Source organism: Musca domestica, unplaced genomic scaffold, assembly GCF_030504385.1.
Source record: "Musca domestica strain aabys unplaced genomic scaffold, Musca_domestica.polishedcontigs.V.1.1 10, whole genome shotgun sequence".
NCBI lineage: Eukaryota > Metazoa > Arthropoda > Insecta > Diptera > Muscidae > Musca > Musca domestica.
In genome coordinates, this window is record NW_026712115.1 from 6,041,328 (window position 1) to 6,113,416 (window position 72,089).

Consider the following 72,089-nt stretch of genomic DNA (forward strand, 5'->3'; position numbering starts at 1 on the left):
ATTGAAGACGACTGCACCACGAATCAAGCGAATGAAACTGACCTTGTATCTATTTGTGTATCTGTATGTTAATGTCTGTTAAAATGTTTGTGCAACAACAACAAAAATAAACGGTTGTTGTCTATATATATATATTTAAACTAAGCATCTCTCTATATGATTGTTAATAATGATAATTATCATTTAACTCATCAGTATTATTAACATTAAGTATCGCATCAATCGCATGAAAATACATGCAACAAAAATCCACATTTAGATGTTTTATTTTAATAAATATTAAAGCATACTTTTAGGATCGGCTTTTAACCAATGGGGTGCAATAGGGTGATACATCTAAGATCAAAACTTTATGTGTGCTGTACATTGTAAATGAGTCTTAGATGAATATCTGTAAATTTTATACTAGAGGGCGCCAGTCAAGTCTATGTAATTGCAATGCACCAAAATAAATGAAGACCAAAGTGTTCCTCCATATCTACTCCATAATTTTTATACCCTTCACTATAGTATGGAGGGTATAATAAGTTTGCCATTCCGATTGTAAGACCTCGAAATACACATTTTAGCCCCAACAAAGTATATATATTCTTGATCAGCATACAATTCTATATCAATTTAGCGATGTCCGTTCGTCTGTGGAAATCACTCTAGCTTCCGAACGAATTGAAGTAGATTGATAAAATTTTACTCAAATGTATGTTATGTCTGCTGGGCTTTTGATATTGAAAATGGGCCATGTACGTCCACGTTTTGGTAAAGCCCCCATATAACGGTATCTCCCGATATTCGGTATTTTGATGATTTTAGCGACATTATTTATCGGAATTGTTTCAAATTTGGTATTTAAAGTTCGTAATGGATACTGCAGCCTAAGACAGAAAATTGTTTGTGCAAGTCCACGTCTTCGTATAGCCCCCATATAACGGTACCTCTGATATTAGGTTCTTTCTTTATTTTAACGACATTATGCAACGGAATTCTTTCAAATTTTATATTTGAAGTTTGAAATGAATACTACAGCCTATGACAGAAAATTGTCTGTGCAGGTTCACGTCTTCGTATAGCCCCTATATAACGGTACCTCCCTATATTCTGTATTTTGATGATTTTAGCTACATTATTCACCGATTTTTTTTTAAGTTTCGCATTTGAATATTGTAATGGCTTATGATAAAAGTTACCTATGCAGGTTCATGTCGTCGTATAGACCCTAATATAACAGCTACATTCTGTATTTTTAAGATTTTAACAGAATTTTTAACGGTTTTTATTGTTTTTGAGAATTGTCAAATTCGTTCCAAATGCTGGAGGGTATTCAAAGTAAGGCCCGGCCGAACTTACAGCTTTTTTACTTGTTACATTTTTTACAGGATGAGATAAAAAACTGCAAATGCCATCATTTACACATTTTTTAATTTTATTGAACGAAAGCAAAAAATGTAGAAAATGGCATCAAATTTTAGAATAACTTTAGATTTGTTCGAATTGATCAGCTTTGACACAAATTATGACTTTCAAACGGCTTGAGGTGATCGTTACTTTGGCATTTTTAGTGGCAACCTTGCCAGGAATCCAGAGATTTTGGTGGCCTTGCTTTTCAATCCAGATATCCAGGTATCCAGAGATTTTGTTGGCGCGTGCTGAGTGCGATGGTACTGAGTCCTGTTGGAATGTCCAAGGTCTGTGGCCAAAATGTTTGCGTGCCCAAGGCTTTAATACACCCTCCAGAATATTTTCTCGATAATATTCGGCATTTATTCTGATGCCACGGTCGGAAAGCGACCATCGGCTGTTATGGCGACCCACACCATCACCATGGCCGGCGCTTGAGTTCTAGTGGCCAACCGAATGTGAACATTTTCAGTTGACCTCTTTGACATGTAAACACGATCTTTTTATTTGTTTACAAACTGCTGGACAACGAATGTTTTCTCATCGGAGAAAACCAAATTCGGCAGTTCACCACTTTCAGCCAAGCGATGCAACTCTTTAGCTCTTTTGAGTCTACTTACTTTCTGTTGCGGTGTAAGTACTTGTATTTTTTGGAATTTCAACGGCTTTACCCCAAGCTGATTTTTCAATATTTGCGAATGGAATATTGCGATATGTTCAGCTCACGAGCCATTTTTCGGCCATTGCGACGCGGGTTTTGATCAAGTCGCATCCTTACTTTTCAAACCAATTCTGCTGATCTTGTTGTTTTCTTCCGTCCGCATCTTTGACGTCGGGCTACGCTACCAGTATCACGGTAACGAGCAATGGTACGAGACACAAAAGATTTATTCACATTTATATGCTGTCACTTGTGGTTTTTCAGCCAAATATAAAGAAATCACACTATCACGCTTGAAATCCAGCACGAATAACTTTTTTCTGGATAATTCTCAACAAAATGCTTTTGTACGCTTATAAACAATATAATGAGCTGTCAATGGAATAATTTTAACAGCTGTCGGACGAGTGACTTCGAACTGACAGCAGTCTGAAGTTGGTTGCAGTTGTTTCATCTCACCCTGTATATATACAAAAAGGAAATTGTTTGTACGTTTGTTTATTTGATTCAAAAACTGTTGAACAGATTTTCCTGAAAACTTTCCGAATATACTACAGCATCGCCTGAAAGTAACGTAGGCTATATAATTTTTTAAAATTCCACATTGAACTGAAGATATAGCGTAGGAATCGGAAGTACCTCTAGAAAATTTAGTCAGTAAGTCTCCAAATTTAGAATGTGTAACGGAAATCGGAACAAAAATAAATTTGCCAAATTATTTTGTAATCGGTTAAGAGTTGAATATAGCTACCATATATATTTTCGGCCGATCTCACATATTTGATGCAACAAACCACTGAATGTTTGTCCGATTCCAATGAAATTTAGAATGAGTGACGGCTAGTATTGTTTAATAACATTTAAATCGGACAAAGATATATATGAAAGGAATGTCTGAATAGAAAGAATACGTTGTACCGTAATGTAGTACAGTAACATAAAAATGGAGCAATACTCACTTCAAGAGTGCATTGAAATTCTAAAAATTCACTTGAAAAATGGGGCAGTTCGTCAAACTAAAGCATTTTTGGGTAGTCGAGAAGCATCTTGTCGGAACGCAGCTCCGACCAATTGATACAAAATTTTGCATATTCGTTCAACTTGGCCCTATAACTCACTAAACAGTGATGTGTTTTGGGTGCATCGGCTTTTCTGTGTCCCAAATGCTACAATGGTCTGAACTGTATATGCTGTAATCAAATGTCATTTCTTAAGTATATCCCTCGGTTTATTCCACTACCTGAAACTCGCCATTTTGCATATTTCTGCCACTACCTACGAAGCCCTAATATTTAGATTTTAGAATATTTTTTCGTCAATAATTGTGTAACATTGGCTCACCGACGTAGCCGAATTCTCCCTTCGAGAGTTATCGTGCGCACCAGCCAGACAGACGGACATAGCTAGATCGACTCCAAATGTCCTGACACGTATTTGGCAAAAAGGCCTAGGGTCTAAATCCGTCCTTTTTTCTGCATATTACACCCAAATGCACAGACATAATAGGTTGTACTATTGCGTGGCGTGGATGACAATTTTTAAAATTCAATTCAAAAAGATTCTTCAATTCATCTATCTAGAGATGATTACTATTTTTAATGGTCAGAGTTCTATGTGACCGTCGCACAGTGGGGTGAGATCCCCAAAAACGGAAACTAATTCTATAGCTCTGGAATGCATATATTTTTGACCTATTTTACTATATATCCAATTTCTTGGCTATCAGCATCACTTTAATGGCCAGAAGTGACCTAATGTATTTTTGATTTAGCTGCGATTAAAAATATTCACAGTTTAGTGGAAATTTTCGTATCTTTTTACATAAAATTTAGGATCTATTTTACCCGCTAAATACTGTTCGGCAAATTGGTAGGCTTCTGCCCAGTCCTAAACTTTAACTACATATAAATTTCAGCGTCGATTGGTTCATAATTGTGGCCTATAGGACAACTGCAAAATCTGGGAAATGTTCCGTTTTTGGTCTATTTCAACCCCTAAATATTTTGAAAAAATAAGGTTCTTTTCTGACTTCCATTTTCAATTTCATGAGAATCGGACCATAATTGCGACTTGTAGCTTGATTACAAATTAACATGGACAGATGGACAGACGAACGGACGGACATCATAGCTTGATCGACTCAGCTCGGCGGGATAGGAAGATCCATATATAGATTCCTTTGTGGGGGACAATATTTCAAGTTGTTACATAATTTTTGGCTCAATCAAACTTATAATACACCCAACACATAGTGTTCATTCGTACAGGGTAAAATATACATTTTTTAGTTCCACTTACCCACTTTCACTTACCCAATAAACACAAAAATAGTAAAAATGCTGTAAGTTCGGCCGGGCCTTACTTTGAATACCCTCCAGCATTTGGAACGAATTTGACAATTCTCAAAAACAATAAAAATCGTTAAAAATTCAAAATACCGAATATCGGGAGGTACCGTTATATGGAGCCTATACGAAGATGTGGACCTGCACAGACAATTTTCTTTCTTAGGCTGTAGTATCCATTACGAACTTCAAATACCAAATTTGACACAATTCCGCTGAATAATATCGCTAAAATCATCAAAATACCGAATAAGGGGAGGTATCGTTATATGGGAGCTATACGAAGACGTGAACCTGCACAGACAATTTTCTGTCATAGGCTGTAGTATCTATTATGAACTACAAATAACAAACTTGAAACAATTCCGGTGAATATTGTCGCAAAATACCGATATCGGGGGGTACCGGAATATAGAATACTAGCAAATGCCCGCTACTTCGTACGCGGAAAAAAGGATTTATATTATAACCTCCATTTATAAGGGAGTTTTTATGCAATTTCAAAATTTCGCTGATTGCAATCCCAATTGATTTTGCATTTGAGTTCTCATTGGACATATCGTCATATCATATTTTGAAATCTCACATTTTAACGCGATTTTTTGGGATTTTATCATTTTCTTCCAAGAGACAATTTGGATTTGTCTGAATCGTTAAAATCAGCGGTTCTTGAGTTAAAAGCGTAGTAACTAACACAACTTTCTTTTATATGTAATATGTAGATTTTCACTCACTTAAAACCGAAATTTACCAAATTTTATACCATTTAGTACAGTTTATACACTAAATACACATTTCCATAACCACATCCTTACTGTAACCCCTTTTCAAAAAATTGATTTTCTCACCAAATTACAAGATTATACATGGAGAAAATTCTAAAATTTGTAGATATGTTGAAATTTCTGTGTAAGATTTTTACCACCCAAATACACATTTTTAGCCAAATCCTTTGAAATATGGTAAAATCACTACTACTGCGAAACATCGACCTACATTGAAAACTTTCTTCACGCCTTATAATCCAAGATGACAAATAGAGGCCAAATCAAAAATATAGCAGAACAATATAGCATTTCAAACTGAAAAAATTTTCGCGTGATTTAAATAAGTAAAAATAGTTTTATCCATCTCAAATAAGGGCCAAAAATAGAAAAAAAGTGAGGAAGACCCCAAAAATAGCTTAAATCATACGATGGTTATATAAATATGAAAGAAGTAGGTCCACGCTTTGAAATGAGCCCCATTAGGCTTTTTCGGTCATTTTTGTTTGTTTTAATGTGTACGCATCTTCTAGCTGAAGCACGATGTCGGCCCTGGAGTTGAAAGGTAGATGTCAGTTAATATCGTATTTCGCACTTATTTGATTTTTTTGGTGAAAAATTGTATATAGTGAAAAATTATTCTTTATTTTGTTCACAAAAAAACATTGAATTCAATGTGATAATACAAATTGAAAAAAAAAAATTGACAAAAGAAGAATAACAAATTGAAAAAATCTTCAACTTGTTCGCTGATTTTTTACAGCAAATGTTTAAAGATCCTTACAAAGTTTGTCAATAGAATGTACTATTATTTTAAAATTCGATTCCATTGATTTTTTTTTTCGATTTTTTCCCGATTTGAGAATTTTTGCAATAATATCTCTTTTTTCGTGATTTTTTAGCGATTTAGAAAAAGTAATTATCCTTTAACTGTGGTGTGACCACGTTAAATTATTTCGACATTTGAAAAGTCAAAATGAAAATGTTAATATATCACATTTTTACGCGATTTTTTTGGATATTATCCTTTTCGGACAGGAGACAATTCCGACGTTGTATGAATCGTTAAAATCAGTCCAGCGGTTCTTAAGTTATAAGCGTAGTAACTAACACAAATTTCTTATATATATATAGATATATATTTTGTTGTATCTGACATGAGTATTTTGGGAAGTTACAAACGGAGTGATAAAATTAATATACCCTCCATAAGTCAAAATAGAAGAAAATCATGCAAAATTAAATATTACAATTGTACATTTCAAAAGTTAAAATAAAAATTTTCAAACTTCAAATTCTTACGCGTTTTTTTTTTAATTTTTTCCTTTTTCTGCCAAGAGACAATTCTGACGTTGTCTAAATTTGTCAAACCAGATCAGCGGTTCTCAATTATAAGCGTAGTAGCTAACACAACTTTATTTTTATACCCTACAACACTATGTGTTTTAGTGGGTGAAATAGACCATAACATTTGTGTTAAATAAAAGTCAAATTTTGCATTAAACCGCGAATATTTTTAATCCCGACGAAATCACAAATAGGCAAACAGGTCAATTCTGACCGTTACGTCGATGCCGATAGTAAATATATATACATATATATATAATATATATATATATAATATATATATATATATATATATATATATATATATATATATATATATATATATATATATATATATTTAGTATCGGGATGTTAGCTATAATGCTTATATCTTAAGTACGGCTGGACCGATTTTGACAAATTTTGTCAATACAGAATGCCCTCTTGGCATATAAGTATAAAATCTAAAAAAATCGCATAAAAATATGTCAATAATGATGTTAATATAGGTATTGTAGTATTTTGTGACATTTTTTATATTTTTTTTCATATTTTTTATCGCATGCGATTTTTTCAATTTGACTTATAATGTTGAAGTATACATTTTGTAATATTTTTTTCATCTTACAACACAGGTTGGTGTTATTATATACAGATTGCAATTATCGTCCAATCCTCACGAAAATTTTCATAAGGGTAGGGCTAGGTTTATTGTTTTTAAAGATGTCCGCAATATATTTAGGGATTGAAATGGACCAAAAACTGAAAATGTCCCTGATTTTTAAAGCAATGGACACGAAATCTCTCATGAAGTTAGAGTTTAGGTCAGGGGGTAGAATGGACCACTATTTTGTGTAAAAAATACAAAAATTACTTACAGGCGATATCCCAAATACACAAAATTCGAAATTCTGGCTTTTTTAATGCTGATTTCGTTGACGAATATAGCCATATATCGTAGACAAGCAAATCATATATATGAGACTAAATTTTGAGATACAGAGGGAGATGATCGGAAAATAATTAGGGGTTCAAATTAATTGAAATTGAAACCAATCGACACGGAGTTTTGCATGAGAAGAGAGTTCAGGACAGAGAAGAAGTTTAGCATTTTGGATGACCATTGGTTTATATTTAGCTGTAAAATGGATCACAACAACTTACAGCACGACGGAATGGATTTGGACATAAGGGGGCTTCTAACATATTGTAGTGTTGTAGGGTATCACATAGTCGGCCCCGCACGACTATAGCCTTTGCTTACTTGTTTATATATGTAGACATACACAAAATTAAAAGAAGTCGGGCAAACTTAAAAAAAATGTTATCAGCTGGTAGTTCTAACTTAAATTTTTATTGTACCATGGATATACCTATAGCTGCCATGTACAAAGGCTTTAACTAGTAAAGACTAGAAAAATGCATTCTGAACAAATGGTTTGTGGCTACAATATCTTCAATAACAGCTCATGACAGATGCATATTGATATAAAAGACACAAGTACAGAAAATAATGACGGATAAAAGTTTGAAAAATGAAATTCTATTCCATTCCATTGACCTTCCCGATTGATTTCCATGCTCTTAGCGGTTTAAATTATTTAATAGTGGCAACTACGTTGTTACGATATCATAACAACAGAAGTATTTACACCTGGTGACAATATTTTGACTCTGACTTGTTCTATCTTTATACTTCTGCGTCTTTGTCATGTATATGTTTCGTCAGATTTTCTATTTAACCCTTCCCAAAGTCATAATATGCACTGTATAGCAAAACGATTTGGTAAATGAATTGAAATACGGAATAAAAATGCCGACTCTGATTTAGATATAGTTTAGTTTCAAAAGTTTATCAGTTCAAAACGATCATAGTTGGCATTATTTAATTTCACACAAATTTCCAATATGAATTAATTCCCATGGTTCGACCCTTACTAAATTTAGCATGGAATTAGGGTCGAAAAAAAAAAGATTGTAGTTATTGTATTAAGTGTTTGAAATAAACCAAAAACAGAATTTTGGGAGAGGGAAGAGACCTACAATTTTACATGGCCAGCAAATGATGATGATTTAACAAGAAGAGCAAACACAACAGCCTCCGCTTGTTGGTATCTGTGTTCTAAAGCCTCCGTCGTGGCGTAGAGGTGTTGCCCGAATATGCCAGTTGGCATATTCCGAAAATTATGTTAAAAGGTATTAAATATTTAAAACCGCGATCCAAATGGTCGTTTTCAAGCAGCGTTCGAAAATAAACATTATGGTACAGTACCATAGTGTTCTGTACCGTACCGAGGTGGAGTGGTACACTACGATAGTGTACCGTACCGGAACACAACCCTTAAAAAATATTTTAGTGATACTGTACCGGAGCACAACGATAATCGTACTGTACCGCAGTCGGAGCACTAAAAACGTAGTGTTCCGCAGTCGGAGCACTAAAAAATCGTAGTGTTCCGCAGTCGGATCACTACAAAATCGTAGTGTACCACATGGCGGAACATTAAAAAAAATAATGTACCGGTAGTGTACCACATGAGTGTTGTTTACGATTTGGGAAAAATTGAATGTTTGATGTTTTTTATAATGTAAATATAAATAATACAATTCAATATTATGAAAATAATTGCTGGATTTATTTTCTTTGCGAAATTGAAGAAAGTATAAAAATATGAGATTAGGTAGAAAGGATAAAAAGGAAAATTAAATTGAAAATTTAAATTCTCCGTGAAAAAGGGTATTTTAGTGGTTGCCACAAGTCTTTATGGATACGCATGAAATTCGGCATATTGCGTTATATATGAACCAGTAAAAAGGTTCATTCAATTAAAAACAAAAATTCTACGAATGAATGCAAGAATATGGGTAATAAAAGTTAGTGCCATAAAATTGTATATTTTGGTAAAAGGTCAAGTTTGTTTCATTATCTTAGGTGGGCCGCTAAATGAAATCAATGAATGGTTTTTATGCAGATTATGTACCTGTTACTTTGTGGTACTGAAAAATCCGTGAATGTAGGTGCAAAAAATTAAATATTTTTTAAAGTATGGCTGAGGGTTTAAAATCAGTTTTATGGTTTAGCCTTAAATAAAACCAAACATTGTACAGGTACCACATCAACATATGTGCTGATATCCAGAATATAGTTTGCCACAATTTCGCATCGGAGTACAGGTAGTATTTTATTATTAAGAACAATATTTGTTACAACATATGCAAAAAAGCCGATATCCTGCTGTTTAGTTCTTCTCAAACGTTCAGCAAATAATTACAAAAATGCCGCGACCTAAAAATATTATTCTTTTAGATATGTTCAATACAAATGAATCAAACGAAGTTGTGTGTAATTTGCAAAGTTGTAAGAACAAGATTTTAAGTGTACATTCCGGAAATATAGAAAGACACTTAAAGAGATCACATCACATGAGCAATATGCAAACTATATTGAACAAAAACGTGCAATGAAATTACAAAATTGTGTTAACGAAGTATTACTGCGAAGAAATGTAAATCCGAGGAACATCGAACTAGCAATAGTGGAACTATTCACCAAAAATGGACGTCCTCTGCATATGGCCGAAGATAGGGCCTTCAAAATTCTTATGGAACCAGTTTTAAGTTTGCTCGGAATAACAGTCAATGAGCATAATATAATGGAGCGAATTATCGCATTTTCCACAAATATTAAAACGGAAATATCTAATGATTTAAAAGGGACATTGTTTTCTCTTAAGATTGATGTAGCAACCAGGTGGGATTTGAGCATGCTCGGTATAAATGTTCAATACATCAAAAATGGTAAAATCATTGTTAAAACATTGGCAGTAAAAGAGCTGAAATCAAGTCATACCGGTGAATATATAAAATCTATTATATTGGAAGTTCTAAGAGAATATGGTGTTGATGTACGCAACATTTTTACCATTACAACCGACAATGGATCTAACATGTTAAAAACGGTAAAAGTGCTGAATTCGGAGTTACAAATGCTTATGGAAGAGGAATCTCAGGATAGCGAAGAAGAAGTTGATTGTGAAATATCGATTTATGAAATTGAGTCAATCGACTTTAATATATCCTCACACCATATTACTAACATTCGTTGTGGCGCCCATACGCTGCAGCTGTGTGTAAATGATGTTCTAAAACAGCCTACAATAAAAGAAAAAACTGAAAACCTAAGACTCGTAGTGAAAAAACTTCGAAGTAAAACGTATATGAGTATTTTTAAAAATGGGCTCCACAAGAAACCTATAATTGACTGTATAACAAGATGGAATTCAACATACAATATGATTGAAAGACTGCTGGAAATAAGAGAAGTTGTAACTACATGAAGCAAGGATAATTCGAAATTATTCATTAGTTCTGCTGACTGGTCTTTCGCAAGTGAATTTGTTGGAATATTTAAACCTATTTACACAGCTACAATGAAACTACAAACTGAACAGCTGTGTTATAGCGAACTATATATTGTAATAATGGATATTACATTCCAAATAGATGCTTTACCAAATACCGAAATGAAAGGGATACTGAAAGAATCATTGAAGACAAGAATGGATAAACTTTTTGATAACGAACTTTTCAACGCAGCCGTGTATTTGGATCCACGTATTAAAGTCTGTATGACAAGCGAACAGAAAACTAGAGCGCAGATGTACATAGTGTGGTTATATAAGCGAATATACTCAAAAGAAGGTACGTTTGCTATATTAATACCAAAAATACATACATATGTTTTTAACTATTACCCTTATTTCTTCAGATTCTACAACAGACAATACGGCCTGCACAATACTGGATGAAACTCCATCAACAAGTAATGCATGCACACCGAAATCCTTTTCCGATTACCTGCAAACTTTAGATCCTACCACGCCTACACAGAGTTCTTCAAACATTGATAATTTTGAATCCGATCTATCCACTTATGAAAGAAAATCAAGATTGCCACTAAATGCAAATATTTTACAATATTGGGATTCTTCAAACATTATTAGTGGCATTGCGAATATTTTACTGGCAATACCATCAACACAAGTAAGCGTGGAACGCTTATTTTCAGTTATGAAATATATGTTATCCGATCAGCGCAATCGATTGTCACCGTTAAATTTGGAGCATATATTAATGGTAAAAGCCAATGGGATTTTTAATTACCAATTGGGATCAGATTAATGTTCTTACTGGTGTACTTATATTTTTAGTTTATTACATTTCCTTTTTTACTTTCTATTTATATTATGTTTATTATATTTAACTTGTTTAATTAATTCAATTTTTATTAAAAAATACATTTATGTAATAACAATTAAATACTTATAAATAAATCAGTATTAAGTATGTTTCATTGAGATATGACAGTACGTTGTTTTATTTGTTCTTTAATTTCCACTTATACAAAGAGTGATACTAATATCGAATTTTGTGTAATTTTGCAAGGTTGGATAATCTTTAATTTCTTTTATTATAATCATTTTATTAATTAAACCTTTAAAAAATTAAACCTTTAATATTATTTTCCCAAATCATAAAAAAGCGTATTGATGCCAGTACATTTTTTTAATGTGGTACACTACGATTTTTTAGTGCTCCGATTGCGGAACACTACGTTTTTTAGTGCTCCGACTCCGGAACACTACGATTTTTTAGTGCTCCGACTGCGGTACACTACGATTTTTTAGTGCTCCGACTGCGGTACAGTACGATTATCGTTGTGTTCCGGTACAGTATCACTAAAATATTTTTTAGTGGTAGTGTACCGGTACACTACCGCTAAAAAAAATTTTTAGTGATACTGTACCGGTACAGTACACTATGTTAGTGTACTGTTTATTTTCGAACGCTGTTTTCAAGAAGCCTTTACAAATATAAAACATACTAAGATGCCCAGGTCAAAAACTACAGGGGGCATGAAATATGATAACACGAAATCTACCAAAATGCATTTGGACATAAGGAGGTTTGCAACACATTATAGTGTTGCGGGGTATCATATGGTAGGAACGACCACAGTCCTTACTCACTTGTTGTACATAAGTTGAGTGGGGTACATTTGAAAATTTCTTAACTGTATAATTTCATTTCAAAAAGTACCAAATTTAAATTCTTTTAAGAGATTTGCGTACGGAATACCCTTATGCAAAATATCAACGTACAAACTCTTATCAAGCACTCTATAAAATTGTCTCAATTTCGTCTCTTTTAGCTCTTTCCGTAAAGATTGAAACAAAACTCGATTTAATTTTGACATCTTAATCCAAAAGAGAAATACTAATTTCCATGGTTTTAGATCTAACAATATTCTATGTTGTACTATAAAGTACTTTTCAAACGAAGTCACAATTCAAGATAAATGAAAAACAAGCCACACTGTTCTATAAATGAATTCCCTCTAAAAAATTTTATATTTATACCCTACAACACTATGTGTGGGGGTATTATAAGTTTGATTGGGCCAAAAATTATGTAACACCTCGAAATATTGGTTTTCCATATAGGAAAGTATATATGGATCTTCCTAGCTCGCCGAGCTGAGTCGTTCTAGCTATGTATGTCCGTCCGTCCGTCTGTCCATGTTAATTTGTAATCACTCTGCAGGTCGCAATAATGGCCCGATCTTCACGAAATTTAGAATGTAGGCGGGGTTAAGGTCAGAATAGAACCATATTTCTTCTGGAGATTATCGCATAATATTTAGGGGTCGAAATGGACCAAAAACTGAAACAAAAAATTTTGCAGTTGCGACGGAACGACGACGCGGAAATTAGCATGGGGCTAGGCTTTAGGCTGGGCAGAAGCCTTCTAATTTTGATGGTCATCGGATAATATTCAGTGGGTGAAATAGACTATAACATTTGTGTTAAATAAATGTTTTTAGGCCCGGCGAAATCACAAATAGGCGAACAGGTCAATTCTGACCGTTACGTAGATGCCGATAGTAAATATATCACATATATATAGCGAAATATATACAATGTGTATAAACAAAACAAGTAAAAAAGCTGTAAGTTCGGCCGGGCCGAACTTTTAATACCCTCCACCATTTGGTATAAATTTGGCAATTTCCAAAAAAAATAAATAAATAAAATAAAAAAAAAATCCTTTAAAAATTCTGTTAAAATCTTAAAAATACCGAATGTCTATACGACGACGTATACCTGCATAGGCAACTTTTGTCATAAGTTATTACAACATTTAAATGCGAAACTTGAAGAAACATTTGTTTATAATGTAGCTAAAATCATCAAAATACCGAATATAGGGGGTACCGTTATATGGGGGCTATACGAATTCGTGGACCTGCACAGACAATTTTCTGGCATGGGCTGAAGTATCCATTACGAACTTCAAATGCGAAATTTAAAACAATCCCGGTAAATAATGTCGCTAAAATCATCAAAATACCGAATATCGGGGGGTACGGTATATGGGGCCTATACGAAGACGTGGACCTACATGGTCCATTTTCTGTTTACTGCTGCAGTGTCTATTACGAACTTCAAATACCAAATTTGGAACGGTTCCGTTAAATAATGTCGCTAAAATCATCAAAATACCGAATATCGGGGGGTACGGTATATGGGGGCTATACGAAGACGTGGACCTACATGGCCTATTTTCTGTTTTCTGCTGCAGTATCTATTACGAACTTCAAATACACAAATTTGGAACGGTTCCGTTAAATAATGTCGCTAAAATCATCAAAATACCGAATATCGGGGGGTACCATTATATGGGGGCTATACGAAGACGCGGACCTGCACAGATAATTTTCTGTCTTAGGCTGTAGTATCCATTACGAACTTCAAATGCCAAATTTGAAACAATTCCGGTGAATAATGTCGCTAAAATCATCAAAATACCGAATATCGAGAGGTACCTTTATATGGGGGCTATATGAAAACTTGGACCTACATGACCCATTTACGAACTTAACCTGCCTACTGGCTAAATATACATGTGTGCAAAATTTTAGCCTTCTATCTCAATTTGTTCGAAAGATAGCGTGATTACAACAGACAGACAGACAGACAGACGGACAGACAGACACACAGACAGACAGACGGACATGGCTAAATCGTCTTAGAATTTTACGCTGATCAAGAATATATATACTTTGTTGGGTCTGACGTGAGTATTTCGAGGAGTTACAAACGGAATGACAAAATTAATATACCCTCCATAGTATGGTGGAGGGTATAAAAAGGGGATGTTAGCTAAAATGCTTATATCTCAAGAATGGCTGGACCGATTTTGACAAGTTTTTTCATTTCTGGATGCCCTCCTGGTATAAAAGAATAAAATCTAAAAAATCGCATAAAAGATGCCAATAATGATGTTAATATAGATTTTGTAGTATTTTGTGATTTTTTGAAGTTAAAGTTTAGGATGGCGGGTGGAATGGACCACAATTTTTGTGTGAAAAAGTACCAACATTACTTACAGGCGATATCCGAAGTACACAAAATGCGAACTTCTGACTTTTTATACCCTACAACACTATGTGTTGGGGGTATTATAAGTTTGATTGGGCCAGAATTTATGTAACACCTCGAAATATTGGTTTCCCATATAGGAAAGTATATATGGATCTTCCTAGCTCGCCGAGCTGAGTCGATCTAGCTATGTATGTCCGTCCGTCCGTCTGTCCGTCTGTCCATGTTAATTTGTAATCACTCTACAGGTCGCAATTATGGTCCGAACTTCACGAAATTTAAAATGTAGGTGGGGTTAATGTCAGAATAGAACCCTATTTCTTTTGGAGATGATCGCCAAATGTTTAGGGGTTGAAATGGACCAAATACTGAAAAAATGTCGGATTTTGCAGTAGCTATACAGGTCGCAATTATAGACCAATCGACGCGGAATTTCGCATGTAGCTAGAGTTTAGGGCGGGGAAGAAGCTTACCAATTTGAGTGGTCATCGGATTATATTTAGCGGGTAAAATAGACCATATCTTTTGTATTGAAAAAGTTCGAAATTTTTCATTAAACCGCGAATATTTTAAATCCCGGCGAAATCACAAAGCCATGACAGGGTTACTTCTGATCTTTACATTGATGTTAACATCCATCAAATCGGATATATAGCAAAATATGTGCGACATATATGTCTATCAAAGGAGATATGCTTGAAAGAACTCTTTTATGTCGAGAACGGCTGAACTGATTTCGACAGTTCTCATTAATTCAGAATGACCTCTTGGCAGAAAAGAAAAAACGCCTAAAAAATTGCATAAAAATATCTCTCTAAAGATGAAAATATTGATTTTGTAAATTTTCTCATATTTTTTCAATTGTCATATTTTTGGCATATTTTCATTTTGAATTAAACATTTGGTAATATTTTTACAGCTAACAAAACTAAGTAGTTAGGATATCAGGATATGATATACAGATCGCATTTATGGTCCGATCCTTACGAAATTTTGCATGGGGATCAGATGAGGGTCAGAATAGAAGCCTACTCTTTCTGGAGATGATCGCCATATATTTAGGGGTTGAAATGGACCAAAAAACTGCAAAATTGTCAGCAGGTCGTAATTATCGCCCGATCCTCACGCACATTTGAATGGGGGTTACCGGACATTGCAAAAGCCAAGCAGTTTTGGATGGCCATCCAAAAATATTCAATGTGTGAAATAGTTTGCCAACTTTTGTAGACAAAATACGAAAATGTCCATTACAGTGACTTCTTCGTTAACGCTGATTTAGTTGAAGAATATAGTCAAATGGCTGTATCTCATATAGATGCGTTTCAGTCAAAAACCAATAATAAATGTTAATCTTTTGCCACTTCTAAGAGATTTTGGGTGTTTGGGAAATATTGGTTCGAGATCTAGGAAGACCATTTACGTGCAACATCTACCAATAAATTGGAAATGAGCAAATTAGTTTAAGTTGCTATTATTCGAAAATTAGAGAACGAAACCTGATGGTTTTCTTTTATTATTTGTCACAATATCTTGTGGAATTCTTTCGAGTATCTCGCCTATATAAACTGTATCGTTTATTATAGTGTTGTAGAGTATTTAACGGTCGGCCCCGCTCGACTGTAGCCTTTGCTTACTTGTTTATGCTGATTTCGTTGACGAATATAGCCAAATATCGAAGACAACCAAAACATATAAATGAGTATAAATTTAGAATACAGAGAGAACTCTTATTTTTGGAGATGATCGCAAAATATTTAGGGGTTCAAATGAACCAAAAATAGAAAAAAATTCCTGATCAGACAATTGAAGCCAATAAACACGCCTGAGAAGAGAGTTAAGGACAGCGAAGAAGTCTAGCATTTTGGATGACCATTGAAATATATTTAGCTGTAAAATGGACCACAACAACTAACAGCAAGATGAAGTGCGTAAATATTGGGCAAATATTCTTGGTCCAAATGCTAAGGGTAATATGTGGACACTGCTCCGTGACATAATTTTAAAAGCGAAATCTTCCAAAATTCGATTTGGACATAAGGGGGCTTCTAATATATTGGTGTGTTGTAGGGTATCACATGGTCGGCCCCGCACGACTATAGCCTTTGCTTACTTGTTTAAATATTTTATTAATTTTTTTATTTATTTGTAAATCATTAAAGTTAGTCTATTCAGAAACCCTCCATATTTCATGTTAAATTGGAAATTTCTAACACCTATCGATAGCTTAGTAACAAAAAATATTATTTGCTAGAAAAATTCTGCAATTGCTATCCCAAATGGTGACCTCATTGTAATACAAACCTTTGTATCCGCTACCTTCCAAATATGTACATCCTATATTGTTAAATATTTTTTATTATTATTCATTTGCATTTGTTATACATTCGAACTTAATTATATTTACATAAAATTTGGCAAATGCTGCTTCTGTGCTTTCAAAGGATTTCACGAAATCTCACCTTAATCAAATTTTGAAATCGCTCACTAGCCATATTCTCACGATGAACAAAAGAAAAACAACAGAATTTAACAATGATTTACTTATTACACTAAAGTTCACATAAAACAAAATGAGAAAACGAATAAACACAAGGACTTCTTAAAATGAACATCGGTAGGCTAATGATTTGTTTAAATGAAGTTACTTAAATTAATTAACGCTTGAACTTGAGTATTGTAGTATAGTGTAGTGTAGGAGGTATGAAAATATAATTTTTTTGCAATATCGGGTAAGTTAAAGTAAAGTAAATTAGTATAGGGGCTTAGATGCTACGAGTATTTGTGGCAGATATCGTTGCATTGAGTACTGAGGCTTAAAGAGTGATTGAGATTTAATAGTTGTAACCAGTTTGGGGATTAAAATCGCCACTTGGATGACCACGACCCGGCAAGCCTGGCGCAGGACCCGAACCACCGGCTCCACCGAAACCTCCAGCGCCACCACCAGCTCCTTTACCACCGGCACCAGCACCGCCACCAAAACCGCCAGCGCCACCAGCTCCAGCGCCACCTCCTCTACCACCAGCACCGCCACCGGCGCCACCACCACCACCACCAAAACCGCCTGCACCACCAGCACCAGCACCTTTACCGCCAGCACCTCCCGCACCACCACCGTAACCACCAGCACCACCACCACCAAAACCGCCTCCAGCGCCAGCTCCACCACCTCTTCCACCGGCTCCACCAGCACCGCCACCGAAGCCGCCGGCACCTCCACCACCAAAACCGCCACCGGCGCTTGCTCCGCCTCCTTTTCCACCGGCACCACCGAAGCCACCGGCACCTCCTGCACCACCTCCATAACCACCAGCTCCTCCTGCTCCGCCTCCTCTACCAGCGCCACCACCTGCACCAGCACCTCCGCCGGCACCACCACCAAAACCGCCTCCAACACCAGCCCCACCTCCTCTTCCACCGGCTCCACCAGCACCGCCACCGAAGCCGCCGGCACCTCCTCCTTTTCCACCGGCACCACCGCTACCACCGAAGCCACCGGCACCTCCTGCACCACCTCCATAACCACCAGCTCCTCCTGCTCCGCCTCCTCTACCAGCGCCGCCACCTGCACCAGCACCTCCGCCAGCACCTCCGCCGGCACCACCACCAAACCCGCCTCCAACACCAGCCCCACCTCCTCTTCCACCGGCACCACCTGCACCGCCACCAAAACCACCAGCGCCACCGGTACCGCCTCCTTTACCACCGGCACCGCCAAAGCCACCGGCACCACCAAAACCACCGGCGCTTCCTCCGCCGGCGCCTGATCCGCCTCCATAACCACCTGCGCCCGCTCCACCGCCTTTGCCAGCTCCACCACCAGCACCACCGCCACCACCATAACCTCCGCCTGCACCGGCGCCTCCGCCACGACCTCCAGCACCACCGGCGCCGGAACCACCGCCAAATCCGCCGGCACCTCCTGCGCCAGCTCCACCTCCTCTACCAGCACCGCCACCGGCTCCAGCGCCACCTCCTCCAAATCCACCGGCTCCACCGCCTTTACCAGCACCACCACCATAACCGCCGCCAGCACCGCCACCTCCTCCTTTACCGCCAGCTCCGGCGCCACCGCCAAAACCACCAGCCCCGGAACCACCGCCGAATCCGCCGGTACCTCCTGCGCCAGCTCCACCTCCTCTACCAGCACCGCCACCGGCTCCAGCGCCACCTCCTCCAAATCCACCGGCACCACCAGCACCGGCTCCCCCGCCTCTACCAGCACCTCCACCTGCCCCAGCGCCACCACCATAACCGCCACCAGTACCGGCACCTCCACCTCTACCAACAGCTCCGGCGCCACCGCCAAATCCGCCGGCACCTCCTGCGCCAGCTCCACCTCCTGCGCCAGCTCCACCTCCTCTACCAGCACCGCCACCGGCTCCAGCGCCACCACCTCCTCCATATCCACCAGCACCACCATCACCGGCTCCACCACCTCTACCAGCACCGCCACCGACACCTGCACCAGCGCCACCACCATAACCGCCGCCAGCACCGGCACCTCCTCCTCTACCACTAGCTCCGGCGCCACCGCCAAAACCACCAGCCCCGGAACCACCACCGAATCCGCCGGTACCTCCTGCGCCAGCTCCACCTCCTCTACCAGCACCGCCACCGGCTCCAGCGCCACCTCCTCCAAATCCACCGGCACCACCAGCACCGGCTCCCCCGCCTCTACCAGCACCTCCACCTGCCCCAGCCCCACCACCATAACCGCCACCAGTACCGGCACCTCCACCTCTACCACCAGCTCCGGCGCCACCGCCAAAACCGCCGGCACCTCCTCCGCCAGCTCCACCGCCTCTACCAGCACCTCCGCCTGACCCAGCGCCACCGCCATAGCCGCCTCCAGCACCGGCGCCACCAGCACCACCTGCGCCAGAACCACCGCCAAATCCTCCGGCTCCACCACCTCTACCAGCTCCACCTCCTGCTCCTCCACCAAATCCACCACCTGCGCCGGCACCTGTTCCACCGCCTCCACCTCTACCGGCACCACCTCCTGCTCCGCCACCACCATATCCGCCAGCTCCGGTGCCACCACCGGCTCCACCAAAACCTTTGACACAACAAACATTTTATTATCCTTGATTTTCAACACATTTCGATATACTTACTTCCAGCACCACCTCCACGTCCAGTTCCACCGCCTCCGCCTCCGCCACCACCTGCACCTGCACCTGAACCAGTTCCACCAATGAAACCACCACCAGGTGCCGGTTGAATTCCTTGGGCAGCCAGAGCCTTTGCTATCGCCTCAGGTATTGGAGGAGGAGTTGGTAACAAATCTCCTTGTGGTTGGAAACCATTTTCATCGGCGGTATAAGCAACTTCTATCACCTGACCATCGGGCGCAGTATATGAATATGTACCCATCACTGAGGGAATTTCATTGTCAGATCCTTTATTTTTAACTGTGCCTTCTTCCTCAGCCTTTATGCCATTACCCGTTTCGTAGCTAAAGCGATAGTTGCCATCGCCATCATTTTCATTTACAAAGGATAGAATTGGAATGACTGGTCCAGCTGGTGCAGAGGGGCCGGAAGGTGCACTGGGCCGCGCTCCTGGACCACTACCACCGGAGGGTCCAAATGGTCGACCTGGGCCACCTGCACCGGAGAAACCTCCAAGGCCATTGTTGCCGCCACCGCCACCTCCGCCTCCAAATCCCCCACCGCCACCACCGCCTGCACCTCCTCCACCACCTCCGCCACCACCTCCGCCAGCGCCGCCACCACCACCAAATCCACCTGGCCTGCCTCCTGGTCCACCACCGCCTCCTGGACCTTGAAGACCAGGACCACCACCGGCCGTGGCAGCATTAGGTGGGGGCGGAAGGTATCGATTATCTAAGCGGGCACCATGAGCTAACGTCAGCAGTATCATCAAGAATGGCTGCAATGATAAAACAAAACGAAAACCATTTAATTTGCATTTTCATATCTAAATCATGTTTGAGAGTTTATCTTAGATTTCGATATCCAACAAAAAACAACAAAAAAAATATTTATTTTTACGAGTTGCCCAGGGTTTTCATGTCAGCTTGGCATTAACAACATGGCATTGCTTAAATTTACAGGCTATGCATTAACCATAGATAACCATCCTAAAGAAGATGGAGAAATAAAAGCCATTGAAACATTGCGAGCCGATTGCCAAGCTGCACATCTGTCCGTATCTGTCTGTCTTCTGGTAAATGTCAATTTGATGCTATCGATACGGAAAGACGAGTTACAAACTGACGAGTGCGATGTTAATAAAAATTTATTCGAAAAATATTCATAAAACAATTATGACCAATAATAATTTACCAAAAAAAATATTATTTTATTTAAGATGCCGACAATGGGAAATCCGTATGTGAAGATACAATTGAGAAGTGATTAGAACGTTATCTATGACATTATCTTTTTTACAAAATAATAAATAATTAGAGGATTATTTTGAATTCCGTTAAGCAAATGTAGTCAATTAACTATAGGTATATTCTTGAGTTGTCGATTAAGTTTGGAGCAGATTTTTGTTGCCCTGGGGATGGTATGAACTTTAGTGTCATTATTAAGCTATTCTAAAATGTTTCTATAGAGGTGTGATATTCACAAATAAGAAAGCATCAGTCTCAAAATTGCCAACAGATATACACCCATTTCATAAGGTCCGTGAGGTTTTTCCGCAACTTTTTTAGGGAAAGTACAAAATAAGTTTTTCAGTTAATTTCTCCTTTCGACACAGGATCTTATATTAATAAAAATTTTGAGGCATGAGAAGTCTGACTACACATTAAATTAAAAATGTTGGACTTTGTGGGGTGAGGACCTTAAGGAGTGGAACGATTTTCCTTATTTTCTCAACTCAAGTGCGAGCAATATCGAATACGACCTTGGCTTGCTAATTTCTTTTATAATGTTGACATTTTGTGCGAGAGTTAGCAAAAGGGGCGAACCGATTGCATCCATCTCAAACCCAAGCTTGATAGATACTACGATATTCCAAATGTGGACGAAATTGAATATACCCTTCGAAAGCTATTGTGGACACCAGCCAGTAAGACAGACTAACTGATGGGCGGACGGACGCCGCTAGATCGATTCCAAACGACCGCAAAAATCCATTCAACAAATATTGAAAAATGAACTTACACAGCAACAGAAAGAAAATAGACTCAAAAGAACTAAAAGTTGTTTTGCTTGGCCGAAAGTGGTGCACTGCCGAATTTGGTTTCCTCAGATAAGAAAACTTTCGTTTTTCACAAGTTAGTAAACCAACAAAATGATCGTGTTTACTTGCCAAAGAGGTCAGCTGAAAATGTGCACCTTCGGTTGGCCACCAGAACCCAAGCGTCGGCCATGGTGATGGTGTGGACCGCCGTGGTATCAGAATAAATGCCGAATATTATCGCGAAAATATTCTGAAGGGCGTATTAAAACCTTGGGCACGCAAACATTTTGGCCGCAGACCATGGCCATTCCAACAGGACTCAGCACGTGCCACCAAAGATTGGTTACAAAATGAGGTTCCTCGCTTCATTTCCAGCGCAAAATGGCCACCAAAATCTCACCTCAATCTCAATCTCAACGGTACCAATCCGTTGGACTATTGTTTCTAGAGTATTTTGGAAAGCAGATTTGGCACTAAAAAAATCCCAAATACAAATACGATGCAATGCAATGCAGTTGTAACCCACTATTTTGAAGACCTCGAGAAAAACTATTTTAATCAAGGGATAGAATTGCTAGAAAAGCATTGAACTAAGTGTATTGAAGTTTCAGGGGATTATATTGGAGATTTAAACTTTTTTTCATTAATAGGCTAAGAAGTTTCCGAATTTATATTTATAGTTATTTTTCGTATTGATATATATATTTTTTTTGCCTTTTTGATGAAATTTTATATGTCCCTCGTTTCAGTTTAGTTAAACACAAATAGAGTTTTAGAGACTCAAATACGTAACGAAACTCTCCCATCACTTTGGGTCATTAACATTAAGTTCCTGGTCTGTCGACTTAAAGTCTACCGAACATTTAGAATATGCACACACATATGACAATGCATATATTCATCTGCCTGCTTGTCATGAAATGCAACAATGACCTCTGAAGTATTTTGATTTTTAATTGAAATAACATTGTATTGAGATAATGCATGCAAATGTTAACTTCTGTTTGGCATGAATGAATATTTGCAATGTAATGCTCGAAGATAAGTCGACGTAAGTTTTTTGTTGTTGTCTATAAAAATTACACTGTTTCCAAATTTTGTACTCAAGTTTCTATTTTAGACTAATAAAATTAAGGATGAATGTGAAAAGGAGTTTTTTTGGACTACCAACAATTAATCTAACCTCATAATGAGTCAAAAATTATGTAATCCAAAAATTGTGAAGGTCCACGTTTAGGTTTAGACCCCATATAACATTACCCACCGATTTGAAGTGTTTAGCTGCATTTTAATTCTGGTGTTGTTAATGGGTACCTCATGTCCTTGCAACATAATGTAAATATGGAGTCATTGAAATTGATAATAGCTACCGTAGAACCTTCCCTCCATATTATTTATTTAGAGGATTTTTTGTTTTGAATCGATTTTGCTGAAATTTAACATTCGTGTTTGGGATAGGGTAAAACATGGATGTGTTTTGTTTTGTTTTGTCAACATTGAGTATGTTTTGGCATTTTGGATTCTGAATACAATATAAACCTTCTTGCAAAAAATTGACAAAAAAACTTCTCTCTGTGGTATACCTCCCATATAAAGGTACCTCCACATTTTCCGTAATTTAAAGGTTAAAGTATCATTTTAAAACACGAATAGGGTCCACAGATGCAGATATATGCAGCTGAAACCAATTTGTGGTAAATTAAACACTTTTTTCCAGTAATATGGGAAAAATGTTGAGAGTGTCAAGGATTGCCCTGGAAAGTTGATATTAACCTCTTTTTAAGATTATGATGCGAAAAAATGCTAAAGAAAGGGGAACTCTTAGAGTTTATTTCTCCTGTAAGTAGTAGTGAATATGTATATGTCTTCGAGGAAAAATTATCGATAGAACCATTAAACATAACATTCAATCTAAAAATGATAGATAAAACACTCACATTTAATGATGAAATGACTATACTTCAATAAGTACATCAAGTTTCTTCGAAATCATAAAAAATAATTCAACATTCTCTGCTTTGGGTTGCTAAATCCAATTTTAATAGCATAACAAGTAACCAGTAAAGAAAGTCCTATTCATACTAGGCATTCGACAACAATGATATTTGGTACAAGATATCTTATAGAAAAACCTTTGCCAAATTTTATCAAGAACGAATAAGATTTGGATGTTGCTCCCATATAAATCCTTAATCCGAATTCAGGTTTATTGTGCAAGTAGTGGCTAATGAAAGGGAGTGAATTTCGGGACGTACATTTCCATTTTGTGCAACTCGGCTCCAATATATATATTTTTAATATAATCATTCTCGAGGTGATATCATTTGTTATTTTATATAAAAGATTAAAATGTCTCCGTCAAATTTAGTGAAAATCGATTTAGAATTGGATATACCTCCTATATATTAGTTCCCTCTGAAATCAAACTTGGAGCAGTTATAGTTTGGTTTCACAGGAAACTAATATATAGGTAGGTAGGGACATAATTCTAACATTCTGCAATATTTTTTCAAAAAGTATCTATATAATTTTCTAAAAATTTGGTGTAATTTGTAGGATTTCGAAATTTTATTTGATATACTCGATATGGCTATGCTAAACCAGAATTTTACGATGATCGGAAATATCTACATCTTTATGGATAATAACCAAACCAATCCATTAGCATTAGTTTTGGTATTATAAAACCCGCTTAACACATTTAACGTATTTGTGGCATATTTTTGGAAAGATTAAAGTTTTCTTTGCCATGGAAACAGTGTATTTATTATCCGCTCATGGTAAAGGTCATTCTTTAATCGTTTTGTCTAAAATGTATGAAAATACCATATCAATAGGTACGGTTCTTCTTCTACTTCTTTTGCAGATTAAAGCAAACGCAATCAACAACATATACAGCTATTGAAGTACCCTTTACCCCACCTGCTGCAAATGTTCCGTTTCATGAAGGCTTCCCTGCAACTAAAGTGCAGTGGCATGTTAAAGATTTCTTTTATTTCAATTGTTAACTGCAATTGGCAATTGTTGTTAAAGATGACTGCATACCAACTATGTAACAGCGGTATGACGTTATTTAGTTGGGAATGGCGCTGATGATGATGGTGATGATAGCGATGACCCAGTCACAAAACGTGCTGTTCATTACTAGCCCAGTTTGTTGCCATTGTTTAATGTGTCGGAAATTCCCTTCACTTTTTCTTGAGATGCGCGATGTTTTTTTTTTTCGAAGCTAAATTTCAGCTTATTACAACGCTGATAGTGATGATCTTTTGGATTGAAATGTACTTTAATTCGCTCCCTCTCTTTCTCTCTCTCCCACTCTCTTTGTAAAGACATCCAATGATATTGATTTCTAACTTAACTAATTTAGAATTATTAAAATTCGACATTTAATTATTCGATTTTAATTGCAGGTTGTGAATTTGTTTTTAATTCCGTCTCGTTGATTGAAGATGTTTTGTGAGTCAAGTGTAATGAGTCTAGCAACAAATTCCAAATTACGGAACTAATTGGGTTTGGTATTTGAAAAATGCAAAAAAAAGTAATGAAAATTCAGAACACGTGTCTGATTCTCGGATTAGATTATAAATATTATTTAGAATTTTACGGAATATGAGTCATAATCTATGTACTAGATTATAGATGTGTACATGAACATCGGCAGTAATTTGAAGCTGTATGATATGATATAAATGAGGTAGGACTGATGAACCAAAGGTTTTATGCAAATTTGAACAATATGTCCAGCAAAAGTACTAAAATCCTACTACAGTTGGATAAAGGTACGGTAAGAAATTCGGTATGAAAAGGAAGTAGGGTTGTTATAAGGAATTTGTTTTGGAAATGTGTATTATGTGTGAGAACTGCAAAATTGATACAATTTGGTTTTGGGTGAATAGAAGAAGGTGGAATGTTAAAATATATATAGAAAGAGTACTATCTAGAAATGTGTTCAATAAGTTCACGAAAATTACTTAATGGTATAATGAATTGTATCAAGATAACTGTGAATGCGATGCGTTCAGATGGGGAGTCGAATTTGAAAATTACTACTACGTGTACGAAAACTATTTATTAAGTGGTATCAAATTTGATTTAGAATGTATGAAAAGAACTAAAATTGTACCAAATGTGCTAAATGATAATAAAATTCCTCTTTGTGTAGGAATAGATCTGAACTTAAGAATTCTGCTACGAAGGTAAATGTGGGTTAGACATTGTACAAGGGAATTTTCAAGGGCCAAGGGAATGTTGTAGAGCATCAAATGGTCGGCCCGGACCGTTTATAGCATTTGCTTGCTTGTCTATTGTACAAAAGAATTCCCCGGATTTTTATACGAACCAACTTGGAAAGGAGGGTATATTAACTTTGTCATTCCGTTTGTAATATCCCTAAATATTCATCGTAGACCCCATAAAGTGTATATATTCATAATCAGAATAAAATTCTAAGTCGATTGACGATATCCGTCTGTCTGTCTGTTCAAATCACGATACAGACCACATTATTTAACAACATTAGACCTTCAAAATTTGGCAGAACAATATGTATTGTGTCTAGGATGGTTAGAAATGAAAACAAGTAAGCAAAGGCTACATTCGAGCGGGGCCGACCGTTGAATACCCTACAACACTATAATAAGTGATACAGATTATATAGGCGAGATACTCGAATGAATTCCACAAGATATTATGACAAATAATAAAAGAAAACCATCAGGTTTCGTTCTATAATTTTCGAATAATAACAACTTAAGCTAATTTGCTCATTTCCAATTTATTGGTAGATGTTGCACGTAAATGGTCTTCCTAGATCTGGAACCAATATTTCCCAAAGACCTATAATCTCTCAGAAGTGGCAAAAGATTAACATTTATTATTGGCTTTTGACTGAAACGCATCTATATGAGATACAGACATTTGACTATATTCTTCAACGAAATCAGCGTTAACAAAATAGTAGGAAGTGCGTCTTTCCTGTATTTGTGGATTCTCCAAAAAGTCACTGGAATGGACATTTTCGTATTTTGTCTACAAAAGTTGGCAAACTATTTCGCACATTGAATATTTTTGGATGGCCATCCAAAACTGCTTGGCTTTTGCAATGTCCGGTAACCCCCATTCACTTGTGCGTGAGGGTCGGGTGATAATTACGACCTGCTAACAATTTTGCAGTTTTTTGGTCCATTTCAACCCCTAAATATATGGCGATCATCTCCAAAAAGAGTAGGCTTCTATTCTGACCCTCATCTTATCACCATGCAAAATTTCGTAAGGATCGGGCCATAAATGCGATCTGTATATGATATCCTGATATCCTAACTACTTAGTTTTGTTAGCTGTAGAAATATTACCAAATGTTTAATTCAAAATGAAAATATGCCAAAAATATGACAAAATTGAAAAAATATGAGAAAATGTTAGAAAATCAATATTTTCATCTTTAGAGAGATATTTTTATGTCATTTTTTTAGACGTTTTTTCTTTCCTGCCAAGAGGCCATTCTGAATTAATGAGAACTGTCGAAATCAGTTCAGCCGTTCTCGACATATAAGAGATCTTTCAAGCATATCTTCTTTGATAGACATATATATCGCACATATTTTGCTATATGTCCGATTTGTTGGATGTTAACATCAATGTAAAGGTCAGAAGTAACCTTGTGATGGCTTTGTGATTTCGCCGGGATTTAAATGTTCGCGGTTTAATGAAAAATTTTGAATTTTTTCAACACAAAATATATGGTCTATTTTACCCGCTAAATATTATCCGATGACCACCCAAATTGGTAGGCTTCTTCCCCGCCCTAAACTCTAGCTACATGCGATTGGTCTATAATTGCGACCTGTATAGCTACTGCAAAATCCGACATTTTTTCAGTTTTTGGTCCATTTCGACCCCTAAATATTATGCGATCATCTCCAAAAGAAATAGGGTTCTATTCTGACCCTAGCCCCACCTCCATTCTAAATTTCGTGAAGATCGGGCCATAATTGCGACCTGTAGAGTGATTACAAATTAACATGGACAGACGGACAGACGGACGGACGGACATACATAGCTAGATCGACTCAGCTCGGCGAGATAGGAAGATCCATAAATACTTTCCTATGTGGGAAATCAATATTTCGTGGTGTTACATAATTTTTGGCCCAATCAAACTTATAATACCCCCAACACATAGTGTTGTAGGGTATAATGAGATATATCGGTACACGTTTTGGTATAGCCACCGTTATTCGGTATTTCGACCGACACAGATTTGTTAAAAAATTAGTATATGTAGTTTTAGCTTAGTATATGTGTTCTAGTTTCACACGTTTTGGTATAGCCCCCATATAACGGTAGCTCCCGATATTCGATATTTTGATGATTTTTGCCACATTTTTCCGGATTTGTCTAAAAATTGGAATTTGTTGGTCAAAATGGTTTATAGCTACGGTAGCGAAACATTGTATGTATAGTTTAACGTTTCCGTATAGCCCCCCATATAACGGTACCTCCCGATATTCGATATTTGGATAAAAATTGGTATTTGAAGTTCATAATGGGTTCTAGCCCGGTGGCAGAACATTGAAAAATTATTTCCAAGTTTTCCATATACCCGCCGATATTCGGTATTTTGATAATCATAGTCACATTTACACAAGATTTGGTACAAGATTCGGTAGATGACAATCCTTGAAGTATAAAATTGCGTATAGAGGTCTTACTTTTATATAAAAATGTTTCCTTTGCCCTAAGTTGGTGGGCATTGAAAGTTCGGCCTTAACTTAATGTTTTTTTACTTGTTTTCAGTAAGATTGCCGAGAGAACTAAATTGCATGGATTCCAAGGATGTTTAACTCGAATATTTTTTAATCATCAAAAATGGGAGACGCGTGGTGTTAGGGTTTAGTGTTTCGTATGGTCGTGGAATAATATAACCAAAAGGTTTATTTAACTGCGAATATTTTTAATACTGAAAGTCACTTCAGAGATATATTGGAGATGTAAAAATATATACAGGAATCGTCATTTTCTATTTTTTTAATTCCAATTAGCGTTTGCACTAGAGCTTTTTGCCGGGTTAATCTCCTTATTGAGGATTTATTTGACGTATTTTTTACAGTGCAATTAAATAATATTCAAGGCATTTTAAAAATTTCTCAAAATTTCTGAATTTCTTGTCTTTTATCTCTGCACCTTAATATCTTGACCATAATTTGAGAAGCGAGCTTAATTCCCACACAATGCTTTGGACACATGAATGCTTACAATCAATTTCAACCATGTACCCATTAACATTAAATTAAATCTATAAATTAATTCGCCTTATTATTTATTTTTTAATTCTATTTACACCTTTTGTTTATAAAGTAATATTTTTCTGTTGATTCCTTTGGAATTTTATATTCATGTTAAAATTGTTCGGTAATTACATTGCATGATGGCGCGACATTCGTCAACTGTGCCATTCATCGCGTTATTGAACAGCTTTGCTGCCATGATTTAGTGAATCTTCTGACAGCATAAAGAGCACTTTGACTTTGACTCTGGTCTGGTCCATCAAACAAAACAGTTTCCGAAGAACAAAATGTTAAAACCCGAAGACTTCATAAATTATATTACCACGTTTGAGTGAGGTGAATTGAAAGAGATTTCTAAGCGGGCAATGGAATAAATCAAAAAGAACAACATTTTGACAAACCTAACAGAGGGGCAGAATACAATTGGAAAAGTGCAAACAATCGTTTATGTCTAAGGTATGGTGGCAGAGAGTCACCGAGCAGGCTGGTAGCATCAGCATCTGCCGCAATGAACTTTGACATTTGTGATTTTTTGCGGCGATTACAGTTTTGTCATGTGCATAGCCTGACATTCGATGATTTACTAGTTTGGAATCGCCTAACGGCCAACATTCGGCATAACACGTCGTTGTAGCTGTCGGTGATCTTCTTTTGGCTTCCTAAGCCTTAGAGAATCGCAACATAATTTCAATGAACGGTCGAGCATCTTCCATAAATGTCGCTGAAAAATTGTTGGGACCAGTGATGATGAAAAAACACATTCAAAAATCGTGCGAACTTTTAAAGTGTGGAAATTGATTATTGTCAACGTTCGATTCATTAACGGCCCAACTACCTGGTGTTTCCTTTGATGGTGAAGTTTTTGTTTCTCCTTTTTTGTTTTCTTTTCGTTCGTTGGACAATATCGCATTTTTGGCCAAGTGTTAATGAAGCTGCTTATGCTGTTAGCAGCATAAGTAGCCATATCTGGATGTCAAGTTGAAGTTCAAATATTGTTGATGTCTAGCCATTCGTTCAGGCGAGACGAAGAGCATTGTTTCTGATGCCAAGCGGATCTTATCCAGTTGAAGCCGTTAAAGGTCATTCGGCTTGTCGATCGAAATCTAAATTAAATTGTAACCAGTAAGGAAAGCTCAAAAGTCGGGCGGGGCCGACTATATGATACCCCACACCACTATGCATATTTAGTAGAGCTCTCGTAAAAAGGTTTATACAGGGCATTTCAGAGCTCTATGAGATATTTGGTACAAAATCAAAATCTATCTAATTCTATCGTGCATTTTACGAACTATAGCTATCTCTGAACCGGGTTTCTCCAAATTTTACGTATTCTTCTTCTTCTTCTAGACTGGTGATTTGCGCTGATATTGACCATTTTGTGCACATTTAACCCGAAATCGGATGAAGATACATATGAGAGCTATATCCAAATCTGAACCGATTTCGATAAAATTTAAAACAGCTATTCCTGTGCTCCATCTAATACCTGGTACCAAATATCACGGTTGTGGAGTGAATATTACGAATGTATGGGACTAAAATTCTAAATCGGATGAAACATATATATGGTTGCTATATTTATATCTGAACCGATTTTCACTAAATTTGATAAAACTGCTTCTAGGCTGAATTTGGTCCGATGTACTAAAATTCAGTCCATTTGGACTTATATCGGCCATTTGGTGCACAATTAACCCGAAATCGGATGAAGATATATATGGGAGCTATATCCAAATCTGAACCGATTTCGATAAAATTACAAACATCTTTTTCTGGGCTGCATCTTATATCTGGTACCAAATATCATTCTTGTGGAGTGCATATTACGAATGTGAGAGGCTTAAACACCAAATCGGATGAAAGATATATATGGGAGCTATAGCTATATCTAAACCGATTTTCTCCAAATTTGATATACTTGCTTCTAGGCCGAACTCGGTTGGGTGTGCCAAAATTCAGGTAATTTGGACTGATAGTGGACATTTGGTGCACATTTAACCCGAAATCGGATGAAGATATATATGGGAGCTATAGCTGTTTCTGAACCAAATTTGTTGTATTTGCTTTAAGGCTAATCTCGGTCACATGTGCCAAAATTCGGGCCATTTGGGCTGATATTGGTCATTTGGTGGTCAATTAACCCGAAATCGGATGAAGATATATATGGGAGCTATATCCAAATCTGAACCGATTTCAATAAAATTTAAAACAGCTATTTCTGTGCTCCATCTAAAACCTGGTACCAAATATCACGGTTGTGGAGTGCATAGTAGGAATGTGAGGAACTTAAAGATCAAATCGGATGAAAGATATATATGGGAGCTATAGCTATACCTGAACCGATTTTCTCCAAATTTGATATACTTGCTTCTAGGCCGAACTCGGTTGGGTGTGCCTAAATTCAGGTAATTTGGACTGATAGTGGATATTTGGTGCACATTTAACCCGAAATCGGATGAAGATATATATGGGAGCTATATCTAAATTTGATCCGATTCTCACCAATTTCAATAGGGTTCGTCCTTGGGCCAAAAAAATATTGTTTGGAAAATGTCATCTCAATCGGATAATAAATGCGACCTGCATTTTGTTCACAAGAATACATGGACAGACGGACGGACGGACGGACGGACGGACAGACGGACGGACATGCATAAATCGACTCAGAAAGTGATTTTATGAAGGTTCTCAAAAGTAACTATGGGTCTATCTCGTTTCCTTCTCCATGTTACAAACAAATGCACAAAGACATAATACCCTTACCACTATGTGGTGTAGGGTATAAAAAGAACAAATTCATGTTCCACAGAACACCTTCAGATGTCTCAATAGAGATGGTCGTCATTGAAATGAAGTGATTTGTATATTTTCTAGTTTCACAAAGATATGTTTCGAAAAAGGTTAACAAATGGCTCCATAAATATTTAGTACTCTTGTTAGTTTGTGCGATTTTTATGATCAGTCAACATAAATGTTCAAATGACATGAAGAGTCTATTCGAGCATGGTCATCTTAACTATGTGTTTGAAATTGGATTTTGAATTGGTAGAAGAACAGAAATTAAATTAGAGCTCAAGCTAATTTAGTTGCTTTAAGGTTTTCTACTGCCTAACAAAGGAAAAATGTCAGCATCCAACAAAATCTTCGACATTTTTTTAATAAATTTTGCCGATATAATCTCGGTGGAGTATATGTATCCTTGATCAATGTAAAATTCTTAATACATCTATCGATGTCCATTAGTCTATTTTAATCACGCTAAAATTCGAACGAATTGAGAAAGACGGCACATATGACAAAATACAGCAGGACATGTTCTTAATTGGGCCGTGTCGGTCTCTTATATAACTTAAACTCTGCATAACAAAGCTGTTTCGAATTCGGCATTAAGAATTCAAATATAGGTCTACGTGTTCCAATAGTCCCCATATAACTGTATCTACAGGTATTCAATGATGTAATGATTTTAGCCACATAATTCATGGGGTCTTCTTGGGAGCTCAAATTGTGTTTTTGATGTTCGCAAGACGAAGTCTTCACGTTAGTAGATTCACCTGCATATTGTTACCAATATTGAAAGGACAATAGTTGAACAAAGTTATACCTTATACATCATGCATATTCAACAGTTCTTCCCGTAACAAATATATCTTTTATTGGGAATTTGTGCGAAGTAAAGAAGGACTTTTAATAGATATGACAAGTAAAGAAGCCGTAAGTTCCGCCGGGAAGATCTTTGGAAATAATTTGGCAATTTCCCAAAAAATAAAACCTTTAACAATTCTTTTAAAATCTTAAAAATACCAAATGTAGCCGTTATATTAAGGTCTATACGACGACGAGGCCCTGCATGGGCAAATTTTGTCATAAACCATTACAATACTCAAATGCGAGACTTGAATAAAAAAAATTCGGAGATTAATGTAGCTAAAATCATCAACATACCGGGAGGTACTGTTATATTGGGGCAATACGAATACGGTGACTTGCATAGACAATTTTCTATCGTAGGCTGTAGTACTCATTACGACCTTAAATACCAAATGTGAAACATTTCCGGTGATTATGTCGCTTAAATCACCAAAATACCGAAAAATGTCGCTAAAATACATGCTATGGTAGAGGGTATAAAAAACATAAAAATCACAAAAAGCAGCAGTATAGTTCTACAAAAAATACTCTATAGTCGTTAAATCTTATGATCTAGGCTGCCAATTGACGGATCCTTACCGTAAAATAAAATTTTCACCGAATTCGCCTCTCAATAATCAATTTTTAAACGTGCTGTGTGGCACCGATTTCGACCAAATTTGGCACAAGTATTTCAAGATTGTATCTGACAAATATAGTACTATTTAGTATAACAATAGTAAGGATTTCCAAAATCAGCTCCTTCTTTCAACCACAGACACCAACAGTGATATCCATATCAAATGTCAGGATTTCTGCTCTATTCCTTGACCTATTATCAAATTTAATATTATTTTGCACTTTTCGTACAATTATAGTTTACATTTTCAAAAACACCTCCACCTCTCAAGACCAGGTACCATCAGAGACATCAATATCAAACTTCGGGATTCCAGCTCTATCCCTTCACCCAATACCAAATTTAGTAACGTTTAGTACGCATATTCAAAACAATCTATATCTCTTCATCCCAGATCCACTAACAGTGATACAAATTTATTTTTATTTAGTAATTTTCGTAAGTTTATTGTACACATTTCAAAACCACCTCCACATCTTAATTTCAAATACCAATAGATACCTCAATATTAAATTTGAGGATCTCAGTCCTAGACAAATACCAATTTTGGTACTTTTGGTAAAAATATACTCCAAATCTGAATCACAAACATCATCAGTAATCTAAATATAAAATTTGAGAAATTTATCTCTATCACTTCATCCAATAGCAAATATAGCACCATTCAATATTTTTCGTTCAATTATAGTACACATTTCCTAATATAGTATTATGTAGTACTTTTTGTGCAGTTGTAGCACACATTTCCATAACAACCTCTTTATTGAAACCCTACAAACAACAGGGATCCCAATACAAAATTTAAAAAATTCCTGCTTCACACTAAACCAAAAAGTTCCAAATTTTGTACCATTTAGTACAGTTCGCACACTTAGTACACGTTTCCAAAACCACCCTTATGCATCAAACTTATATTCCAATCCAAATTCGATACTTGTAGTTTAAAATGGTTTCTACAACTTGTGTCAGAGAGCTCAATCTTCCGAATGCTTGGAATCTTCAGTTGGCGTCTACTGACGTATCTATTGGGATTTGGTGACTCGAGGGGCCTAGGAACCCTCCGATATGTTCAATTTTGAAGTACTACCATTTCTGTTGCACTCTTCGAAATGATTTTTAAAGGTGGCTCCAGTATATGACCGATTGAATAGATATATGTGTTAATATCTAAATAATATTCTTATAAACGTCTAATATATACTTATTATACCCTACACCACATAGTGGTAAGGGTATTATGTCTTTGTGCATTTGTTTGTAACATGGAGAAAGAAGCGAGATAGACCCATAGTTGCTTTTGAGGATCGCCATAGAATCACTTTCTGAGTTGATTTATGCATGTCAGTCCGTCCGTCTGTCCATGTATTCTTGTGAACAAAATGTAGGTCGCATTTATTATCCGATTGAGATGAAATTTTCCAAAAAACATTTGTTTGGCCCAAAGACGAACCCTATTGAAATTGGAGATAATCGGTGAAAAATTAGATATAGCTCCTATATATATCTTCGTCCAATTTGCCTTTTATTGTGCACCAACCGTGTAATATCAGCCCAATTAGTATGGAATTTCGCACATACAAGCAAATTAGGCCTGAAAATAAGTATGCCAAATTTGATCGAAATTAGTTCAGATATAGCTATAGCTCCCATATATATATGTTCATCCTATTTGTTATTTTTGTCCTACTGCAAATAAATTATTTTCTTACGGGAGCTATACTAAATATGCATAGTGGTGTAAGGTATCAATAGTCGGCCCTGCCCGACATTTAACTTTTCCTTACTGTTTTTTTTTTTTTTTTTTTTTTTTTTTTTGGGACCAGGAATCCGTAACTTTATCAGGCTTTGGAATTTTTGCCAATATTTCCATAACAATGCTTGAAACATTTGTACGTAGCTCTTTTTGCAGGAATTTCTTGAAATAATTGCCAACTTCGGGCAGGAAATCCAAATTATATTCTGAAATAAAAGATAAAAACCAACAAAACTAATAAGTGCATTTTTTCCTGTCCCATCCTTATAAACATTACAATTTTGCTCCACTATCAAATACACGCTTTATTTCATAAAAACAAAATTAATATAAAAAGACTGATTATTTTGCAAAAACAAATTTTGTCAAAATGTTTAAAATTTGTGAGGGACCTGGTTGAGGATCAAATTGCACTTTTACACTTGATCTAAGTATTTGGACTAATCCCACATATGTTGAGTGTTATGAATTACCAAAATATTATTATTTTTTGTGAGGAGATACCAGACAGAATAGGCCAATATTTGATATTTTCGCACCTTACCACAATTTGATACAAAAATTCCTCAAATTCATTTGGACACAGGTGTACCAAATAGAGCCAGCGACAGACAAACATACATTTTTCTTTGCAATATGAATTCTGTGAACAAAATCTGAACATTAACGAAATACATACATATTTAATTAAAATTACATTTGACTTTGTTTAACATCTAATTTTCTCACATGCTTAGAAGAATCGAATCGAAGAGATGCACATCCATAAATTTTCATAAGAATTGATTTAAATTTGCATTTTTCCAAAGTACCCTCCGATGTATTTGTTTGTGGCACAGAATCCACAAAGAAACATTAAATTCCACTCCGTGGCTGGCATGCAGTGACAGACATGACAGTAATAATGCCAGGCGATGACAATGACAACAACAACATAGTCGGGACGACAAACTTAAAATGTAGGTACACGAAATATTTTTTATAGCTTCTTCAAACGATAGATGACATTTAAAATCCCATTTATATTAAATGCAACAAACATCAACAACAACAACTAAAACAATACCACACAACGTTTATATTTAACAAAAAGAAACAACAACAACAACTACTACTACTATCTTCACAACGATCATTATTCCCATAAGGCTTCATAGACAGAGCAAATTCAGGCTATAAGACCCCCGCTATTTATGCAGCCAAAACTATTCCAAGTGGCTGTGAAGGCACAGGCTCGTAATCAGGTTTAAATGTTTAACAAATATTGTTGTTGTTGCAGTAGCCTCTGCTGCTGCTTTGTAGCATTGCTTCAAAACACAAGAAATGAAGAATGCCTCAAGTCAGTGGCTTCTTTTTGAGCCAAGAAGCTACAGTAAAGTCGTGACCTGTAACTTTTTTGGGTTTGACTTAAGGTTTTCCAGTCATGCAATGGCGATCATGGAGAAACGCCTATACCTTACCAATCCTCCCTTCTACGATTTTTCACAACTTTGTACAACACCTCTTTGCAAGGAATTGGACCAGACACATAAATTTTGAATTAATCAGTTGCTGTTGTTGTTGCTATTCTTTTTTGATAACACCCACCACTCATTGTACGACCCAGTGCCGTTTGTTATCCAATGTAACTGTGAGCTGGCCTCATCGAAGTTGGCCAAGATCATAAATCATGCAAATCAGTTCAGTTTAGTATAACAAATAGATTTGATCGTCAGGGTATTCTATTCCATGGCAAGTTGATCATCTTGATAGGGAGTACCGGTATCAAATAACCATTGCATCTAACAAGGTAATTTGCAATTTGAGTGCAGCAAGATGCAGTTGGAAAAGGTTTTGAAAAAAAACTTAAAAAAATGATCTCAATTAAGGGCAACAACTAATCTACCAAATTAAAACGTGCATTATTATGAGAGCAGCATGATTTTCAAATTTCCACAACATTGCAATGAAGTTGGTGTGAACAAGAGAAATGTGTTTCATTTCGGATGGTCGTTATGTTGGTCTGGTTAGTTAAGCAGAAATGTTATATCCTGATTTTTAGGTAGGAATTTTAAATTAGCATATTTTGTAAAACTACTATAGCATTGCCATATAAGTATTAGTTTTAAATTTACAATTCTGGTGTTATCGCTAAAAACTCTTTTTGAATTTTGAGGATAATTTTTAAATAATAAAAATTCTTTAAGACTTTTATATGTAAAATTTGTTTAACATTTTTTGTCCTACAACACTATGTGTTGGAGCTATTATAAGTTTGATTGGACCAAAAATTATGTAACACTTCGAAATATTGCTCCAAGACATAAGAAACTATATATGGATATTCCTGTTTCGCCGAGCTGAGTCGATCAAGTTATGTATATCCGTCCGTCCGTCTGTCCATATTATGTTGTAATTACGCTACAAGTAGCAATTATGACCAGATCCTCATTATTTTAGTATGGAGGTGGAGTTAAGATTAGAGTAGAAGTCTATTGCATTTGGAGATAATCGCAAAATATTTAGAGGTTGAAATGATCCAAACACAGAACATTTTTCTGCTGGGCTGGTTTCGATAGACCATAACATTTATATAAAAAATATATTTGTATTTCGGGTATTTTAGGTAATTTTTATTTTGAAACGCTACAAGAATCATATAGGGCTACCTTTTGGTACATCCCTTATATTTTTTTTCTTTACAGGAGAATTTTGCATCCACTTAAATGAGTTAAGGCGTTCTTTCATAGTCTGCTGAGCATTTCCTGAAATTACTTTTTTGATAGAGAATATTTCACTAAAGTGTAATTTTTATAGTTTATTTAAGGGCCAGACCTAAAACGATCCCAATGAGTTAAAAACGAAAAACCTTTTATTATTAGGTAAGAAGGAGATCCGCGAGGTAACAGTCATCTTTACGGTGAACCCATGCCTACAAGCTCATCTGTACAAGATAGGATGTGCAGATAACAGCATATGTAGGGCATGCGGGGAAGATGACGAAACATTGGAACATTTTCTCTGCCAGATCCAAATTCTTAGGGAACGACTCCATACCAGACCTTAATCAGATCATGGTAAATGATTTAAAACAGTTAAGAAATTTCATAAAGGGAACCGAATTTCAAATATAAAAGAAAACAAGAGGCCTATACTGGCTTAAGTGTATGTCCAACAGGGCATGCGGCGAAGGGGTGAAACCCTCTTTTCAACCTAACCTATATCGAGCATCATAAAGGGTCCTAAAGTCTTTTAAACAAATTAAATTATGAATTAAAAATCGCAAAATTGCTTGATCCTGTATTTTTGATAAATCTATGTTGCAGATAGAACACAAATAGTTAAATTTTAATGAATTTCTTAAGGTGTTGCTAAGGTTCATAATCGTGCTTTTAAAAAATCAGGACTTCCTAAACAATCTTTCAAAACGATCCGAAACCTAAATTGTGAAATTTTAAGGATTTCAAGGTGTTATAAAGGACACAATTAAATCGTAGATTTTTACAGAATTTTTCTAGTTTTCCGAAGTGTGAATTTCTTGTTATATATTCTAGGATGTTCTATTTTCTCAATCCTGACTTTTTAATACCCTCCACCATACCTAGCATGGAGGGTATATTAAGTTCATCATTCCGTTTGTATCTCATCGAAATAATAATTTTAGACATAACAAAGTATATATATTCTTGATCAGCATAAAATTCTAAGACGATGTCCGTCCGTATGTACGTCGGTGTAATCACGCTAGGGTCAAAACGAATAAATGTAGGATGCTAAAATTTTGCGCAGATTAGTCTTTTGTCAGCAGGCAGGTCAAGTTCGAAGATGGACTATATCGGTGCACGGTCCATATAACGGTACCCCCCGATATTCGGTATCTTCGTATAGCCTCCATATTCGGTATTTTGATTATTTTTAGCGACATTTTCCCCGGAATTGTTTCAAATTTCGTATTTAGTGTTCGTAATGCAGGTCCAGTCCCCATTTATCAGTACGTCCCTACATTCGGTATTTTGTTGATTGTTTGAAATTTCGTATTTTATGTTCCTAGTACCTGCCTGCGACAAAAAAAAATTCTCTATGCAGGTCCAGGCCTTCGTATAGCCCCGTTTTTTTTTAAGTTTCGTATTTGAATATTGCAATGGAATATGACAAAAGTTGCCTATGCAGGTCCACGTCTTCGTATAGACCCAAACATAACGTCTATATTTGGTATTTTTACGATTTTAACAGAATTAGCAACGGATTTTCTTCATTTATTTATTTATTTTTTTTTTTTTGAAAATTTCCAAATTTGTTACAAATGGGGTGTTCAATGCTCGGCCCAGCCGAACTTACTGCTTTTTTACTTGTTAAATAAAATTGCATGTCTTTTTAACGTGACTTTTGGAGAAATGTTCGGGGCTTCCTAACGAGTATTCTATATATTTGTTTTTTTTTATACCCTACAACACTATGTGTTGGGGGTATTATAAGTTTGATTGGGCCGAAAATTATGTAACACCTCGAAATATTGGTTTCCCACATAGGAAAGTAGTCCGTCCGTCTGTCCGTCTGTCCATGTTAATTTGTAATCACTCTACAGGTCGTAATTATGGCCCGATCTTCACGAAATTTAGAATGTAGGTGGGGCTTGTACCAGAATAGAACCCTATTTCTTTTGGAGATGATCGCCAAATGTTTAGGGGTTGAAATGGACAAAATACTGGAAAAATTTCGGATTTTGCTGTAGCTATACAGGTCGCAATTATAGACCAATCGACGCGAAATGTCGCATGTAGCTAGAGTTTAGGGCGGGGAAGAAGCCTACTACTTTGGGTGGTCATCGGATAATATTAAGCGGGTAAAATAGACCATATCTTTTGTGTTGAAAAAAATCAAAATTTTTCATTAAACCGTGAATATTTTAAATCCCGGCGAAATCACAAAGCCATCACAAGGTTACTTCTGACCTTTACATTGATGTTATTATCCAACAAATCGGATAATTAGCAAAATATGTGCGATATATATGTCTATCAAAGAAGATATGCTTGAAAGATCTCTTATATGTGGAGAACGGCTGAACTGATTGGCAGGAAAGAAAAAACGTCTAAAAAAATCGCATAAAAATATCTCTCTAAAGATGAAAATATTGATTTTGTAAAATTTTCTCATATATTTTCAATTTTGTCATATTTTTGGCATATTTTCATTTTGAATTAAACATTTGGTAATATTTCTACAGCTAACAAAACTAAGTAGTTAGGATATGAGGATATCATATGCAGATCTCATTTATGGCCCGATCCTTACGAAATTTTGCATGGGGATAAGATGAGGGTCAGAATAGAAGCCTACTCTTTTTGGAGATGATCGCCATATATTTAGGGGTTGAAATGGACCAAAAAACTGCAAAATTGTCGCCCGATCCTCACGCACATTTAAATGGGGGTTACCGCACATTGCAAAAGCCAAGCAGTTTCGGATGGCCATCCAAAAATATTCAATGTGTGAAGGAGTTTGCAACTTTTATAGACAAAATACGAAAATGTCCATTCCAGTGACTTTTTGGAGAATTCACAAATACAGGAAAGACGCACTTCTGACTATTTCGTTAACGCTGATTTCGTTGAAGAATATAGTCAAATGTCTGTATCTCATATAGATGCGTTTCAGTAAAAAAACAATAATAAATGTTAATCTTTTGTCACTTCTGAGAGGTTATAGGTCTTTGGGAAATATTGGTTCCAGATCTAGGAAGACCATTTACGTGCAACATCTACCAATAAATTGGAAATGAGCAAATTAGTTTAAGTTGCTATTATTCGAAAATTAGAGAACGAAACCTAATGGTTTTCTTTTATTATTTGTTACAATATCTTGTGGAATTCTGTCGAGTATTTCGCCTATATAAACTGTATGGTTTTTTATAGTGTTGTAGGGTATTCAACGGTCGGCCCCGCTCGACTGTAGCCTTTGCTTACTTGTTTTTAAATAAATTTTACGGTTCGAAAAGCCTGATTTCTTCTAAGCGAGATTTGCAAGCTATTATTAAAAAAAGTTTGAAGATTCCTATAATTTCAAAATAGTCAATCGTGAACATTTTAATGAATATTGCTAGGCTTACATTTTAAAAGAGTTCTGTGCTTTATTATCAAACTTTTATATACCCTCCACAATTCTATGAAGGGTATATTAGCTTTGTCATTCCATTTGTAACTCCTCAAAACATTCATGATAGACCCTACAAAGTAAATATTTTCTGGATCAGTGTAGAATTCTAAGACGAATTAGCGATATCCGTCTTTCTGTCTGTATGTTGTAATCACGCTATCTTTCGAACAAATTGAGGTTGATGGCTAACATTTTGCACACATGTGTATGTTGCCAGTAGGCAGGTTAAGTTCGCAAATAAGTCATGTCGGTCCACGTTCTCGTATAACCTCTATTTAAAGGTACTTCCAGATATTCGGCATTTTGATGATTTTCTAAAAAAATTTCGTTCATAGGTCCACGTCTTCGTATATCCCCCATATAACGGTACCCCCGTTATTCGGTATTTTGACAATTTTAGCCAAAATTTCCAATTGAATTGTCTGAAAATCCACACAGGAAATTCCTTCTGAGTACGTTACCTCTTGGTAGAGAATTGTCTACATAGGTCCACATTTAACATATAACGATTTGTTGATGATTTTTGCGACATTATTGACCCATATTTTTTTAACTTAATTTTTCGAAATTTGTATGCCAAAAAATTTCGAATGCAGATCCACGTCTTCGTATAGCCCCCACATAACGGTACCTCCTTTTATTCGGTATTTTGATTAAACCACTAATTTTTAAACGACTTCAACACAATTATGCAATTGAGTAACATGCTCTCAATCCAAATTGAATTAGATTATTTAAACATCAACTCGGTACTGACATAGATATATAGATACACAAACTAAAATTGTTGGATATAGTTCTATTTCCAAAATTATTTTAATCTATTTATATACCGGCTCTGAAACTTTAACGTTTTAACTAAAATGTTTACCAAATTTGCTGGTAAAATAGGTCTATTTTTGATATTTTTCTCAAATAACGGTCTCTCCAAATTTAAAGTATTTCGATGGATTTTTTTAATTCCAAATATTGCCAACTCAAGTTCATGAACTTTTACTGAAAAAAAGTTCCATTTTAGGGCTCATATTTAATGTAGCTTCCTTGTAGTGATGACTCCTTATTATTAATAGTTTTAACATTTGCATCCACCATTTGGACCCAATTGGCCGTAATACGACTTTTTGCAGTTTTCGTTAGATGACTGTTCGGTCTACAGAAGAGTTTTAATATCGGTATCGACATTAGCTCCATATAGCGATTCCATCCGATTTTTAGAGGAAAACATTCTCCCAATCTGCTATCCACCTTTTCTATGTGCCATTCAAAAATATTCATCCCTGAATTTAAGTTATTCTATAGCTATTTACTTTGGTATAATTTTGGTTTCCCACGGGGCAGATTTTAGAATGCTCAATTTTTCGATTTATATAGAAATATTTCTTATTCCGATACTATCGAAATTGTTTCTTTAAATAACATTTGAAAATGTTATTAAAAATACACCACACTGCATCACATGCCACCACAATCACTTGTATTCGAAACTCACCACTTGAAAAGTGAGCGCCATATTGCTGTGTTTTTATTGTTGTTTTCCGGAGAGTAATCCTTGTTTCCTTTTTGCACAGATTTTTATTTACAAATATTTTATTTCAAAAACACTTCTTAACACTGACTTCATCACTTTTCTTTCACAAGTAATGGAATTTCATGTGAAATGAAACAGTCTGTTGTCCAATCGAATTTACGAATCACGTAAACCGTAAGTTTGGTTTTGTATATATTTTTTTGGAATCGCGTTCGGGTATAGAGTATTGCAATTGTCTAATGAATTTGAGAACTATTCGCTAGGTTTGTCGTTGTCTATCGAGTGTTGTTGTTAAAACTAATGTGCCATCAAACATCAAAGTACTCTGCCTTTTATACATTTTTCATATTCGCTTTTCATTTTCATTTCTTTCCTTTGTTGTTTGAAGCTGCGCTGGCGTTCCTTGGCAATGTTTTAGATTTGCCGATTTTATTGATGGCGTTGCAGCTGCTGCTGCAGCAACAACAGCAACAAGTAAAACAATACATGTTTGTTGTTGTTGTAATCGTTGCAGCTTTTTAACTTGGCGCCCAACAAGAATCATTGTAAACAAAGCCGGATCGTAGAACTGCACTCAGAGTAACCTCAACGGCAGCAGAAGCAACAGCAGCAGCAGCTTTAAACCAAATTGTACTTGATTGAGTTGCCAACCGATATGTTTGCTAAACATGACAATGTGCCACATATGGAGGATATGACAAAGGCAATTAGCTTTCCCATTAGTTATGGGGTCACTGGGGCATTTTCTGTGGCATTTATACCCACTGATGATTTTTTTTTGTAATTCGAACGGGTTTAGATTTGTGTTAACTGTTTTCATATTGAATATTACGTTTGTTCGGGGTCGTTGAGGATAATTTTAAATATGGTTTATGCACTAGAAAAAAGACTTAATGGTGTTAACAGGTAAATACTTTTCCGAAGGATGTGTTTCTGGCCAATATATAACCAAATGGATTTCCATCGCTCTGCAAAATCAATCCGTTGGAATGCGTTGTGTAAGGCTCTTAGAGAACAGTACCAAGACTCAAGGACGGATATAGACATACGTGAGCTGATCAGGGAAAAAAAACAGTACCCAAACAAACCGGTCGATAGTTTTATGTATCCATAATAACAGATCGACTACAATCCCCACTTTCAAGTAAAACGCTCATGGTGATTCGCTACTTGTAGACGTAGGGAATTCTTTAAACATGATATGCGACGGCGGCGTGGATTTTCGGTCATCAAGTCAGTAAAAATGGATGAAAGGGCCCCCGAACATGATGGAAGTAGAAGTTGAAGATCACTAGAGCTTAATATCTGAGCAAGTTTCAGCAATAAGTTTAGTATACTGGATTCCTTGCAGAATGTGGCCACAGGTACCAGCAATGCGGTTCGGGCTGCTGACACTTACACACCTAATTTGGATAGATGTAATTCTATAAACTAATGCACCGAGGAGTGCAGTAGTTTCCACAGGTCTCTAGATGTGGAATAAATATTACTCAGCTTTCGTCAACTAATTTTAATCCAATTGTACATAATGCTCTACCAACCCAGTCAGAGCCCCATAAGAACCCCAACGTGACAGATTTTTTCATGAAGACCCTAAAAAAGTATCTAGATCTTCTACACGAATGAAGTCTTTCTTGACTAATGTTAAAAATTTCAAAAAGAAGTTAGTATGTTTCATATTAGATAATCCTTCCAACATAAAGCCACATGAGAAGTAGTTTTGATTGGAGATACCACGTTAGGACTTCTTGATACGGGTGGTTCGCTTAGATGCATAGGGAGCAATGCTGCCCAAAAATTCCTGGCTCCCCTACAAGAAATTGAAATTCACTGCCAGAACTGCAGATGGTAAGGGACAGAAGGTGGTTGGCTTTGTTGACACAATGTTGGACCGAAATCTTTTTCTCTGCATTGATTTTTGGAAAATGTTTGATATCCTGCCATCGAGGTTTGTATGCAACAATCATAAATCATTTCATCAAGTCTCTGAGCTTTTAGAGCAAATACCCCTTTCCGAAATTCGAAACAGCGTCTTGATCACGTTTTATGTTTATTTCATTCTTACTCTAAGGAGGGGTTTGGACGAACAGACATCCTATGTCATAGCATCGATACAGTGAGAGCTAAACCGTTCTTTGCATTACTTCAAGCTCATGCCAATTAGGTTGTGCAAGGCCCTGCAGAACATGTCCCTCCTTATGGACAAACTGATGCCTCCGGACCTTAGGGCGAAAGCGTTCTTCTGGCTTTACGATCTTCTGATAATATCGGAATCTTTCAAATGCATCTCAGACGAGTTGCCCGTAAGATTCGTGAATCCGATCTATCGATCAATTGAGAAATGAGACGCTTTTGTGTTCTGGAAATGTGATATTTAGCACACATTGTGGGAAACGTAGTAATCCGTACCGACCCGGAAATAAACGAATTTCCTCCTCCTTATTTCATAAAGCAGATCTGCAGATTCTTAAGAATGATCGGTTGGTACCGCAAGTTTATTAAAAACTGTGCGTCTATTACCGCACCTATTTTCAATTTGTTGCAAAATAAGGAAGAAATTTGTAAGACCGAAGAAGCCCAACACGTTTTCCAAAGTCACATTTGAGTTCATTCCCTGTCCTGCACATTCCTATTTTTTCACCGCCATTCTACATACACTATGATGCTAGCAGGACAGGAATAGGAAGTGTATTGGTACAGATGAATGCAGAGGGTGAAGACATTCCTATCGCCATTATGTCGAGGAAAGTCTGTCTTCGCACCGCGGTATTAATAAAACATTGGCCAGAATTCGAAGGTATCACTACTGGCCTAACTTGGAAGTCTACGTGAGAACTATGTTAATAGTTGTGAAGTGTGTAAGTTCACCAAGCATATAATACGAATACGGTTCTAAGACCCCCATAGGTAAGACTTCGAAGAGTTTTAGGTTTTTTCAGAAGCTATATGTTGTTATCCTGAGGCCGTATCCAAAATCGAAATCAGGCCATATTAGTATATTAATCGTCCATGACAATTAATCGAAGTTTCCCCTTTTGAAGCCTGTAAAGAAATTCACAACCGCAGTAGTGGTGAGCTTTATAGAAAGCAATCCATTCCATACAATGGTGATCCCCAAATTATCGTTTCTGATAATGGGTCACAGTTCTGATCTAATGTTTTAACCAGTTGCTTTAGGGTTAAGGGGTACAACATGTTCATACTACTCAGAAAGCGTGAAGAGATCAGTGTTGTCCGCCATAAAACCGTAAGTACATCCCAATCAAAAAAAAAAAAAAAAAAAAATTGTGCTAGTTCTTATAAAAATAAACTGTGGCTAATTTCAATCAAACAAATATTCACTTTTTGTTATGATCGAAAATGATCATCACTAACGCCACCTAAAAATGAAGAATGTTGGCTATCATTTGAGCATCTATCATTGTTTTGGGATCTATACGTTCTTTATTGCTTATATTCTACACACGAAGTTACAAATTACCAAGTTTGGGATACGTTTTTGAAAAGGTTGAAATGAGCGTGAGGTGCCAGATATACTCGACCAGAGTATTCCATTTTCACACTACATGTAATACTAATAAAAATAGTGGGATGTGAAAAAATTTAAGAAAATCGAACAATTATTTCCAATGTTATGAGAACAATTGTTTATCAAAATTTTGACATTTCTTGGGGAAGGTATGAGAAGGACTGAGTCGATATATATCATAATTACATTGGATTTATGGTTGATAGAAACATCGAGATAAACGAAGTTTGATGAAAATCCCTTGTGTCGCATTTTATAAGAGTTATTAGTATTCAAAATGTTTACCACTTGCGGGGTAGGAGCCATAAGCTAAAGTAGGCCGATGAATTCCATATTCACATCAGATCTCTGGTTGAGCAAAATGTTAAGACATTATGAGAGACTTATTGAAAATTGTAACCCTTTGTAGACAACGTATCGGAAGGAGTGGACCGATATAACCCATCGCCACACCAGATTATTGTGTATTTAGAAATATTGGAATGTATGAAGTTTGAGGGACGAGTAATAGAATGGGTGATTCAATGAATTTTGTTTTCACACCAAACCATGTGTTGGTAAAAATGTTGGAAAGAGAGAATTTTGGAAAGAATCGGAAGTAGAATCGTCCGATATTGCCTATTATCGCACCTGTCCTGGCACCAATAAAAATATTAAGACTTGCACAGTTGGCTTTTAAATTTTTCATTCCGTTTGTAACATCCCTACATATTCGTCGCTGATCACAAAAACTATACATATTCATGATCAGCATAAAATTCTAAGTCGATTTTACGATGTCCATTTGACTGCCTTTCCGTCTGTTGAAATCACGATACAGTCCACATTTGCTTAGGTAGAGCTTTAAAATTTGGCACAATAGTTTGTATTGTGTCTGCTAACAGCACCTCTCGATACTCGCTATTCTCAGGTTTTTAGCCACATTATCCAATTCTTTGTCTTAAAATTGGCATTTGTAGTTCGTATTTGCTTCTCACTCCTTGGGAGATAATTGCTTTTTGGTCCACGTTTTTTATAGCGTTCATATAAAGGTACCTCCCGGTATTTTATATGGTATTTGTAGTTTATAATAAGTTCTGCAACCGGTGTCAGAACTTTGCCCATATTGGTCAATGGTTTCCATATAACATATACCCACCAATATTAAATATTTTGATGATACCAGCCACAATTTCCACGTTATAATAGATAACAATTCTTATAGTTTCGGTATGGGCCTTATATAACGGCTTACCCACTATATCGTTCTTAAAGAACTGTAGCTGCATTCTCCAACCGATCTCACTGGTTTTTGTAGTTAAAAGTGGAACACGTATTTTTTATTCTAGCTAAAAGGGTTTCAGATCTGAAGAAACTTTATCACTAATTGTAGTGCTGTAGGTTATGAACTGGTCGATCGACTATAGCCTTTGCATACTTGTTTTCTTTACCTAGAGGTGGTGTCCTGAAATGGATTTTGTCCAAAGAAACTTAGGGTCTAAAACCATTATTTCTATGTTTTAGATTAATTACTCGTTTTAGGATATATATAAAAGAGCGTGACTCGACTTCGAAGCCGGGGGTTAGACACACTTGTAAACTGGATTGTCTAAAAGTTGAAATAAGTTGAACGACTACGCAAAACGATGTTAAATGGCGATCTTTCATGTCTAAAATTGGCATCTAGCTTTGAACTCCAAGACCTACATCGTGATTTAGCTGGAAGATGCGAACATTTTTAAACAAACAAAAATGACCGACAAAGCGTTATGGGGCTCATTTTAAAACATTGGGACTGCAATCAGTGAAATACCGAATATAAAGGGTTTAAAAATAGTAGAGCGAATTTTATTCTTCCTAAGCTTTCAAGATACCTTAAACCGCTTTTGCAGGTCATGATATGATCCATAAGGGTACAACCCGATTTCGACAACATTAAGCATTTTAACCTTAATTTTCATACTACTTTAGCAAATGTTGGTAATTTAAGAAGAAATCATGCTTGCAAAAATGATCACTTCTTGGTATAACAATCATATGATATAAGCTATTTTCGGGGTCTTGCCCACTTTTTTATTTCTTTTTTTTTGTGTTTGGCCCTTATTTGGCACTTTTGTTTCTAGGGGGTAGAAAATTTCTTTTCATTAAATTTTCAATTTTCGGAGCACGGTCCATCTTGGTCTTGACCACATTTATCAAGTGATTTGGCTAAAAAATTGTATTAAGGCTACTCTGGAGTAGAGAACCAGAACTAGGCATTAATTTAAGTAAAGTTCCCAAATTAGTGTACCCCCAAGTCCACTTTCCAAACCAATATGTGGTCAGAAAAGATAATTTTGTGTTCTATTGAGTTGTAACCTCCAAGAGAATATTGGTTGGAAACGTAGGTTTGGGATGTACGTCTATATGAAATAAACTCCAAAATGTCAAACTGGGGACATATTCAGTCGGAAATTTTGGCAGAAACCTTAAAAAAAGAAGAATATTAATTTGTTTGATCATCATTGAATTATATTATGATGAAAAATATGGACTTTATGAGGTCTGCAAAGCACAATTTAAATGAAAACAAGTAAAAAAAATTAAGTTCGGTCGGGTCAAACTTTTAATACCCTCCACCTTAGGGTAAAGAAAACATTAGAAGAAATGTAGAAAAAATATTAAAATGCCGAATATCGGGAAGTACCGTTATATGGGGGCTATACCAAATCGTGGACTTATACATGCAATGTTTCGCCAAAGGAGCTAGAACTCATTATGACCTACAACCACCAATTTTCAGAGAAATTCGTGAAAAAATGTGTCAAAAATCATCAAAATACCGAATATTAGGAGGTACCGTTATATGGGGACTATACCAGAACGTGGACCGATATATCTCATTTTCAATACCAACCATCCTATTTTCCTATCCAATTTTCAAAAAAATATGTGAAAAAATGTGGCATAAATAATCAAAATACCGAATATCGGGAGGTACCGTTATATGGGGACTATACCAGAACGTGGACAGACAGACGGACATCGTTAAATCGACTTAGAATTTTATGCTGATTATGAAAATATATACTTTATGGTGTCTACGATGAATATTTAAGGTTGTTACAAACGGAAAGACAAAGTTAATATACCCTCCTTTAAAAGGTGGAGGGTATAAAAAAAAATCATCTTTCGGCAATGAATGCAAAAGATTTCTCTATTCTGAAATCATTCTGCCCCTAATTATGAATTGGACAAAACTAAATACCACGCAGCACGTTATTCTAAACGTGAAAATACAAATTTCAAATTACAGCTCATTTTAATGGAAAATATTGCTAAGCTCTTAGCAATACCAAAAATTGATATAGGTTTTTATACCCTCCACCATACTATACCGTTTGTAACTCCTCATGTTACACCCATTCTAAGTCGATTTAGCGATGTCCGTCTGTCCGGCTGTGTGTCTGTTGTAATCACACTATCTTTCGAACGAATTGAGATAGAAGTTCGTAAATAGGCCGTGTAGGTCCACGTTTTCATATTGCCCCCATATAACTTTAGCGACATTATTCACCGGAATTGTTTAAAATTTAGCATTTGAAGTTCAAAATGGATACTACAGCCTGAGACAAAAAATTGTCTGTGCAAGTCCACGTCTTTGTATAGCCCCCATATAACGGTATCTCCCTATATTCGGTATATTGCTTTTAGCGTCATTATTCACCGTAGTAGTTTCAAATTGCGTATTTAGAGTTCGTAATAAGAACTACAGTCTGTGACAGAAAATTGCCTATGCAGGTCCAGGTCTACTTATAGGCCCCATATATCAGTACATCCTTATATTCGTATTTTGACGATTTTAGGTACAATTCTCACCGAGATTGTTTGAGATGTCGTATTTTAAGTTCGTAATGGAAATTACAGCCTGTGACAGAAAATTGTGCAGGTCCAGGTCTTCGTATAGCTTCTATATAACGGTACCTCTTTATGTACTGTAATTTGATGATTTTGGCTACATTATTAACCGTTTATTTCAAGTTTTGAATTTGAATATGGTAATGGCTTGTGACAAACAGTGACTATGTAGGTGCACATCGTACAGGCCCTAATATAACGGCTATATTCGATATTTTTAAAATGTACAGAATTTTTGGCGAACGTTATCTTTTTCAAAATTTTTCAAATTTGTTCTAAATGGTGGAGAGTATTCAAAGTTCGGCCCGGCCGAACTTACTGCGTTTTCACTTGTTAACAATCAAATTAAAGCCTATGGCTGAAAAATGAAATCAGGCTATACAAAATATCTACAACCGACGGTAGGTGAACATCTGTTATAATTTTTGTCATGAATATTTATTTCTATTTAGAAATTACTATGGAGTCGTTATCTATATCTATAAAAGAGGAAAATGTTTGTATGTTTGTTTGTTTGTTTGTTTGTTTGTTTGTTTGTAATTTATGGACTCGAAAACCGCTGAATAGATTTTCCTGAAAATTTCCATATATACTGCAACATCGCCTGAAAGTAACATAGGCTATATACATTTTTGAATTTCCACTTGGAACTGGAGATATAGCATCAGAATCGGAGGTACCTCCCAAAAATTTAGATTTTATATGCACATATCTATTGATTGGTTGAAGATACAGCCAAATTTGGAATACGTAACGGAATTTGGAACAAAAATAAGTTTGCCAAATTATATTGTAATCGGTTCAGATTGGGATATAGCTCCCATATATATTTTCGACCGATTTCGTTCATTTGATGCCTCAAACACAATATGAATGTTCGATTCCAATGAAATTTGGAAATAAATTTGTCAAATTATATTGAAATCGGTTCAGATTTGGATAGAGCTCCCATATATATTTTCGGCCGATTTCAAGCATTTGATGCCACAAACACGCTATGTATCCCCAATTTCAATAAAATTTGATACGTGTGATAGATTTTATCTAAAAAATAGATTTCCCATATTATATTGAAATCGGTTCAGATTTGGATATATCTCCCATATATATTTTCGACCGATTTCATGTATTTGATGCACCAAACACGCTATGTATCTCTAATTTCAATGAAATTTGGAATGTGTAGCGGAAATTAAAACAAATATAATTTTGTCAAATTATATAAAAATCGGTTCAGATTTGGATATATCTCCCATATATATTTTCCGCCGATTTCACATATTTGATGCACAAAACACGATACGTATTTCCGATTCCAACGAAATTCGGCATGAGTGGCTAAATTTGGTACAAAAATAAATTTGATTATAGCTCCCATATATATACTCAGCCGATTTCACATATTTGATGCTCCCAAAGCGAGAGAGACAAAATCTGGCACCAGCAAAAATTGCCACATTATATTGAAATCAGTTGAGGTTTGGATATAGCTAACATATATATTTCGGCCGATTTCATACATATTATGCACCAAACACGATATATATGACCGATTCCAATGAAATTCAGAATGTGTGGCGGAATTTAGTTATAACAATAAATGTGATAAATTAATTGGAAATTAGTTAAGATTTGGATATAGCTCCCATATATATATTCTCGGCCGATTTCACATATTTGACGCACCAATTTCAATGAAATATTAAAGGTGTGGCGGAGTTTGGTGTAAAAGTAATTTTTTTAAAATTATATTTAAATCGGATCAGATTGGGATATGATTTTAATAAGAACCATTGACCCACAACGCCTTAGGCTAACACTAAAAAACAACACAACAATTTATGTGAAATACGCTTATTACGGCGAAGTATGTTGCTATCTCGAATTCACTAATTGCAATAGAAATGCCACTATACTTAAAAAAAATTGCAGTTTCCTGCACGCTTGGTATTTGCTATGAAATAAATAAATCCAAAGGACAACCCCTTCGTGTATGCATGACATGTTACTGCTTTTGTAATGATTTTGTTTATTAACGCATTAAATTAGTGCAATATTTTTTTTTAATTTTTAAATTTGTTTTTCTTTATCCAACATATATTCGTAAATAAAATTTTGAATGCATATAAAATCAAAAGGGGTAGCGAAGCGCACCGGGTTCAGCTAGTATATAATAAAAATTTTTCCGCTTACTTAAATCAGGTCTGTGATTTATTATGCTTTAAAAATATGCATTAAAGACTATAAGTGCCGGCCGGCAATGCGGACCGGGCCAGCTAGTTATTATATATATCAAAGTTGTACTTAGTTTTTGTAATTGCTCCAATATAATTAAATATCATGAATCTTGTGTCAAAATTAGTTTTTCAAAATGGGAAGCAATATGCCCTTTTCATTCCACAGATTAAAAAAATAGATTTTGTTTTTTATTTATTTTCAAATTTGCTAAGATTGAGCAAACATTTCGATACAGACGCATAAGTCAAATTTAATACGCATAACTCATAAGAATAGTGACTGTTTTGAAAAGAGAAATAAAGTCTTAATATATAAATATAGTTTTGTTAAATATTGTTCAAGGACTCAAGATCGTACTATTCTTCAAAATTGTTTTACAATGTCTTTCTCGTAGACTTCAACGGATGGTGATATGACCGCAAATAGTTGACTTTCTTGGTATTTTTATACCCTCCACCTTGGAAAGGAGGGTATATTAACTTTGTCATTCCGTTTGTAACATCCTTAAATATTCGTCGTAGACCCCATAAAGTATATACATAATCAGCATAAAATTCTAAGTCGATTTAACGATGTCCGTCTGTCTGTCTGTCCGTCTGTCTGTTTGTTGAAATCACGATACAGCCCACATTATTTGACGTAGAGCGCCAAAATTTAGCAGAGCAATTGGTATTATGTCTAGGATGGTTGGTATTGAAAATGAAATATATCGGTCCACGTTCTGGTATAGTCCCCATATAATGGTACCTCCCGATATTCGGTAATTTGATGATTTATGCCATATTTTTTGACGGATTTGTCTGAAAATTTGTATTTGTAGGTCATAATGGTTTCCAGCTCCGGTGGCGAAACATTGCATGTATGGGTCCATGATTTGGTATAGCCCCCATATAACGGTACCTCCCGATATTCGGTATTTTGATGGGTTTTGCCACATTTTTTCACTGATTTGTCTAAAAATTGGTATTTGTGAGTCATAATGGGTCCCAGTTCGTATGACGAGTCATTGTAATTATAGGTCCACGGTTTGGTATAGCCCCCATATAACGGTACCTCTCGATATTCGGTATTTTGATGATTTTTGACACATTTTTTTACGAATTTCTCTGAAAATTTGGTAGTTGTAGATCATAATGGGTCCCAGTTCGTAGTCATTGTAATTATAGGTCCACGGTTTGATATAGCCCCCATATAACGGTACCTCCCGATATTCGGTAATTTGATGATTATTGCCACAGTTTTTTCACGTATTTGTCTGAAAATTTGTATTTGTAGGTCATAATGGGTTCTAGCTCCGGTGGCTAAACATTGCATGTATGGGTCCATGATTTGGTATAGCCCCCATATAACGGTACCTCCCGATATTCGGTATTTTGATGGGTTTTGCCACATTTTTTCACTGATTTGTCTAAAAATTGGTATTTGTGAGTCATAATGGGTCCCAGTTCGTGTGGCGAGTCATTGTAATTATAGGTCCACGGTTTGGTATAGCTCCCATATAACGGTACCTCCCGATATTCGGTAATTTGATGATTTTTGCCACATTTTTTTTCACGTATTTGTCTGAAGATTGGTATTTGTAGGTCATAACGGGTCCCTGTACGTGTGGCAAAACATTGCATGTATAGGTCCACGTTTTGGTATAGCCCCATAAAATCGATTCATAAAATGTGGAATGTGTAAGCCTTGTAGGTTGTGTGAAAAAAATTGTTAAAAATAAAAGGAAATAATTTAAAAAAAATTATTATTACAATTTCAAAAAAAATCGACATTAAGAAATTGAAGAAACAAATTAAAACAAAATACAATAAATAAAAATTCAATTCAATTCAGAAATTAGGGCCGTAATGACAGAATTCCTCAGACAGGATACTCCAGATGAAGGGGGAGACCAACCTATAGGGACTATTCGAATCGACGAGTTAGACAAAATACCCGACATAGTAAGATCCTTAAGAGAATTCTCGGGGAAAGCTGGCGAGTTCGGCTCGTGGCGTAAATCCGTCGAAAGGGTACTTGGACTTTTCGATAGCATCAAAAATACTGGCAGGTATTACGCTATACTCATCATTGTAATTATAGGTCCACGGTTTGGTATAGCCCCCACATAACGGTACCTCCTGATATTCGGTAATTTGATGATTTTTGCCACATTTTTTCACGTATTTGTCTGAAAATTGGTATTTGTAGGTCATAATGGGTTCTAGCTTCGTTGGCGAAACCTTGCATGTGTAGGTCCATGATTTGGTATAGCCCCCATATAACGGTACCCTCCGATATTCGGTATTTTGATGGTTTTTGTCACATTTCTTCTAATGTTTCCTTTACCCTAAGGTGGAGGGTATTAAAAGTTTGGCCCGGCCGAACTTAATGTTCTTTTACTTGTTTTTTAAATATTCGTCGAGAAATGGTCAAGAGCTTGAAGCTAGTAAATCGGGGACTTTATAGGAAAATTTTTTAAGCGAATTGGTGTTATTCAGGAACTTTTTTACGATAAATTGTTATTAAAATGTTTTACGGACTCGTTTGAAAAAATCGTACATTTTTTTAAATATGCTAAACATACCTCTTAGTCACGCATAAATTTCCCTAGTCTAAGGGTAGATGTATACCCTTGTTGACAAACCGATATTTTGTGTGTTAAAAATCATCCCCCTTGTGAAATGTAAACTTGATTTTCTATTGTAATCAATTACCTACACAAATGATTATATCCTACGGAATGAACTCAGAAATTCTCTGAAGAGCTATCAAACAGTTAATATCAGCAAGCGAATGTTAACTATTTTGAAGATGCATTCATTCATTCTTTCTCTAGCCAATTTGGTTGCCAATAAATTTCGATTGCAATCACAGCTTAAAAGTGCGCTCGTAAATTCTTCGATGATCTAAGTTTAAGCTTGCTGACAGAGGAGCCAAACGCGAAGCGAGCAAAGTAAACGGCAAGTGATCAATATTTGTTGATTACTCCATTTATGTTAAAAGGCATTGGGGGATGTACTGCAAATTGCGGCGGAGTTGTGGTAACGTTGGTTTCTCAGCAAACGACCGAGTTTGCATTACAAGCTATTTTCTGTCAATACAATAGAAGCAGCAGCAGCGAACGCAAAATAGCTACAGCCAGCAGCTACTTCGTACTACATCATTGAATGTAAATAGCAGAAGAATCAAGTCATCGACAGCGGTTGTTACGTTTGCTTTGGTTGCTTCCTCCATGTGGAAGAATTACTTTGCAGCCGATGGTTGCTGATGCCGTCGACGTTGTTGTTATTTGTTTTTTTTTCTGTTTGTACAAACTTTTGTGTTTTTATGAGATTTTAATATATTCCGTCAAGTCAACGTCAAACATTTGTGTACTTGTATTCGGTTGCAAATAATTGTTGCTTGCGATAAAAACAAGCTTCGTAAATTTGTTAATTCATCTGCTAAACCCTTCATAAAATTGTGGGTGGTGAAGCTTTGTTAATGTTTTACCACAAGAAATACATATAATAAATGGCTGGGAATCAATAATAATCAATAAGCACAATCCTTAATCAAAAATGTTGTTTATTTGAGGATCAGAGTATTTTGGCTAAATAAAAATGTCGGCATAACAGACCCCCAAAGAAGTGTCCCAATATTTTGCCCAATACTTAAGAAAAATTAACAGATTGGAATAGGTTTATATAAAACTTAATAAAGGCACTACAACCAATGATTTTACTAACAAAAATCCAAACTCAATGTCCCCTCCATAGTATAGATTATTAGACCCCAAAAAGTATGTGTATCTTGATCAGTGTAAAATTTATGTAGATTTAGCCATGTCCGTCTGTAACAAAGCTAGAATTTTGTTAGGTGAAGTTCGAAGATAGTCTATATCTGTGCATAATAATACCCTAGACTAGTCTAGTTTCGTTTGAAGATTTAAACTCCTTTTTCCATTGCAGTGTTTGAAATTTGATACTTAAAGTTCATAATGAGGGGCTATCTCTCTGGAAGAAATAGTTTATAGAGGCCCACGTTAGGGTCTATTCGGTATTTTATAAACACCGTAAGAGACCAGAAGATTATTCCGTAGAACCCCCATATAAAGATACTACCCTACAACACTATGTGTTGGGGGTATTATAAATTTGATTGGGCAACAAATTATGTAACACCTCGAAATATTGGTTTCCCACATAGGAAAGTATATATGGATCTTCCTATCTCGCCGAGCTGAGTCGATCTAGCTATGTATGTCCGTCGGTCCGTCTGTCCATGTTAATTTGTAATCACTCTACAGGTCGCAATTATGGCCCGATTCTCACGAAATTGAAAATGTAGGTAGGGATAGGGTCAGAATAGAACCTTATTTCTTTTGGAGATGATCGCATAATATTTAGGGGTTGAAATGGACCAAAAACTGAAAAATATAATGATTTTGCAGTTGCTCTACAGGTCGCAATTATAGACCAAACGACGCCAAAGTTAGCATGGGGTTAGAGCTTTGGGCTGGGTACAAGCCTTCCAATTTTTATGGTCATTGGGTATTGTTTAGTGGGTGAAATAGGCCACAACATTTGTGTTAAATAAAAGTCAAATTTTCCTTTATACCGCGAATATTTCAATCCCGGCGAAATCACAAGTAGACGAACAGGTCAATTCTAACCGTTACGTCGATGCCGATAAAAAATATATCGGTTATATATAGCGAAATATATACAATGTGTATATACAAAGGAAGGGGATGTTAGATAGAATGCTATATCTCAAGAATGGCTGGACCGATTTTGACAAATGTTGTCAATTCGAAATGCCCTCTTGACATAAAAATATAAAATCTAAAAAATCGCAGAAAAATATGCCAATAATGATGTTAATTTAGATTTTGTAGTATTTTGTAACATTTTTTTATTTTTTCATATTTTTATCGCATGCGATTTTTTCGATTTGACTTATAATATTGAGGTGTACATTTTGTAATATTTTTTCAAATTAGAACACAGGTTAGGGCTATTATATACAGATTGCAATTATCGTCCGCTTAACACAAAAATTTTTACAAGGGTAGGGTAAGGCTCAGAAGAGCTAGGCCTATTGTTTTCAAAGATGCCCGCAATATATTTAGGGGTTGAAATGGACCAAGAATTAAAAATGTTCCTGATTTTGCATCCGTTATAAAGGTCACAACAAATGGAAACCAAAGGACACGAAATCTCGCATGAAGTTAGAGTTTAGGACGGCGGGTGGAATGGACCATTATTTTTGTGTGAAAAAATGCCAACATTACTTACAGGCGATATCCGAAGTACACAAAATGCGAACTTCTGGCTTTTATATGCTGATTTCGTTGATGAATATAGCCAAAAATCGTAGACAAGCTAATTATATAGATGAGTGTAAATTTCGAAAACAGAGAGTACTCTTACTTTTGGAGATGATCGCAAAATATTCAGGGGTTCAAATGAACCAAAAATAGAAAAAAATTCCTGATCAAACAATTGAAGCCAATAAACACGACTGAGAAGAGAGTTAAGGACAGGGAAGAAGTCTAGCATTTTGGATGACCACTGGATTATATTTAGCTCTAAAATGGACCACAACAACAAACAGCACGATGAAGTGCGTAAATATTGGGCAAATGTCCCTGGTCAAATTGCTAAGAGTAATATCTGGGCAGTGCTCCGTGACATGATTTCAAAAGCGAAATCTTCCAAAATGGATTTGGACATAAGAGGGCTTCAAATATATTGTAGTGTTGTAGGGTATCACATGGTCGGCCCCGCACGACTATAGCCTTTGCTTACTTGTTTCATCTACTCTTTTACTTGTTATGTCTAGTATTATAATATTCACTACTAAGACAAGTAAGCAAAGCCTCTAGTACGTGGAAGACAAAACATTTTTATGTAAAATTATCTGTATTCAAACGCGTTCCACTTTAAATAACAAATATCAATAAGACCGTTTGGATAATGCTTTCCAAAAAACCATGTAGTGGGTGAGGACATTGTATGGGGTCATACCAATATGAAATTTGGTGTTTTAATGTGACCCTCAGAGCTAGAACCCATTATGAACCACATATACCAATTTTTAGACAAATCCGTGGAAAAAAGTGGCAAAAATCATCAAAGTACTGGTACCATTATGTGGGGGCTATACGAAAACGTGGACCCATACATACTATGTTTCGCCACAGGAGCTAGACCGCATTACGAACTACAAACACCAATTGTTAGACAACAAATTGTGGAAAAAATCATCAAAATACCGAATAGGGGGAGGTACGGTTATATGTGGTCTATACCAAAACGTAGACCTATACATACAATGTTTCGTCACACGAGCTAGAAACCATTACGACCTATATATACCAATTTTTAGATGAATATGTGGGAAAGTGTGGCAAAAATCAAATCATGCTGGGCGAAATTGTTTCGAAATGTCTAGGGATGTACGTAGGGACGCCCCTGTTGGACCGAAAATAGTTGTTATTCAGACATGTTTGTACCTTTTCTATGGAAAATTTATTTAATTTTTAACAGCTGGAGAATGTACTAGAAAGTTGGACCCACACATTTTACTCTCTTTTATACAGGCAAAAATGTTGGAATATGAGTGAATTTAAAGAAAGCCAGGCATTGATATTATATTTTACGAGAATTATGGTTATTAGAAAATTTTGATCGTTTTTAGCTCACCTGCGCCTGATATTGCGAAGTGCGAACGTAATAGGTATACTTTTCATTTTCTGTGAACTATGTAATTTTTATACCTGCAACTTTATGGATACAGAGGCAGTATGCAATTTGGTACTGCAAAAATGGACTTCATCGAAATAACGGCTATAGAATATAGGTTTCTTAGAACTAAATCTGTTTTAGGATATTTCGAGTCCACCACAGTAAAAAAATAGTTAGTTTGTGTGTGCATACATTCATGATCATGATAAAACCTTATGTCGATTTAGAGACGTCCGTCCGTCCGTTTGGCCGTAGGTCTGCCGAACTTTTGGTATTGAAAACGGGTACCACTCAAATTTAGAAAGTATTTGTTGTAAATTGCATATGTTCCCATTATGTAAGAAACATCTATGCATATAACTGTCAATATAGGTCTAGGTTTTGGTATAATCCCCATATATCTGTACCTCCAGATATTCGATATTTTGATGATTTATGTCTCACGTTTCACAGGAAATGTTTAAAATTTCAAATTTAAAGTTCCTAATTAGTACTACATACTCTGGCAAAAAATTGCTCATACGCCTTCGTATTGGCCCATATAACGGTACCGCCCTATATTCGGTATTTTGATGATTTTAGCGACATTATACACCGGAATTGTTTCAAGTTTGAAATATTCAAGTATTTTGGATTAACGGAATTGTTTAGAATTCAAAAGATCCCCATTCCTCTCAATCTTCTAACATAACCTAATTCCAAGTAAACATCATGAGTATCTCCATCTCAACCTATGTTCAATGCTTGGATTATTTTTCCATTATTTTTTCTTTGATATCCATTTTTTGCTTCCAATCATACCTTGAATTATTTTCTTCACGAATAGAGATCTAAACTGTTTTGTTAATGAGGCTGTTAACTTCAAAATCGTGGCTGTCTTAACATAGCTATTTTACGATACAAAGTTATCAACACTTTTAAAGCCTTAGTTTTTTGGAGGCGGATGTCAATAAATTTGGAATTGTTAAATTTAACAGAGCTTCGTTGTTCACCATCGGTAAAGTGTTAAGTTTAGTGTTGTTGTTTGTGTTTTTGTGTTTCAAAATTACCAACAAAAATGTTTGTCTGTCTATCCGTTTGCCTATCTTCCAACCTGATCGATTGCCGTTAGTTCTGAGTCTGTAACAATGCAACAGCCTGCCTGCCGATTGCACAAACCACCACCGATGCACCGAGCTCCAAGTGTTTATTACAAAATAAAAATTTATTTTAATTTCGATTTTATAGATCTTCTATCAGAATACAGAGAAAAAAATATAAAATTATTACTAATTAGTGTTAGAAGTAAATAAATGTCTAAACATTTATTTATGAAAAGGGTTTGGTAACCCAACACTGTGTGATGTGCATAGCGTTCACTTCAATTTACAAATTATGTAGACTAGCTACTGTTCCGAAACTATGCATGTTTAAAGATGAATGAATAACATTTATGTTATTTTGATGAGTATTTATGCAGTCGTTAAAATGTGTAATTTAATTTGAACAAATTGTTTTCGACATGTCTATACAAGTTTTGTACATTTTTGTATGTGAGAATATAAATGAACAATGTAAAATATATCTGAAGTCGGTAAAAAAGGATCGGAACACGGAAGAGAAAGTAATGAGCCAAACAAATATTTTTTGTCTACACAGGGCCGGCCAAATAGTCACATTTTTGTGTTCTCCCAAAGTACAACTGACATTCTTAAGCTTTAAATGTATTTATATAGAAATTATTTATAACTGTAACAGTGTAGTCACTACTCAAATCCCGCCTGATAAACTTTCTCTCACTACCAAATGCTGGTTTCATCTATATCTATAAAAGAGGAAAATGTTTGTATGTTTGTTTGTTTGTTTGTTTGTTTGTTTGTTTGTAATTTATGGACTCGAAAACCGCTGAATAGATTTTCCTGAAAATTTCCATATATACTGCAACATCGCCTGAAAGTAACATAGGCTATATACATTTTTGAATTTCCACTTGGAACTGGAGATATAGCATCAGAATCGGAGGTACCTCCCAAAAATTTAGATTTTATATGCACATATCTATTGATTGGTTGAAGATACAGCCAAATTTGGAATACGTAACGGAATTTGGAACAAAAATAAGTTTGCCAAATTATATTGTAATCGGTTCAGATTGGGATATAGCTCCCATATATATTTTCGACCGATTTCGTTCATTTGATGCCTCAAACACAATATGAATGTTCGATTCCAATGAAATTTGGAAATAAATTTGTCAAATTATATTGAAATCGGTTCAGATTTGGATAGAGCTCCCATATATATTTTCGGCCGATTTCAAGCATTTGATGCCACAAACACGCTATGTATCCCCAATTTCAATAAAATTTGATACGTGTGATAGATTTTATCTAAAAAATAGATTTCCCATATTATATTGAAATCGGTTCAGATTTGGATATATCTCCCATATATATTTTCGACCGATTTCATGTATTTGATGCACCAAACACGCTATGTATCTCTAATTTCAATGAAATTTGGAATGTGTAGCGGAAATTAAAACAAATATAATTTTGTCAAATTATATAAAAATCGGTTCAGATTTGGATATATCTCCCATATATATTTTCCGCCGATTTCACATATTTGATGCACAAAACACGATACGTATTTCCGATTCCAACGAAATTCGGCATGAGTGGCTAAATTTGGTACAAAAATAAATTTGATTATAGCTCCCATATATATACTCAGCCGATTTCACATATTTGATGCTCCCAAAGCGAGAGAGACAAAATCTGGCACCAGCAAAAATTGCCACATTATATTGAAATCAGTTGAGGTTTGGATATAGCTAACATATATATTTCGGCCGATTTCATACATATTATGCACCAAACACGATATATATGACCGATTCCAATGAAATTCAGAATGTGTGGCGGAATTTAGTTATAACAATAAATGTGATAAATTAATTGGAAATTAGTTAAGATTTGGATATAGCTCCCATATATATATTCTCGGCCGATTTCACATATTTGACGCACCAATTTCAATGAAATATTAAAGGTGTGGCGGAGTTTGGTGTAAAAGTAATTTTTTTAAAATTATATTTAAATCGGATCAGATTGGGATATGATTTTAATAAGAACCATTGACCCACAACGCCTTAGGCTAACACTAAAAAACAACACAACAATTTATGTGAAATACGCTTATTACGGCGAAGTATGTTGCTATCTCGAATTCACTAATTGCAATAGAAATGCCACTATACTTAAAAAAAATTGCAGTTTCCTGCACGCTTGGTATTTGCTATGAAATAAATAAATCCAAAGGACAACCCCTTCGTGTATGCATGACATGTTACTGCTTTTGTAATGATTTTGTTTATTAACGCATTAAATTAGTGCAATATTTTTTTTTAATTTTTAAATTTGTTTTTCTTTATCCAACATATATTCGTAAATAAAATTTTGAATGCATATAAAATCAAAAGGGGTAGCGAAGCGCACCGGGTTCAGCTAGTTAAATATATGTTTGTACCACGAACTATGTACATAGGGTAGGAAGTAAGTTCTAACCAAACTGCCATCAAGAACCTACAGACAAGTTCAAAAAAAAAAAAAAAAAAACAGCTGTGTTAGACTGCAGATCTGTTGGAAGGTAATCCGTTTCAGGATATGTGGAGTCGATCTAGCAATGATCGTCCGTTTTTATGGCTGGTGCAAACGATAACTCTCAAAGATTCCCAGTTGAAGGCCAATTTTAAGTTCAGGTTTCTAAATTTTAAAGAAATTTTTGAAAAGGTTGAAATTAATTAAAATTTTTTTGTTTTGGAAAGAAAATCCTAAATAAATTGTGGAGATTCCGCTTTGGCTTTCCAATTTTGTCCAAATTCGTACAAAGAATCATGGCAGATGTCCAACGAATTTTTGGTTAGGTAAACCTTAACAAAATTAAAGTTAGAAGGTTCTAGTTGTAATATGATTCGAGTTTAGTGGAAATATAAACTTACATACATAACTACTTGCTAAACTATCAAAAAATTACCCCATGCGGAAAACACGGGTCTATTTTAAGCCTCCTACCATGTAGCGCTGTTCATGTGCGATTATTTTTCCATGACCTTAATAAATGCATTGTTATACGTAAACCTTAAAAAATAGATTCTTATACCCTTCACCATTCTATGGAGGATATATTAGCTTTGTCATTCCATTTGGAACTCCTCGAATGTATACACTAAAAAGTATATATGTTCTTGATCAGCGTAAAATCCTAAGACGATTTAACGATGTCCGTCTGTGTGTCTTTCTGTCTGACTGTTGTAATCGCGCTATCCTTGGAACGAATTGCGATAGAAGGCTAAAATTTTGCATACATGCATATCTTCCCAGTAGGTAGGTTAAGTTCGTAAATGTGTCATGGTCCATGTCTTCCTTTAGTCCCCGTATAACGATTTTCATTTAAGTAATAGTTTTCGGATTTTTTTTTATTTTGAAAAATTTTAAGTTTCTTCCAAAGGTTGAATGAATTAATAACCTTGTTTTAGGAAAATCTAAACTTTTTGTAATTTATATTTTAATATTTTTTATTATGCAAAACTGAATTTGTTTTAATTTTTATTGAAATGTTGTGTTGTGTATATTTATAATTTGTTTTATAGATAAAACATTTTTGTTTTTATATTCATACCAAAGACATAGAAGTGTAAAGATAGGACAAGACAGAGTCAAGATATGGTAACCCTGTTGTTACGATATCATAACAACATAATTACAAATGTTGACTGATTTAAACCGCCAAAGCAATGTGCAAATTTTCGGAAAGGTCCATGGAATAGAATTTTGAAACCAAAATTTTGGATTTTTCAAATTTTTATTTGATATCCGTTTCTGTAATAGTGGTTTTTATATTAACATGTCTCTGCCATGAGCTGTTACTCTATGTATTGTAGACACAAACCATTTGCTCAAAATGCATTTTGTCTAGTCTTTACCATTTTAGGTCTTTGTTCATACATTTTTTAATTAAATTTTCATACATTGCTTATTTAAAAAAAATGCAATTGGCGATTATGCGTATTTTTTTCTTAAGAATTGACTATTTTTCTTTAAATTGTATTGACAGCCCTGCTCGTAATATCTGAAATCAGAATGTGCCATTGAGGGTCATTACGTTTGTAACACCTCGAAGTATACGACGGAGACCCCCAAGAAAATATCATGTTCAGCTTAAATTCTAAACTGATTTAGCGATGTCTGTCCGTCCGTCTGCTAAATCGAGACATTTTTTGATAATTTGTATGGTGTCTAGGGTGGTTGGTATTGAAAATGAGATATTTCGATCCACGTTTTTGTATAGGCACCATATAGCGGTACCTTCCGATATTCGTATTTGTTCGTTCGTTATTTTTACGATGTAGACAACATTTTTTTTCGGTTTTTCTTAAAATTCGGTATTTTATTTTTTATTTTATTTTTTCGTTCATAATGGTTTCTACAATTTGTATCGATACCCAAATAAAGGTACCACCCGATATTCGGTATTTTGATTATTCTAGCCCATTCTTTCATTCAATTGTTTAAAATTTGGTATTTAAGACTCGCAATAGACAACAATTCTTGAATTTGAAAATAGGTCCACATTTTGGTATAGCGCCCATATTCATTACCCATTTCCAGCCACATTATGGTAATTTGAAAACTTTAACTGCATTCTCCAACCGATGTCACAGGTATTTACAGTTTATAGCGGAGCACGTTTGAATATTAAATCCAGATACCATCTTATAATTACAGAACGAGAAAAATTTGGATTCTTGTACCTCTCTCTCTCCCCCAGATATTAAAAAGTTTTGCAATAATTGAGGCCTAATTTTCAATTTTGAAATCCAAACACCGAATTTATACAATTCTCTTGGAAAATATGTCTTACAGCGTTGAAATGCCGAATTTCGGGAGGTACTGTTATATGAGGACTATATACGATATCGCTAATATACGAACCTGGCCTGCATACTGGCTAAACACTGGTTAAAAGATAGCGCGATTACAACAGACAGATGTGCGCCACTGATTCGACTTAAGTTTCTATGGTGACGTTTGTGTCTCATATGTTCCATCCGTTTAGTCCAATATTACACTTTTCAACATTTCGGTCAGCATCTCACGAATAAACGATTCAAAATTGTCTTTCAGCTGTTAAAATTATTCCAGTGACAGCTCATTATATTGTTTACAAGAGTACAAGAGCATTTTGGTGAGAATTTTCCAGAAAAAAAGTTATTCGTGATGGAACTCAAGCGTGATAGAGTGATTTCTTAATACTTGGCTGGAAAACCACAAGTGGCTATCGTTAGAGCACTCCAGCATTTCAATGTGAATAAATCTTTTGTGTCTCGTACCATCGCTCGTTATATTGGTAGCGTAGCCCGACGTCAAGGAAATGGATGGAAGAAAACAGCAACATCAGCAGAAATGGTTCGAAAAGTAAAGATCGCAACCCGCGTCGCAGTGCCGAAAAAATGGTCCGTGAGCTGAACATATCGCAATATTCCAGATGTTGAAAAATGAGCTCGAGGTAAAGCCATTGTCCAGCAATTTGTAAACAAACAAAATTATCGTGTTTACTTGCCAAAGAAGTCAGCTGCACCTTCGGTTGGCCACCAGAACACAAGCGCCGGCCATGGTGACGGTGTGGGCCGCCATAACAGCCGATGGTCGCTCTCCACTCGTATTAAACGACGGTGGCATCAAAATAAATGCCGAATATTATCGCGAAAATATTCAAGGGGGTGTATTAAAGCCTTGGGCACGCAATCATTTTGGCCGCAGACCATGGACATTCCAACAGGACTCAGCACTATCGCACCCAGCACGCGCCACCCAAGAATGGTTACAAAATGAAGTTTCTCGCTTCATTTCCATCGCACAATGGCCACCAAAATCTCCGCGTACCAATCCGTTGTACTATATATCTGGAGTATTTTGAAGAGAAAGGTTGGCACTAAAGCAAACCAAAGTGTCGATCACCTCAAACAAGCGCTTCGACGGGATTGGGCCAAAACACCGCAGAACAACATTCGGACAGCGTGTGACGGTTTCATTGGCCGTTTGAAGGCTGTAATGCCAAAGGTGGCCAATTCGAACAAATCTAAACTTATTCTAAAAGTTAATGAAATTTCCGAAATTTTTGCGTGCATTCAATAAAATAAACCAGTAAGGAAAGCTCAAAAGTCGGGCGGGGCCGACTATATGATACCCTACACCACTATGCATGTTTAGTAGAGCTCTCGTAAAAAGGTTTATACAGGGCATTTCAGAGCTCTATGAGATATTTGGTACAAAATCAAAATCTATCTAATTCTATCGTGCATTTTACGAACTATAGCTATATCTGAACCGATTTTCACCAAGTTTGATGTATTTGATTCTAGGCTGAATTCGGTCAGATTTGCCAAAACCCAGGACATTTGGGCTGATATTGGACATTTGGTGCGCAATCAACACGAAATTGGATGAATATATATATAGGAGGTATATCCAAATCTGAACCGATATTTGTAAAACTGAAAAAGAAGATATTTCTTGGCTGCATCTGATACCAAATATTATTCTTGTATCGTACATTTTTCGAATTTGAGGGACTTAAAGTACAAATCGGATGATAGGTATATATAGGAGCTATAGCTGTACCCGACCGATTTTCACTAAATTTGATGTACCAATATTAGCCATTTGCTGCACATTTAATCCGAAATCGGATGAAGATATATTTGGGAGCTATAGCTATATCTGAAACGACTTTTACTAAAATTGGTGTCCTTGCTTCTAGGCTGAATTTGGCCAGATATGCAAAAAATTCATGCCATTTCGGTTGATATTGGCCATTTGTTGCACAATTAACTCGAAATCGAATGAAGATACATATGGGTGCTATATCCAAATCTGAACAGATTTTGAGAAAATTAAAAGCGACTACTTTTGGGCTTTATCTGATATCTGGTACCAAATATCATTCCTATGAAGAGTATATTACGAATGTAAGGGACTTAAAGAGCAAATCGAATGAAACATATATATGGAGCTAGAGCTATATCTGAACCGATTTTTACTAAAATGTGTGTACTTGCTTATAGGCTGGTTTCGGTCGGATTTGCCAAAATTCATGCCATTTGGGGTGATATTGGCCATTTTATGCACAATTAACACGAAATCGGATGAAGATATATATGTGAGGCATATCCAAATCGGAACAGATTTTAATAAAATTAAAATCAACTATTTTTGGGCTTTATCTGATATCTGGTACCAAATATCATTTCTGTGGAGTGCATATTACGAATGTGAGGGATTTAAAGACGAAATCGGAAGAAACATATATATGGGAGCTATAGCTATATCTGAACCGATTTTTACTAAAATTGGTGTACTTACTTCTAAGCTGCTTTCGGTCGGATTTGCCAAAATTGATGCTATTACGGCCATTTGGTGGTCAATAACCCGAAATCGGATGAAGATATATATGGGAGCTATATCCAAATCTGAACCGATTTCGATAAAATTTAAAACAGCTATTCCTGTGCTCCATCTAATACCTGGTACCAAATATCACGGTTGTGGAGTGAACATTACGAATGTAAGGGACTAAAACACTAAGTCGGATGAAACATATATATGGTTGCTATATTTATATCTGAACCGATTTTCACTAAATTTGATAAAACTGCTTCTAGGCTGAATTTGGTCCGATGTACTAAAATTCAGTCCATTTGGACTTATATCGGCCATTTGGTGCACAATTAACCCGAAATCGGATGAAGATATATATGGGAGCTATATCCAAATCTGAACCGATTTCGATAAAATTACAAACAGCTATTTCTGGGCTGTACCTTATATCTGGTACCAAATATCACGGTTGTGGAGTGAACATTACGAATGTAAGGGACTAAAACACTAAATCGGATGAAACATATATATGCTTGCTGAACCGATTTTCACTAAATTTGATATACTTGCTTCTAGGCTGAATTTGGTCCGATGTACTAAAATTCAGTTCATTTGGACTTATATCGGCCATTTGGAGCACAATTAACCCGAAATCGGATGAAGATATATATGGGAGCTATATCCAACTCTGAACCGATTTTCTCCAAATTTGTTGTATTTACTTTAAGGCTAATCTCGGTCACATGTGCCAAAATTCGGGCCATTTGGGCTGATATTGGCCATTTGGTGGTCAATTAACCCGAAATCGGATGAAGATATATATAGGAGCTATATCCAAATCTGAACCGATTTCGATAAAATTTAAAACAGGTATTGCTGTGCTCCATCTAATACCTGGTACCAAATATCACGGTTGTGGAGTGCATAGTAGGAATGTGAGGGACTTAAAGATCAAATCGGATGAAAGATATATATGGGAGCTATAGCTATATCTGAACCGATTTTCTCCAAATTTGATATACTTGCTTCTAGGCCGAACCCGGTTGGGTGTGCCAAAATTCAGGTAATTTGGACTGATAGTGGACATTTGGTGCTCATTTAACCCGAAATCGGATGAAGATATATATGGGAGCTATATCTAAATTTGATCCGATTCTCACCAATTTCAATAGGGTTCGTCCTTGGGCCAAAAAATATTGTTTGGAAAATTTCATCTCAATCGGATAATAAATGCGACCTGCATTTTGTTCACAAGAATACATGGACAGACGGACGGACGGACAGACGGACGGACATGCATAAATCGACTCAGAAAGTGATTCTATGAAGGTTCTCAAAAGTAACTATGGGTCTATCTCGTTTCCTTCTCCATGTTACAAACAAATGCACAAAGACATAATACCCTTACCACTATGTGGTGTAGGGTATAAAAATGCAAAGATTATGTCGTTTGACTTAATTGCAGTTTTATATCTCACCCTGTATTTTTCAACATTTAATATTGAGCTGTAGACATCTAATAAAAACCTTGCATTACTTTAATAATCACAGGTTAAAAAGGTAGGCTATGTCGGTCCACTTTTGGCTTTAGTCCCCATGTAAGGATAAGTTTTCTAGTTTTTTTTACGTTTTCGTAACATATTCTATTTAATTACCCAAAAATTTGAACCTTTTGCTAATCACCTTTTATGGAAAAACTCAATATTGAATACAGAACTAATAAAAAATCCCTCCTTTATTCGTATTTTTAAAAATATGCCATAAAAAATAACAATAAGACATTCTATGACAAATCACCATGTAAAACACTTGTTGGTATTAAATAGCAATTAACTAATAAATCATCCCATATTCATAAAATTACAAAATCTCATAGAAGTTCCGCATTGAAAATAATCCCTCGGCTAGCCATAGCAACACAACAATATTCGAATTCAATGGCCATTCGCACAAAACTTGTCAAAAAAAATCGTTAACAATGTTTTGGAATCTCCTGAGAATTTCCGCCAAGAACTCACGATTTGAGATGAACATCTGTCAGCCGCGAACATCAACCTGACTCAGTGCGGATGAATAATTCACAAAATTTACAAATAATTCTATGCGGCCAATAAAACATCATCTCGCCGCGTATCACGAAAAAGGTCAAAACGTTAGAGGCTCTGTTTCATGACACAACCAAATCGAAATTTCCAATTAAAATGTAAAATTAATTAAATTTGCATTAATTAAAATGCAGTATCAACTCCCATTTTTTCCTATTTTTGTTGTTATTGCTTTTGTGACACACAAGTAATTCAATGGATATTTAACAGGTATTGTTGAACGATATTTTCAAACAAAACTCCATTCCATTGATGACTTGGCCGAACAATTAATCATGCTTATATGAGCACAATGACATAAAATGTCATCTATTTCTCGATTATAGTTTCTAAATATTTATTAATAGTCCATGCAAAAGTGTGCTGTTATCACTTTGCCATTATGCAGAACAAATTGAAAATGGATTTTGTTTTGAAAGTTATTTTTTAACGCAGTTAAGTTAAACAAATGGACAGACATATTCTACTGTGTTAAATGTTAACAATTGAGTTTTTTTATTTTTTTGTTAACAAAATCTCAAAATTCACACAAAACTTTTAGCGATGCGCATTGATGCGACGCTTATTTCGAATTGACATAAACTTAACCTTCATTCGAGGCACAATGCGACTTCAACAATGTTTGTTGATAGTTGTTGTTGCATCTTTACTAATTGCGATTGCAGTAAATTTTTGTTCAAATCCGTAGACGTTCGAAATTGCATTTGGCAAGTTTTTATAGAAACCTTAAGTGTTATCTTCTATTTTTTCTAACCATGCCAGAATAACACTGGATGCAATTTGAATAGCAACAGGTGTTTATTGGAACTGAATGTAATTATTTAAGTTAATTATTTAAGATCGTGATAATCAGTTAGATTAGAAATGTCCTGTCTTACCACATAAGATAGCATCGCAGAACCACCGTTCCTTTTTCCATCCTAGGACAGTAATCACACTATATTCAGAGAAAGCGCACAAGCCCTAACACTCTCAACAAATTTTCAAGGGCTTTTTAACTATATCACCTACGACGGAATGTGCAATTTAATACCACCGACATACTAAGGTGGTCAGGGCTATGGCCGTTGTCCAATAGTGTGTACTTTTCAAGTGTTATGACTATATGAAACAGTTATCAGAAGAAGGCGACAAATATAGAAGCAGAAGATATTAAAAAAGTATACGATCTGCATCTGAAAAACTTTACACCTACATATGTTTGTAAACCTTCATAATTTTAGGTGATGCACTGATGGTGTTTTAGATTCGTCCTAGGAAACGCTGATGTATTTCGTATTATAAATTATGAAATGCACCAAATTATGGTGGTAAAAAGGGGATACAAGTTATTGATATCATTAATATTAACCCACTCACATTAACCTACTTAATAGTGGGTGCCCGCGTGATGCTCGAATTTTCTTTTATTTGAATTTTGTAATAGAAATTACAATTATTTTTGGAGCTTTATGCTGAAAGTTGCTATGTCTTCAAAAGGGTGAATCAGTATCAGTCGGTTCTGCCGACAGATGAATATACCCAGATTTTCGATATGATTATTCAAACTATTTACCCTTTATGTGAGACGTTCCGTAAAAGTAGACCAATATTGTCAATTTCGTATCTGACATAAGTCTAAATAAATGTTTAAACATTATATGTTAAAACGTTAAATGTTAAAATATACCAGATGATGGCTATATAGACTGCTTTCTTCACATTTTATAAGATATGTGTCTCCGTTTTAGGACATTTTGAGTTGGTCTGTCTGGTCGACATTTCACAGAAAATAATTTACCTAATATAACAAGAAAGGATAATCCGATTTTGTGCTAATTATACCGTCAGCCATATGGCTACAGAGGGTATATGTCATTTGATACGGTCAAAACGTGTCCAGTTGCTACCTGCTCCACATAGGGATCAATATTTTGAAAACAAAACGCTTAAAGAAAGCAAAATAAGCATTTTGGAATGTCCATGGTCTGCGGCCAAAATGATTGCGTGCCCTTTAATACACCCCCTTGAATATTTTCGCGATAATATTCGGCATTTATTTTGATGCCACCGTCATTTAATACGAGTGGAGAGCGACCATCGGCTGTTATGGCGGCCCACACAATCACCCTGGCCGGCGCTTGAGTTCTGGTGGCCAACC

At 35.9% G+C, this 72,089-nt stretch overlaps 3 protein-coding genes across 4 annotated transcripts in view; 2 read left to right on the plus strand and 1 right to left on the minus strand.

Annotated features, from left to right (window-relative positions):
- LOC101896234 (putative mediator of RNA polymerase II transcription subunit 12) overlaps positions 1-121 on the plus strand; it is an 8,471-nt gene extending 8,350 nt beyond the window's left edge. Inside the window, exon 4 of the mRNA XM_005185615.4 lies at positions 1-121. This exon is cut by the window's left edge and continues 546 nt beyond it. Within this exon, the coding sequence (XP_005185672.1) occupies positions 1-5 (5 nt within the window). The 3' untranslated portion in view covers positions 6-121.
- A 10,708-nt stretch (positions 122-10,829) lies between these two features.
- Positions 10,830-11,673, plus strand: LOC131803473 (uncharacterized). The gene is made up of 2 exons (XM_059124834.1): positions 10,830-11,192; positions 11,260-11,673. The coding sequence occupies exons 1-2, from the start codon at positions 10,922-10,924 to the stop codon at positions 11,670-11,672; spliced, it is 684 nt and encodes a 227-aa protein (XP_058980817.1). The 5' UTR covers positions 10,830-10,921; the 3' UTR covers position 11,673.
- A 5,630-nt stretch (positions 11,674-17,303) lies between these two features.
- Positions 17,304-43,360, minus strand: LOC131803906 (uncharacterized PE-PGRS family protein PE_PGRS54-like). Of its 2 annotated transcripts, XM_059125806.1 has the most exons (4): positions 43,030-43,360; positions 20,053-20,830; positions 18,435-19,994; positions 17,304-18,386 (listed from the first exon to the last, which is right to left on the minus strand). In XM_059125806.1, the coding sequence occupies exons 1-4, from the start codon at positions 43,048-43,050 to the stop codon at positions 17,764-17,766; spliced, it is 2,982 nt and encodes a 993-aa protein (XP_058981789.1). In that variant the 5' UTR covers positions 43,051-43,360; the 3' UTR covers positions 17,304-17,763. The 2 variants fall into 2 exon arrangements, with proteins under 2 accessions (XP_058981789.1, XP_058981782.1); XM_059125799.1 differs by having other exon boundaries at positions 17,304-19,994.
- Between the last annotated feature and the right edge of the window lie 28,729 nt (positions 43,361-72,089).

Bases quoted from the DNA above. Each gene is read 5' to 3' on its own strand.
- LOC131803473 (XM_059124834.1), top strand. From the start codon at position 10,922: ATGAAACTACAAACTGAACAGCTGTGTTATAGCGAACTATATATTGTA. The intron at 11,193-11,259 runs GTACGTTTGCTA...TTATTTCTTCAG, and splicing joins GCGAATATACTCAAAAGAAG to ATTCTACAACAGACAATACG.
- LOC131803906 (XM_059125799.1), bottom strand. From the start codon at position 43,050: ATGGCGCTCACTTTTCAAGTG. The intron at 20,831-43,029 runs GTGAGTTTCGAA...TTATCATTGCAG, and splicing joins TGGCGCTCACTTTTCAAGTG to CCATTCTTGATGATACTGCT. The intron at 19,995-20,052 runs GTAAGTATATCG...GTTGTGTCAAAG, and splicing joins ACGTGGAGGTGGTGCTGGAA to GTTTTGGTGGAGCCGGTGGT.